Raw genomic sequence first — 71,365 nt, 5'->3', positions numbered from 1 at the left:
CTATTGATCAGACTTCCACTGCCAGGTTATTAGCCGACAGCCTGATGTCTCTACGTTCACTTCATGACCCTCTCCTGAAAGACACAGGGAGTGTGATGAATCATAGACGACAATAAACCACTTAAGTATCCAGCGGTTCAGCATTTAAACACTTGAAGGACGAATGTCTGTTTTAAATAAGTTCATGACAAATAATCCCTTTAGCTCTCTTGCTGTTGTGGCCATTTCTTTATTTTTCAGTAGGTATATTTAACCATGAATACAAAACTGACTACAAATAATTCACATCAAACTTTGCTCCGACAATGTAAAGTTGAGAAAGGCATTTTGAATGTTTAGGCTCGAGACAAACCAGGCCAACTTGGATCTATTATTTCATACTTTAATGATTATCTGGCTCGCTGTGCTCAACATAATTTTACTAGCCTGTCACTCCATCCTGTAGACATGGTTGTTAAACTTGGCCTAATCCTGCCTAGGGAAGAAAAAAAAGAAAAGAAAGAGAAAGCCAGACCAGTGAGCGGACGGGCAGGGAGCGGGGGGATGCTGAAGAAAAATATCTGAACGGCATTTTGCAAAAGCAGCTCTTAAGTAAAGAAAGCATAGGAGTTGAGGAGAAACAGCTGTGTTCACTGAAGCCTGGCATCCTCAGGATGAAAACACAGGCCCTTAATAATAAAAATAATAAGCCTGCTGAGTTCCTAATAAAAGGAGCCTGATGAGATAATTCAGTCAAGTGAGGGTCCGTCGCTGTGTTGCAGGCAGCCCCTGTCACCACGGCACATCAGCTCCACCGCCACCACAGAAGAAGAAGAGGGCTAGGGAAGGAGTTGGCAGGGACGCTGCTGGCTCCTTCCTCTGGTGCCACACACCAGCTTCACCACAGAAGAAGAAAGCTGGCGGGACATCCCGGTGCTACTCGATGGTGCCACACGTGGATGTGGACGGTAACGTGTTAATGTTGGTTCGGAGCCAGAGGCAGGACTGAACGCTTCGGCGTGTGGGTGTGTGTGGTTTGTGTGCGTGTTTGTGTTCCTCTGGCTTGATGCAGAAGGCCAGGGGAACCCCAAACCACCCTGAGTTTACCCCCCCCCTCTCTCCCTCTCTCTCTCTCTCATTTTCACCATTTCTGCCACCATCAGGTCTCAGAGAACAGAAGCGCTCCTACTCGTCTGCGTGGTGTTAACAAGGCTCGTTTTATTCCTTCAAAGCTCAATGTGAAAACTATATGACGGCTCTGCCAATAAATAGTTTGAGAGAGTCCAACAAATGTTTTATTTTTCTGCGTCAGTGATTAAAAAGTGCAAAAGGTCTTATATCAACAGTAAATGTCACTGACTTTATTGTGAAAGGAAATGACTGGATCTTGGTGCTATTCAGGTGCGTTTGATTTGTCTCCTGCCCTCTCCCTCCTCCCTGCCTCCTTGTTTTTCAGCCGCTGCTCGTCCCTTGAGGAGTGTTTTTGCTGTGGCACGAGTGGCACGGAGCCAAGCTTGGCTCCATATCCACGCTGATTTATGGGAACCAAGGGAGCAGGAATAAATGAGAGAGGAGCGTATTAGACCATAAATCAAGATCATCACAATAACTGTACCATCATAAAACGGCAGCCGAGACTTTGGTTGGGGCAAAGGTAGAAGACGCCATGGAAATGAGAACTGTGAGAAAATGGAGAGGGAGACCAAAGGCCAGATATGGGCAGAAAGTTAATACTAGCATGTCTCGTCATGGCGTCAAGGGGTCGTCCAAGATTACCCTGCATGCCCTGCACACCTTTACGAGGATAGCAGCGGCTTCTACCTGCCGTTTTTAGGGGAAATAAAGCCACAAAATGTTTAAAATAATTCTACTGTTTGCCAATATTGTGATGCAACAGATGTAAGTTTTGTCATATTTGCTTTTCTCTGCATTTGAATGTTTCAGGTATTCAGGTGATTTAAGGGAAAATGTCCTCCGTCTTGAGATGCCAGCCGCCAGCTGACAAACAGAGTCACACACTCACTGTCTCGTCTCAAAACGAATCCTTTCAAAGCAAGGTAAAAGCAGAAAAATGAATAAAACACGAGCTCAGTGTGCAACTCCTCCCTGCCCTCATGTCGAGGTTGGAACTGATACGGCAACAGTGGAGTTGAATGGCCAGTTCGGGCTCTGTCCCTGGGCTGTCAGTGTATTGTTGCTGTTGTTGAAGACAGTGCAGGGAGTTGGCCAAGGAGGAAGTGAAAACGGCATCTACTCACACAACCACACACAAACTGTACATGTCAACCCACACACAAACACCTGCACGTTATCCCCAGGTATCTGTGTCATGACGCCGTGGCCACCCGCCAGCTGGGCTGTGTGTGAGTTAATACTGTTTACTGGTCCTTAGGGCAATTCCAGTGAATGACAAAGGTGCAAAGCTGCTTACGCACGAGGAAACACCCGGAGACAGACATCACTCTACAGGGCACCACAATCACTACAGTCATGTATTAACATCAGATTGATGAGGTGTCCATGGCATTTACACTACTTTGCAAATTTTTATTGAAAGTTGATGATAAGTTTTTGTCTCAAGTCTCAATTTGCTGCTCATTACAGTAAACTGCCGAGGGCCCATCACAGGGGGAGTAGTGACGAAGAGGATGAGGGAGGGTCCCACTGACAGGTCATTACATCTCGTCTCAGCTGGCCTTGGCCCCAGTGTAACTTAATGCAATATAGAATTACTTGGTTAGTTGGAAACTCTATTCTTCACGTACGCTCTGGAAATGTATCTTTGGCTTTTCCACATAAATAAAACAAATCACAGATAATTAAAAAATATTATAAAAACAATTCTTTTATTTATCAACTACAACTACAAACATATATATATACACTATGGTTAAAGGTTTGATTGATTTTACACTGACAGATCCTGAGTAACACTAGACGAATTAATAACATTTGATAAATGCCCTTTTCAATTCATAAGCAGCATACAATCATTTGATAGAGTCTAGACCTCGACAACCTTGCACACAAGTGCTCAGCGGGTTCGTTGCTCAACCACAAAAACCATTGTTTAGTTATTTTCTTTTATATGCGATTTGCCTCGGGGCCGTACACATAGACATATACAATAATATCCTTCAGCTCAGTGGGCCTGAACGCCTGACTACAATGTGTGATGTCAGTATTTGGAGAGCTTAGACTGGAAACCTGCCTTTCCGTCCTCACCATCGCTGCTCCTTTATCCCCTCTTCCCCTCGCACGTATACGGTTCACATGTTGCTGATTACCCCCGAGTCCTGGTTTGGACCCACGGCTTCCACCTTCTCCGCTCATATGGTTTGAAGTTGCATGAGTCCTTCCATGGAACCCCCCCCCCCCCCCCCGAACTGAATCCCATCCTAAAGCATGCAGCGTCCGAATGCTTGTGCACAGGTAAGTGATGTGTGATGTACTTCCGGACCCTCAACCCTAACACTCCCATGCCAACGTGTGTGCAAATATAAACACTTATACCACTACACACCAAGTGCATGCCTACATCTTTCCCTGCCTTTCTTCTCTGGGGTCCTTTTGATTGACAGTCCCCACTCCTGCAAAGGATTATGTGGAAAACGGTGGGGTAGGGGCGGCTCGGGATTGTGGGGAGGGGTGATGGGGTTTGAGGCCACAGCGAGGAAGACGGCTGAGGATTAGGCCCACTGAGCTTCATTAACCTGAATGTTTACACAAGCTGATCTCTCGCAATGAGACCCTTTTCCTTCCCACAAGTGTCCCCTTCAAGAATCCGCTTGCCCCTTCCTCCATCCCCTCGATGCCAGTGAAGCAGGGAAGCACCGTCCACAGCCTGCAAGTCAGGCTTGAAGTCCGGCCTGATAGAAGTAAGAGACTGAGGGAAAGTGTTGAAGTAGCATTTAACAAGCAGTATTCGAAAAATTGATTGTTGATGATTTTAAAATAGTTATATTCAAAAGAGAATCTTTTCTCTTGTAGTTTACAATACCTGGTTTGATTCTGTTTCCATACTGGTTTATGGAATGAAGGTTTCTGAAAATGTTATGGTTGTTACGCCACGCAGAAGAAAACAAAGTCTGGAACTGATAGAAATAGGCTGGAGGAAGCCAGTCTGCTTGTATTTTAAATGGCCCCCATCAGCCGGTTTCCTTCTGCAACACTGCCAGCGCTGGTAATATACTGTACTCAACATACATTTAAATGGAAAGTAAAAATAACTCAAGGGCACATGTAACAAATGGAGCTCTTCGACTCAGTAATGTTGAGTCATAATGTAATGATGGTTAAATATATTATAAAGCCATTTTTTCAGGATTATATATACAACTTTCTAAAGTATGATTATGTTGTAAATAAACTGAGGTAATAGCCCGGTGATTAAGTTTTGAAAAAGTTAAATAATCTACATTCAATCTTTGCTTAATGTTACTAAAATGAAGGCTAAAACTAAATTAATATGTTTGGCCGTTGTTTTCATTTGCTACTGCAAAGAAAAGAAAGAAAAAGTGACTTTCAGATTTGTTTGGAAACCATCTGTGGTTTCCATAATGACACTGAACATTTGACACTCTTGACAAAACTGCTCCTGTTTTTTCGTGCAGCAGAATAAATCGCTGCTAATTCTGTGAGGTTGTACACGATCGTGTAATGCACACGTACAAAAAGGGGCTAAAAAGCCAGTAAATTAGTGCCAATCACAACGCAGACTTCAAACACTTCCCCTCGTGCCTTTGTTGCTGCTCTCCAAGGACCCATTGAGCTGCCCGGAGTTGTGCCTGGACTCTAAGGACAACACTGGGGGCTATTTGCCTCTCAGATTAAAGAGGCCGAGCAAGATAGCCCCGGCTGAGAGCAGCAGCAGCGGGGGGACGAGCTCCAGAGGCTTCCCCCCTAAAGAGCAGTTAGCAGTGAAGGACTGCCTGTTTTGTTCAGCATCTCAGGGAAAGGGGTGTTTTCCCTCGGCGCTGAGGTGGAAAAGTAAATTAGCATTCACTCTTTGCCTGGCTCCGGCCCTGACAAACCGAGAATGGTGTGTCGACAGCCACGAGATTGTTCTCTTCAAAGATCTGTAGCCGAAGGGACACGGCTCAAGCTTAAGTAAACAGGAGGGAGTCGAGGGCTCTTAGTGAGACGGGCAGGCTGTGGCATGTGTTCCAAAATCGCCATCACATCAAATGGGCAGGCGGATCGACTGGAAGTTATTCGGCAAGACGCACTTCACCGGCAGCATCTGCCATGTGGGTCTAATTCTTCACCCTGAGTGATTGTGAACGCCACGAAGGGTCAACGCAGGTCCACGCCTCCCTGACAAGATGCTGATCCTGGAGACAGCAAGAGGGGACAGGGGGTGGGGGGGGAGCGGAGGGGGAGAGAAAGCTGGAGAGAGAGAGAGAGAGAAAAAGACAGAAAGACGGACGGGAGAGCCAACCGGAGAGCCAAATCACGACGGCCGAGGACCAGCCGTCTACACAATCTCAGACAGGAAAGGGAATGTGGGGGGGGAGGAGGAGGAGGAGGGGAGGAGAGCGCTGGGAGAAAGGGGTGCAGTGAGGAAAAGAGAGAAATAGTTTTTGAGGAGACATCTGGCTTTGATTAAGTGGGGCAGTGCGGACAAGCCAGCCTTTGCCGCTTGTTTTGACTGGGCTGTTCAAGGGGAAGTTGATGTTGTTTGTTTATGAATAGCAAGTAGCCTGTTCATTGACAGACACAAGCCATCGACACAATGGCCGAGGGGAGATTAGGCTTTTTTGGTTGTGCGGCTGTTCACCAAGTTGTGTATTTCTGTGCAAGTTATGGAAATGCAGGATATGGTTGCACGGGAGGGTGGAACAAACGCAAAACCTAAATTTTGCCACATTTTTCTTCCTTTTCTCAGATGTAAAGATGGACACAAGCTTTATTTGGTAACGTCTTTCTTTTTCCAGTATCTCCGAGGCTGAAGAAACCACAGGAATTCGTGGGGTTGACGTAGACTAGAAACTAAACCAGGCTGAAAGACATGACACCGTAGAAGAAAAGAATAGAATGGAACTGATGAGAGTACAACAAACATTGGAAAAAGAATAGATTTCACTGCGCATGAAAAGACGTAGAGTAGACTACAGTAGAAATATTGTGAAAAGAAAACGTATCTGATGGCTGTAAAACATTTTTTATTTTCAGAGGAAAATCTGTGGTGTCGGCTTTTTCAATCTGAAGACGAGAGTAAAAGCATTTCAAAGGCCCAGTGCGGCAGAGCTGGGATTCATACCTCCCCTCTGTCACTCCCTCGCAGACATATTGAGTGTGAGAGGAACCTCATGGCACAGCGTCCTGCACCGCTGAATATGAATAAACCATCAAGTGCAGAGACGCGGGCCAAGCCAAACTCAGCACAGAGGCATCACAGCAGCGCAAGGCAGGAGGCCCCGGAGCTCTTACTGGCAAGCAGCGACCGACTCCACCACCACCACCAGCACCACCACCCCCTCCCTCGCCGCAAACTCCTGTTCCCAAAGTCAATTGCCCATCAAAAAAGAAGAAGATAATGGCTTGAAAAAAAAACACAGTATCATCCTGCAGTGATTTTTTGTTCCCCCGTCTGATTTTCAGCGAGAACACACACGCATTCCTGCAGGAGAGGGAGCTGCAGCGGGTCGGAGGGAGCGGGAGTCCCAGGGAGCGCTGCTGAGGCCTGTGGGGTTTTGGAGAAGTTTAGTAGATGAAACTGGAGCCCTCGACTCAGGCTGCTTGTTCTCCGAGGGCTCCGAGGTCGTGACGATGATTGGAAGTGATGCCTGTTTGGTAGCTCCTGCTTCTGCTTCAAGGGCGGCTGGATACATGTCACAGGGGTTTGAACCCTGGTCCCTGGCACAGTTAGGCAAAATTAAACCCAAAAGTGTGTGAGGGGCGGAAGAATGATTAAGAGTGGCATTTATTAGCCAAAGCTGTCTGAAGGGCATCCAGGTAAAATGGCTACGGTGCTTTGGATCAAGAGGGACTCGATGAAATTCTGGAAAAATACTGGAATGTTTTAAAACGATATTGACTTATAACAAGGAACACACAAGATGTGTATTCTTGCTTAATGCTTCATCTATTTGGAGAAAAAACTGAGTATCCTTCATTATTCCAAATGAAAACAAAATATTAACAGTTTGCAATCATGAGCCAAATGATAGCTGTCACATTTAATGGATGTATTAAAACAACTTTACAACGTTCTTTAGAACTTGGATGGGAATACAACAGCACAGAACAAAACAAGACAAATCTAAAAGACAGATAAAGGAAAATATTAGAAATAAACCACATCAATTAAAACCACTTATAACGGCAAGTCTCATCTTTGGTTTCTTGACTCAGGAACTATACTCGCAAGTATATGGAATGGAAGATGTAAGATAACAGTTTGGGGCATAGGGAGTCAGTAGCTCTGTAATATAACAAGGCCGTGCTACAATTTTAAAGTTTGGAAAAGAATCTTAAAATCAGCCCTGAATTTAACAGGCAGCAAATGAAGGGAGGCCAGAATAGGCCCTACGTGCTTGGTATTGGTTAAAATATCAGCGGCAGCATTCTGTAAGCTGAGACTCTGAGTATTGACTTTTATGTAAAGTATAGTGCACTGCAGTAGTGACAGGACAAAGGCAAGAATTCACGTTTCTGGGTCAGGAAGAGGACAGAACTCATCTAAATTTCAAAAGGTGAAATAATAAGAACTAATACGTTTATTATTCCTTATTATTTCACTGCATCAAACATAGTTCCTTCAGTCTGAATTTAGAGGCAGGAAGTTATTGATTTGATGTTTCCACTTCTTTCATAAATGACTTATTTTAAAACAGTACCATACTTACTACCATTTACTATTCCTAATGTATATCAACCCTGACACCAGAGAAGTTAACACCCAACGCAGTGGTCTAACTCATTATCCGGGCTGTGTTTAATTGGCCTGGAGGTCTCAGACCTTTTTGCTATCACACCTCTGCAGCAGTGAAACTTTATCCCCGGGATGAGAACGCTCCTGGGAAGTGGAGAACAGGAGCGGCTCAGGGATGTTCTCTCTGCTTACCAAACAGAAACTTAAGAGGGTCCGCTCCGAGGGTGAGGAGGAAGGTGTTAAACAAAGTATCCATGTCCTGCCTCTTCTTGCATATCTTCAGAACCCTCTGTTGTGTTTGTGGCTGAGCGCGCGACCTTGTGATCATGTGTGTTTAAGAAAGAGAGAGAGAGAGAGCGCACATATTCGGTAATGAGTGATCACAAAGCCGATAATGTGTCACACCAGATTTCCTGTCCTTAGAAAAATATGTCACACTGCCCATCATAGCCGGCACAAAAAAAAAAGAGCCATCTTTTATTTTTATACCACGATGACTAATGGCAATCTTCTGTGAACACAATGGAGGAAGACGGGGCAAAGGGGAAAAAAACGCATGTTTTCTTTTTATTGTTATGTCGGGATGACTGGGAGGTCCGGAATTCCAATTTCCTACAGTTGTTATCAACAAGAGAAACACTTTGAGTTGTTCATTTTTCCGTCTGGATGTTTAACTTCACCCCATCTTTTCAACATAGTTTTTAAGACTTTTAAAAGTCCACTTGACATTCAATTTGCTAAAAGCAGTGAAACAGCTGTCCAGGATAATAACCGTGTGAATATTAAGAATGTGAAAATGTCAGAACAACACACTGTCTTTTTGTTATGACTTGAGGCGACAAAGACAGTTCGAATTTTCTCATCACACTTATGTCTTTCACTGTTTCCTACTTCTACCCCTGCCGCTTCACATTTTCTGGACGGTCGATTAACCAATCAGCGTCGGAGGGCTGGAACAGGTGACTGCGGGTGAGACCTGTGGCTGTCTGTCATTATCTCATCAACCCGTCAGTCAAACGGAAGCACCGCCCTGGGGGGCAACATTTGCCAATAGGCACACAGGTGAACCCTTAAATCAGCTTTAATTGAGCTGCTGAGTAACGAGGCTGCTTGAAAGGTGTGGGAAAGACACGGTGGTGTCAGTGAACTTTATTAGACTCTGACAGACTCCCTGCCAAGTGCGGGGGCAGAGCCGGTGATAACAGTCTCCCTATCGTCGCTCGTTCACTCGCACGAAGACAGACAACAAACGACGGCTCTGTCTCACGGCTCCTCACCTGCATCTGAACAAGTATGCAATTCATATCTTTCATCGTTAAATAAAATGATACCAAATGATAGATAGGTGCATACTTTATTGATCCCGATGGGGAAATGTAGGCATCCGGTAGCACAAAAAAACGTCACACACGAGAGCATAACAATAATAAAGGGTCAAAAAAGGTCAGGAATAAGTAAACTGCAGTTTCTCGCCACCAGAACACTTCAAGGCTGTCACTGTCAAGAAGTGTGTGCTAATGGAGATATAGACAATACAAATATTTTAAGTATAAGGTGATAACCGAGAGTATTCAAACCAAATATATATACACATTTAAAGATAAATAACAGGAAGCTATACAAAGTTGTGCATTGGTGCATTTTATACTTTCCCACACTTAAATTGTCTTGTAGAGCAAATTAGGTAAAAGCCAATAGTAGTTTTCTATTCCACTCTATTTCCCCACCTTTCCCTCACTGTGTCGTATCTCAGAACATTTACTCACACTCACAACATGCGTCACTGAACCAGTTGTTCTCACACAGAAGCCCAATCTCCTTTGCTCTCGCCTCTAACCCGTGGATGCTTCAAACAACTCAGCACTGCAAATTTATTGACAGCTTTTAAAAGATATTTACTGCCCCACTTCCTCTCCCAGCGGGCACCTAGCCTGTAATTTCCCTACCTGTTTATTAGATCATTTGTCAAAGCCTCAAGCTTTTCTTCTCTCCCCTCTTTTCTCTTTTTGTCATCATCCCCTCCTTTGCACTTTCTAGAAGGAGTGTACATGTCTGTGTGTGTGTGAGAGAGAGAGAGAGAGAAGGAGACAGAGAGAGAGAGAGAGAGAGAGAATACACTGAGAGACACAGAGTGCAATGGGCCTCTGAGATTAACTCCTTCCATGCCTTCCTTTCCTTTTTAAAAGAGAATTTACAGCTGATTAGCCTCCACTGTAAAGACAGGCCCCAGTTCCCAGAAGGAACGCTGCTAAACATTTATGCAAGGCCAGACGCAAAGAGGCTTATTAAAAACATGTGTTCGTCCAAAGACCCCTCAGAGAGACATCTTTGGAGGCGACTGAATAAAAACGCTTGCAGACTCATTTCCAAGAGATCACAGAAGAAATGGGTGGTGTCCTAAAGTGGACACATGGAATCACACAAGAATTGACACAAGAACATTGGTTCTCAGGGAAATTGCAAATGTGACACAGCAAAAAGAAAATAGCTCAGGATCATTGGAAAACTGCTTTCTAACCAAGAGGATTTTAGTGCACAGTATCGTTTTGGTTCTGGGTTTGAATCCCCGTCAATACTAAAGCATATCACGTGAACACTCATGTAAACTGGGCATGCGCATGCCAGTGTAAACAGGAAGCATTTGGTTGTTTGTTGTAGAATTGTCACAGAATGGTTGAATAACAGTTTGTCTCCTACACATTTTTCATCATTGCTGCAAAAATTATAAATTATAAGTTCTATACTGGAGGCTGAGGCTAACGACAGTCATGTGACAGGAGCCTGACGAATCATGCATTGATTGATGCATTCTCAAATGCAAAATGTAGTATGTGTATGTGGCCTAATATTAAAACACTAATAAACTAAGTAAGTTTATTTGTTTCCTGCTAAATCTAAGATCAGATTGATAAAAACTCTCTCTGCTGCGTATGTAGCCGGGTCCAGCAGCCCGTCGGCCTAGCTTAGCATGGCATTAGTATGGAAACCATGGGAAACTGCAAACCTCCAAAGTTTAAAAACGTCAACTGGTTTCTAAACAGACTTTTGGTTCACATTCAAAGCCGGCGCTGGGCTCACCACGGCACAGCATCAGCCATCGTTTCCCTTCACGTCGGTGTAATGTGAGTGCGTGTGGGCAGGGGTGTGTGAGAGAGGGCATGAGATGGAGTGAGAGCGAAATAAAAAAGAGTGAGAGTGAGTTTTATTATTGCCGGGGACGTGTAGGGTGAGGCGGCGGCTGGCGCAAACACCCAGAGCCGTTGCTACCGCTGCTGCCAGGCCTCAGCTGCTACGTGCGCTTGAACAGTCTCCACCACGTGCCCACATGAGTACTCAAGGCAGCCACAGGTATGTCCCCATCACCCGGGGCCACGCCGATCACAGCCAGGACGCTGTCAGAACCTTTCGGGGATCCCGTCAAGCTAATGAGATGTGACTGAGCCTGTGCTGCCAGCGCACAACCAATTGTTCCATTCATATAGCCTCCACTGATGTATGGAGACTTTTCCTTCCACAGTCACAGAAATCAAGGAGGAACCAATGATCGTATGTGATTGTGTCCCATATTTGTCTGTTTATACAGACAGCGAATGTATACATGTGTATCTGAGCCATGTGTACGTGCATGTATCCATTTATCTGTTTGTGGCTCTGTTGTCTGCAGAGTGTTGGGTCTGGTGTTGCCACAGTGGAAAAGTTAATCAGAAGCTGGCTGATGGTAAAAATGTGTCAAGGTGTCCATGTGTGTGTGTGTGTGTGTGTGTGTGTGTGTGTGTGTGAGTGTGTGTGTGTGTGTGTGTGCATCTTGGCTCGGCTGATATCATGAAAAGGTCCAAGTGCTTTGTGGAGTTTATAAAATGTTGAGCTGTTCATTTCAGTGCAGCTGCCGGATTAAAACTGTCACATGGCAGCAGGCTGGTGCAACGAGGAAAACCGGTCCACCTTCATCTGCTGGAGGAATCATGGCATCATCGGCCATGTTTCTCTCCATCGGCTTTAACCCTGGACGCTGAGAGGTACTGACAAACCTGACTTTCTTCCTGCTGACTCATCATCAGCGTTTCCAAATCCAAATGGAATCACCTTAAAAAGTACTACTTTATATTTTGGGATTTCACTCTGATCATATAATAAATTACAATAAAAAAACTAGAAGTTCTGCAAAAGTTCGCTGTCTATGACCTAATGCCAAAATACAAGGGAGTTTATTTTACTGGACAATCAAAGATCTCTATCGATATGTATCAAAAGCTCAAGCAGGTTAATCCCACTCCAGGAGGATAGAACAATTTGTTATGTGCAGCGTTTCCAACTGACATCATTCTAGCTATGTGAGATTGAACATAAACAGAAAGAGGAATGAGAAAATAATTGTGGTCCGTTGCAGTGTTTGGATGTGGTGGGCTTTTTCCAGGGTTTTGGATTTCTCATTATACAGAAGGTCCATGAACTTGAATATGGCCTGATACACAGCGTAAGAGGTGACTGAGTACAGTGGTCTCTGACTTCAAATCTCTCATAGCAGACTTTTTATTGAGGGGAAGTGTTGCGGTGGAAGATGAATTTATAACTAAATTCTTGATGTGTGCTTTATCAACCACTATATTATATAATCTGTTTTGTGCTCCGGGGCTTGATTATAGTCATGTCACATAGTGAAATAAATTGATTCTATTGGATGATTAATGATCTCATAATTTCATAATAAGTTGGATAAACAATGAATTGCTTACTGCTTCCAGTTGCTCAAATGTGACATATCATAAAGTCAATGGGATTCTTGAGGTTTTGAAAAATTTAAGTGGACTTTTTCCACTATTTTCACTTGTAAATATGACATAATGACCAAGATGTTTAATAATTGTCAATAACATATTTATTATATAATTAGACTGCCCCCCCCCCCCCTTTGATTCTTAATTAGCCAATTAAGAATCAAAATAGCTCTTTCGGAAAATCCTCTCATAAATTTACATTATCCAAGTTAACACAATTCATCAAATTGATATTATATCAATTCAAGTTAAAAGCTGATAAACGAGATTCATCTCCTCTCCCTCCTCTTGATAAATCGGAGTAAATAACCCTGAACTCTGCTCCAAAGAATTTCCGCCCAGCTCCGACAGGGACGAGGCAGTTCCAGACTCCTCCTTCCTCGAGCTTCAGCTCGGTCGGCTGCAGAGGGTCCGGTTCTATCCACTAGCGCCAATGTAAACAAAGCAATTCCTCCCCAATTAGAGACGCTAAATGCATTGGACTCGGTGCTCTACCAGCACTGGTTGGTGCAATTAATGCAGCCTTGGTCTCCACTGGCTGCTTCGGATGGCTGGGATGGTTAAGATGTATACAGTTTCAGTTCAAGGCCAGTCAGGGGAAGTCTGATTGGGCAGGTTGGACTCATCATGGAAGTATAAACATGAGGTTGGATGGGCGCTTGGTGGTTGGGGTTTTCTTTGGGTCAGCCGTGCTGAGCAGCACCACAGCGGGTGAGGAAGATATGAGTGTGTGTGGCGGGAGGGTCAGTCCGAGGGGGAGATCTGGGAGGAAACTCTTCAGATTCAACTGTTAAGAGAAGATGTGATCGGTTAAAATCAGGATCTACTGGCAGTGACACATTCTGGCTTTGGATTTGTCAGATCCGATCAACTAAATGAAGCAGAAAGGCACTTAGCAGAGCACATACCTCCACCAAGCCCAACATTCCCCATAAATCTAATCAAGCTGCACCAGATTACACTCACGCACAGGTATCAGTCCTTTAAATATGCCTGTTTTTTTCATCAAGATCCATGAATTATTCCCTGAGAGATCTGTGAAAACTGATAAAACACCCACTCATCTCACAATGTTCCAGATCCGCACCACGAATGAATGAGTTCTTTCCTGACACATACCACATCCTTCCATAAAGTTTCATGGTAATCCATCCGGTAGTTCTGGATAATCTAGCTTTCAATCCAACCAACAAACAAACGGACCGGGGTGAAAACATAACCTCCTTGGTTGGAGTAAACCCATTTGTACATTGCTTCCTAATTTTCGATGATGCCATGATTCCTCCAGCAGATGACGGTGGACCGGTTTTCCTCGTTGCACCAGCCTGCTGCCATGTGACAGTTTTAATCCGGCAGCTGCACTGAAGTGAACAGCTCAACATTTTATAAACTCCACAAAGCACTTGGACCTTTTCATGATATCAGCCGAGCCAAGACCCCCACACACACACACACACACTTGGACACCTGGACACATTTTTACACAACAGAGCCACAAACAGATAATGTGTCAAACTATTTGAACAGAAATCAGAACTATGTGAAAAATATACTTAGTTTGAGGTAATGTGCAATAATAATGATAATTGTTGTGACTCAATCGCTATTGTCATTTTACTGTCACGTCAGGGCGTCTCTGTGTATTTAGATAAGTCCCATCTTTCTCTATCATATGAAAACTGTGATGTCTGAACTCACCAAGTACATGAGAAGAAATAAACTATGAATTTTTAACCGTGCAGCTCCAGCATTAACAGGCAATTTGGGATTAAATTCCAAAGTACTGTGGTTTTCATTTGTGCAATTTGTATCTTGGATTAGAGCTGGAAGGAGTAAAAAAAAACATGTTATCTCTCAGTAAATTTTAATGATCAGGTGCATCAGGTAGAGGCCATACTGAACAAACTTTCACCCTAAAAAAAACTACACTGTTCCCCAGAAAGCAGCTCTAAATCTGAAGTTTGAAAACAACAATACTCGCAGGACGGAGACAGCGGCCCATTGTTCTTGTCTCCTTTTGTCCAGTGGCCATTGTGCATTGCACGTTCTTGAGGTGTGGGTTTCCACCATCAGCCCGGGGCCCTCCACTCTCTCCAAGATAGTTTGCTAACAGAGCTTTCACTCCAACGTCTCTAATGAAAATCCATACTAAACATTTAGCTCTGTGTGAGAAAGGGGGGAAATTCAATAAGACGCATAACACAATTTATAATTTACAGGAAGAACCAATCGAAACCAACGGGGCAGAATGGAGACATGTTTTTGTTTTTTTGTATCTGTTCATTTCGCTAAACCGCAGCAGCAGCAGCTGGTGGTGAACGCAAAGAGGTCGAAATCTACCTTCTCAGCCAAAATGAAGTCAAACGGTCTGTTTTTATTCCGTCTTCTCTTCCACTCCGATTATCAGTCATGCTGCCAGAGATGTCTCCGGTAGGGTATTCCCCAAACTAATGGTCGCTCTTGGACAGCGCCATCGATAGTAAACTAATCTGCAGCCTGCAAGGCACAGGAAACCGATCTCATTAGCACTCATTGAACTCTCTTCCAAGGAAACTTTCATCTTTAGACCACTCTGACACCGGGCCTGAGAGCCAGACTAATGTCACTTACTAGTCCTGGGTTTAATGGCTGGCTGAGAACGTCTCATGGATGGATGGGCAGCTGAGGAGTGAAGTAATGTGGGGGAAGTTATTTTTTTTTTCATAATTACAACTACAATAGTGTATGCTGGTTTACTCAAGGCCATGTTTGGTTATGGCATTTTTATTGGTTAACTGTTATCATGATTTTTCTCATGGCAATACCGGGTACATGTTTTTTAAATGTTTTTGGTATAATACTTAGAATGTGATGAAGTTATGGTTTTATTGTATCACAACAAAACCTTCCTTTTCTTCCCGTGACATATGTATCCTTCTTACCTAAATGGATCCTCTTCTTTGCAGGTACTTGTTGGTTTAACAAATATCAGAATCAGAATCAGGTTTAATTGGCACTCAATGAAGTGGAGTGGCTCTCAATGTTCTTACATAGAATACAGATGACGACACAAAACAAAACAAACAACGCGATGGTCTAAGAAAAAGAAAGAAAGAAATGAAGTGCAGGGATAAATATTGAATGGTATGAGTATTACAGTTGTAATCATAAGAGGGAGATTAACAGATAATGGAGCTTATTCTTGTCAACGTCTTTATTAGTAAACAATTCCTTAATTCATTAAAAAAGGATTGACACACAAAAGTTTGTTTGTCAAACTGGACTTAATACTGACGAATATTACAATTAAACAACATTGCATTTTTGGTTCAATTAAGAAATATTAAGTCTATACATATATGTCTTCTTGTCCCAAATGGAATCTGTTTTTCACTTGTATGTTTCTTTTAAGGAGTAGTGCTTTAACTGCATTGCGTTCTTTTTGTGCTCATCAAAACAACAAATAGACAATTATGTGAGTGAACAGTAGTCACTTAGGAAGTGTACAGTGCATCATCCTTTCTCAGCTCAGTGTTTTTCTGCTGGAGAAGATCCTATTCTTTACATCTAGTTGTTCATTTTACAAATATACGCTTGTGCAGTAATCAAAACCATCATGAAAGATTATCATCTAAAGTTCTTCTCGGTAAATAGTTACTGAACGGCTTTGAAGGTGATGGGGCAAAAGGACAATCCTCCCCTTCAGACCATCTAAAGGTTCTGTGGTCAGACGAGCAGATAGGATCCTTAATTACCCGTCACACACATTGTTCTCTATATTTGACCGGTTACCATCAGGCAGACGTTACAGGGCCTATGAGTGTAAGACTAACTGGCCCAAGCTCTCATTCATCCCAACTTCTGGCACACTACTCAATGAGGAAACATGTTGGTTGGTTTTCAGGTTTTAATGCCAGTTTGTTTTGTTTTTTCATCTTTTATGTTTTATATTCTTTGAGTGTTTTTTCGTTTTAAGTGTTTTAGGGCAGGTGAAAACGTCAACTCACTTTTATTGTGCATTATTATTCTGGGTCTCGCACATATCTCCTTGTGCAGTGTTTTCTGCTGTTTGTTGCACAATGTACAGTTCTGCAGCTGCTGTAGCACTTTGGCCCGAGAAGGATTACCCCATCTGAGCAATAAAGCATATGTGATTTGATCTTTCGAACAAATATTTTTTTTAAATGTTTTGATGTATTTTTTAATGGTTGATGATCAACCTTCCATCAGAGCTGCTGGCTGTACAGAAACTATAATAGTCTTGTTTGGAGCGATGCCTCCGCTCTGTGGCCAACGATAGAATATACGCCTGAATTGGGGTTTGAGTATTTATAGCATTCAGCCGCTAGATGGCGAAATCAGCTCGGGTCGCACATCTCGCGAGATTTGCAGCTCAAGTCACTCGGAGTTTGTTTACAACCGGGTGACTTCCTGTCTGTGTGGAGCTGTGACGCACATCGAGCTAACCCGGTGTTTAGACGTTTCAGGTCGGCTTTATCAAGATGGGATGTGACGGTGGTACCATTCCCAAACGACACGAGTTGGTGAAAGGCCCGAAAAAAGTCGAGAAGGTTTGTTATGCTTGTTTGTGTTTTCTCGTGCGGCGATGTGGAAGTCTGTCTGTAGAATGCTAACTGTTAGCAAGCTAGCATGCTAACGGCATTATTTTCTGCCTTCGATCTTGAAAACCATTAAATTGTATATTGAATAAATTATACATCACATAATGAACGTGTTCAATGACCTGTCGAACTCGATATGTAGACGAAGTTAAGCTAACAAGCTAGCTAACTGTCCTTTAAAATATATTAGCTAACGATTATAGCACATTCGTCATTGAGCTCAAAGCTAAACGGCTAATACTGTGAAGCTTTTACATAATTTATCTGTTAAGTTGGACACGTCATCCTGAGAAATTTGGTGAATAAGAGACGCAGCAACCACAGTGTTTAGTAGATAGTGATTGAAGCTTTACTAAATCATGTACAGTATTTGCATGTGTAGCATTTTGAACACTGACACAGATCATGGACTCATGAGCTTGACTGTCTCCGTGGAACAGGATTTGATTGTATTGCTTTGATTTTGCCTGTAGGTCGATAAAAATGCAGAGTTGGCAGCCAAATGGAAATACTGTGCCTTGAGCCAGGAGAGGCTCAGACGTCCCATCGTTTCCTGTGACCTGGGAAGGTGAGGGTTGACTTCATTTCCATCGTCACTCAGGCTAAATCATCAGCCTTGTTGCAACTGTAAAGTCAAACTGGCTCCACGATGAAACTCACAATGCACTAAACGTTTGAACCGTGCTATGTTTCAGGCTCTTTAACAAAGATGCCATCATCGAATATCTTCTGGATAAAACTGCAGAGAGACCCAATACTGAGACTGTTACACACATCCGTGGGATAAAGGTACTGCACAACGATGTCTCTGAAATCTTCTGCAAAGTTGCTGATGTGTATTGGGGTTTATGCCCATGTGCATTTCTCCTAGATTTCCTGCTTGGTTTCGTGCTTTATTACTAGTTCATTCTTCCTCTGCATTTCCAGGACATAAAGGAGCTGAGCTTGACCGATAACCCTGAGTGGGAAGGAGAAAGAAGAAATGCTAAAGGAGACCGTTATGAGGACATCAACTGTGGCTTGTTTATTTGCCCTGTTGTTGGGTTGGAGATGAATGGCAAGCACAGGTAAACAACACAAAGTAGAAGAACCCAAGAATACTCATACAACACAAACGAGAAATAATTTAAAGGAAGGCTTTCCATTCAATTGTGTGCAGCTGTAGACCCATTAGCTTCCTGGCTCAGTGACATTTGATCACAATATTCCATTAGCTTCAGGACATCTCTATTTGTGTGTTTTCTACAGGCCTCTGTGTCTTACATGAGCTGTGTTATGATTCATTTGCTTGTAGGACATTCAGTATTAAGTTAAAATAAGGCCTATATTGACATGTCACCAGTATCTACTCTAAAACACAGAAGAGCTCAGTTATAATTTGTGTTTACTTTGTAAAGGTCATAGCCAAAGAGAGAGAGACTGGGAAAGTTAAAAAAAGAAACATTTCTTTTTTAATATTGTTTTATTCATTAGAATAATCAGTATATATTTTCTTTTGCAGGTTTTGTTACCTGCAAACATGTGGCTGTGTCTTCTCAGAGCGGGCCCTGAAGGAGGTCAAGACAGAAATCTGCCATAAGGTGACGATTATTTCATCCTGTCTTTCCCTGTCGCTGTTACTCCTGTTTAACCATTCCCAGAATATGGCTACATATGGTTGCTTACTTGAGATATATATATATATATATATATATATATATATATATATATATAATTGTATTCTGGAGTAATTTGAAATTGGCGTGGCAAAATGGCTCAACATGCGCCACCTACGGAAAGCCCCCTCAGTTAGCTTTCACCGATCCTAACGAAAATGAAGAAAGTGGTGTGTATCATGACCAGATGCACAAAAATGTCTCTCAGTGCATTATGAAAAACACAACAGGAAGCCCGTTGCAATTTGCATCCTATCACCACCAAACTTCTGTCTCATGATCAGAGTCCAAGCCGGAACAGCTGTGTCAATATTTCCTCAGGGTCATAGCACCACCTGCTGATCAGTGTGAAAATGACGTTGTTGTCTGTATAGCAGGTTGTATTTTTCAATCACTATATTGTTTGTTGAAAGCTTCCTGATACATTAGTGTCTGCTTTGGACGGTCTTCACCTTAATGTCTAATTCAAACTTCAACCTGCAACATGCACGTACCTTTTTATTTTGATGTGTGTTCCATAAAAAACACTGGTTTCACACTTGTAATGAGGGGTTCTGTGTGTGAGCTGCACACCCCTGTCTTGGGTTGAGGAGCTACATCTTCACATGTAGCTTCCCAGCTGTTGGGATGACATTGCCTTTTCTGTTGTGTCACTTGTGTGAAACATTTCTGTCACCTCAGCCGCAGCCTGTGAGGTGATTGGCTTTTTCTATTCAAAATACCCTGACATCTGGAATCGTTTCCTCTATTCGTAGAAGTAGATGTTTATCTGCTTACCAGATTAAATGTGACCACAGACAACGTGTATGTCCTGAAACACAATTATGACATTGCCTTTTCTGTCGCGTCACTTCTGTGAAACATTTCTGTCACCTCAGCCGCAGCCTTTAAGGTGATTGCTTGTTCTATTCAAAATTCAACACCCACGAAGTAAACGTTTGGCCTCATTCACCTATATCTTCCTTAAAATTTCTGTTAAATTATTTTTTGAGAAGGTTTAGGCCTCAGCACAGAAATAAACTCGGTTTTCAGAATTAACAGGTGTAATGGAAACTGTCACTGATCAGTGTCTAACTACTGTGTTACAAAACTCCTCGTGTTGACCCTGACATCTGGAATCGTTTCCTCTATTCGTAGAAGTAGATGTTTATCTGCTTACCAGATTAAATGTGATCACAAACAACGTGTATGTCCTGAAACACAATTATGTATAAAAACCTGCCTTTTTTACTCTGGGGAGTTCCGCTTTGAGCACACTCACTGAATGTGTAACCCTCTGCAGAGCTTAGTATTAACAACTCAAAGACAACTCCATTCTGAGAAAGTCTTTATTTCACATCTCAAGATAAATTCTGACCACACAGGTTACAATCTTTTGAAGTGAAGTATATCAGCAAGGAACAGATTCTGAAACCCCAGTGCTCCTGGTCGGAAACTGTCTGAAAATTTAAGAAATACCACTGACCTTAATTTTGAGGAAAACTATTTAAATAACCTTATGAAATGAGTTCCTTGTATAGTATTTTGGAACGAAACAACTCAGGAATATAACCTCTCCAATCACTCTGACTTAAGTTGCACACATTAAAGTGAACATTAGTATGAAGCAAAGAGAGGAAAAGAGAACAGAGCTTATTCTTGGATTCGTCTTTATTTCTTTACACCAACTCCTTAATTCATTTATTAAGGATTTGACAGACATAAATTTGTCAAACTGGACAACATACTGACAAATATTGAATTGAACAACATAGCATATTTGATGCAATTAAACTATATTAAGTCCATATACAGTGGTTTATTCAATACTTTGTGTATTCTAGTTGTCCCAAATGGAAATAGTTTTTGACTTGCATGTTTCTTATAAGGAGTCGTACACTTGCTCTGAATGCATTACAGTACAGCAAACAGATTTCAATGCTCAGATATATATAAATTATCCCCTCATTATAAAAATAATATATAGGCAAATATATCAGTGAACCGTAGTCATGCTACAGACTTAGGACATGTACAGTGCATCATCCTTTGGTTCTCAGTGCAGTGTTTTCCTTCTCACACCTTTTGGAATTGCAAATCATCTGAACTGTCTTTTGCTGAGGATGTCAACAGCGACGTCATGCTCGAGCACTGCTGTTAAAGTAGCTGGTGCTGCTTGAGTTGCTTCGTGTAGCCAGCAGCCATGATGGCTCTATGGGAACAGTCGACTGGCTGAGCACCTTGTTTCTGTGCCACTGCTCCAGACAGTCCAGCACCTCAGGAAAGCTGTCTCTCTCAAATTTATTGGCAAACATGCTGTTCCTTTCAATGATCCAGGGCAGGTCCTCTATTCCATAGATACAGATGTCTCGTACATAGTGCCCTGGAAAGTAACATCAATATGTTATTAGTGGTTTCATGTGTAGTTCATTGTTACATAAAAATAATATCTTCTACCATGAAAAAGCCATATAAAGCACAGACTAAACCTATTAGTCAAATTAATCCTCCTATCAGTTATTCTGTTTAGTAGATATTGTGTTGCCTTAGCCTATAAATGTTCCTATAATCCTGTTTAAAGACAAAAGGCCACATATAGGAACAAAGTGGACTGTCTTGGCAGTAAACGGTTGTTTGCAAATTAAGTAAGATAATTTAATATTATTTTCTTAGCACCAGGAATGAAGCAAGACAAGAGTTAAGCCTTGTTGTACAGTTATTAATCAATAAATAAGTACCTCTATAAATAGACATGCTCTGCAGTACTGTACCTTTGCAGCCATTATGTGTACTCCCTTCTTGATCCTTCCACTTGATTGCCCGGATGTCTCCTTCCCATTCTCCATTTATGTGGCTGCCTGGAGCTTCTTTAATCACATAATCAGATCACACAAATCATTGTTATACAAGATAATTGAATTCTTGGGGTTTACGTAGCCCTCTTTGGGAGTGGTACATGCACAGCGTGGGAGAATGAACAGGATGCTCCACATAGAGAAGGGAACTTGCTGGAGAGTTTCCCTCAAGATATTTTCCATACATAAAATAGAAGATAAAATTCTATTTTAGTTTAACAGTTTATAAGCCTTGATACCATCCCCCCCCCCCCCTCTAAACTGCATGAGTCTCTTGTTTGACAAGGCAATATCAGTATTGATAATTTCAAGTCTGAGGTGACATTTCAACTCAAGACTACATTTTAGGCCAGTTCCCTAATCAAGACCAATAGTAGTATTAGTATATGTTTGTCCATTTTGTAGGAGGACATTTTATTTCACTAAAAATTTCAACAAGTGTGAGAAATGACAGCAACCTACAGTTTGCAACAATTACAATTGTGGAAATTTAACTGAATGTCCTTAAAATCTGGAAAAGAAAATGGTAATGACTGCTCACTGGAATCCAGGACTCTTATGGGAATATTAACAGTTGTCTGCATTGAGATAGTCAGCCGGTGGTGCTAATTCTCCAGTCGGGTGCCATTAAATCATCGCTGAAGGGCACAACAAGATAAATTAATTAAACACCAGTCAAACCTCAAATCAATAAAAAGTGTTGTTTCCTTCATCTTTTATAAACAGAGAACAGAGAGTTCAAGTGAATGTCCTAGTAGATCTAGATCTAGCACACTCTCATCCTTCACTGGGCCCCTACAGGGCTGCATCCTTTCCCAACTTGTATTCTTCTTGAACACTAATGACTAATGCCAGACCAATTAGGTGCTTAATGGCATAAGACTGGTCTGTTCTTACGTTTGATTCTGTAATAGTCAGCTAATTACACAGTGAAGAGCAGAGTCATGGTCAGTGGTAGATGAATTTGTCTGTTTAATGAACAGTCTTTCCTACCACTGATTTTGTCTGAAGACCAAAGCGAAGTTCTGGACTTTCATAAGAGAGTTTCTTCTTTTGCTCTGACCATTATTAAAGGGAACCGGGGACAGAGGCGCAGTAGTAAAAATACAAGTCTGCTTCCGACCTGGGATTGTAGGAACATTATCAAATGGTAGTGAACCAACCTTTTACCAATCAGAGCAACGAAATGTGTGACATAAGTCAGAGAAGAATATGAGAAAAGTATATAGAGAAACAATATCGTGCGGTAGGTGTAATACTGCTTCTATAGCTGATAGAATCTTTCAGATAAAGATGTATAGGGTTGCAAAGGATTCATGAGGTAAATTATTGCATCATCTTTTAGCTTTTAACAAATATGTTTCGGCCTTTGATTAGCTGAGGATGTGATTCCGTGCCTCCTCTCCTTTACTTTCCTTATTTAAATTCTCTGGTTAAACAAATCTGAGTGAAAATTTGACGACCATGATTTTGGCCTTAACCTGTATTACTAATGCTTCTTTGTGTAGGTATGTAAATACATACTCTGGGACAATGAAGTCTTACTCTACTATACCAATAGTCAAATGTGAAGTTTGACCTTTGATTGTATTGTGTTTCAGCTCCAGAGTGTTTACCGATTATAATCAGACAAGTTAATAATTAATAGCTTTATACTGGTATTTTTTTGGGCAGAAAAGTAATGTTAGCAGCAGTTGGAGCGTGTTTGTGTTGCAATTCAAAACAAAGTCTACCTTTGATGTGGTTGAGTGTCACCCAGTAGTGCTCATCTGGGCTGAACGTGTCATTGGACCACTCCAAGAGATCCTGTGCTATTGGGCTTGTTAGAACAAAATCCACAAAGGGCCTTGTGAGAGCATAGTAGGCTGTTCCAAAGTAAACTTGCAGATTGTATGGAGGAGGACTTTTCTTCAGCCCCATCCTTTTCGGAACAACATGTAAGCCTGTGATCTCAATGTGTTCGACCTCTGTCCTGTGCCTCATATGCACCGGCTGCTTCACCCCAGGCGTCATGTTTCTGTCCCTCCACTCTTTGCTCTGCATGTACTGCACAAGTTCCAGGTTGCTTTTGCCAGGGAAATCCTGTCCACACAGATTCACCACCTTCTTCCAGCCTATCTTGGACTGGGCAAGATCCCTCATGCAGTTCACATCTGCTTGAAGACGGGAAAACCCAGCATAGGTCACCGTCTCGCTGCGGCTGGAGAGGAAAGTGTTTTGAAAGCAGCTGACTAGCTTCCGTATAGCCTCCTGGTACTCCCATGGAGCCTTAGCATCCACGTGAATACAGTAGACATTCTGTGGCATGTAAATGGCCCGCAGCAGGCGCACAAAAACCTCCAGCTCTTTGTGAACGGTCAAAATAAATGCTAAAGGGTAGTCTTCCTCTTCATGGCTCAGAGGTCTTGTGATGAAGTGCAGCTCTCTGGCCAAATTGGAACACTGCAGGTGACTATTCAGGATATAGCTTTCCACCTGCAGACAAGAATAATACAAACATTTTATTAAAACTTAATTTGAATCATATAACTTTTAAAGGGTCTCTACTGGTATTTGTCAGTATGCTTCTTTTTCTTTCCTGAATTTGCTTCCCTGCCCCTTAATGTCTATTTCAGAACAGATAGACAACTTGAAAATCCTCCTGTCGAGAAATTAGAGAGAGAGACACCGACTGGCTGCTTTAAGAGAGAGAGACCATAGATATATATAAAGTCTAGATGTCTCGGCCAACGGAGTCGAACGTCCGCACATGTCGGCCATCTTGCCACAGGCAGCTCGCTCACCTATGCATTGTGTTGTAGTGGTACGTACTTTTTAAATAACCATAACTAGCTAAATTCTCAACCGAGAAAATGGTTTGGTTTGTAGAGAAACCCAGATAGAGAGAGAAAGACAGACTGGCTGGCTTAAAAGAGACCAAGACTGACTTGATTGATGCGGCATTAACACTATCACTGCATACACACTCATAGATCTCTTCAAGTTAGGGCTCTGATGAAGTCTATGAAATTTGAGACCGATTGATCGCTTCATCTTCACACTGACCAGTAGATGGCGCTATCACTATCACTGCATACACACTCAGATCTCTTCCAGTTAGGGCTCTGATGAAGTCTATGAAATTTGGGGCCGATTGATCACTTCATCTTCAGCGTGACCAGTAGATGGCGTTATCACTATCAATGCATAGACACTAATATATGTGTTCAGGATTGGGCTCTGATGTAGTCTATGAAATGTGGGACCAATTGCTCTCTTCATCTTCACACTGACCAGTAGGTGCAAAAGCCCCCCCCCCCCCCCCGAAAGACAAAGAAAATCTATGTTAAAGCTCTGCCCACACCTGGACTTGACCTCACCACCTCTGAGTCACTGTCCAACTGATTCACCCAGTGCACTAACTACAGATTTGCTCAATACCCTCGAAGAAGTCAATATAAAGATCTCATTGTCTCCCTTTGGCCCCTCCCTCTGCGTGTGTATCTTCACTAACGACCGCACGGGTGTCAGAGAATGTCGCGAACAAAATGCTCTAATTCAAAATCCATAACTCCTCTCTGTGAAATGAAAACACTGTGAGAATCACAAGTTGTTGGCCGAACAAGCAGTTATTGACATTATTGGTTAGAGTCAAAAAGTAGTAGGATTGACTTCTCATTCCAAAAATTAACATTGGACCCAATGGGGCAGATATATTTCTACACTTTAGCGCTCTCCTCAAACAAATGCTTGTTGCTCAAAAACGATAGGTCTTATCTGTAAAATGAATCCCAAGACTTTAACGAACAACCAGATATATTTTGTATTGTTGAGAGTTAAGAAGTTGTGAAATAAAACTTACCTGGCAGTCACGGCGGAGCCATTCGTCTCCTATCTCAGTGCCGGGCAGGACAGCTTCACATTCAGTGCTAAAGGGCCTGCAACTTGAAGGCTCTGAAGGCTTGGGTGCAGTCGGTATACTGACCCTCAAGTAAATTACGGAACAAATAATAATGCTCATTCCCAAGCATAAAAGGAAGCTGCATTTTGCCCCTTCAAGCTGCCACATAATAGCCCCACTTCACTTTAGCCAGAAAGCACCACCAGAGATACGACTCCTGCAAAAAAAGATATTTAGATTGGTTATTTTATTCGGGTCCTGAACACCAAGGGATGTTGAATAAGGTTAATTATGTAGGTTAGCACTAATAGATGAAGACAGTTTTTAGGTTGAAATAGAAATGTAGTTTAGTGCACCAGATTTTAGTCTTTTCATAATTATTTTCAGAGACAATGGGCCTCATTCACTAATATGTGAGAAGAAATGTTCTTAATCTCTGAAGAATATAGGTTTGTTTCTATATATATCCCTTTTCGTAAGATTTTGTTAATCATTCTGAAATAATTCTCACCTGTAAAGAGATGTTTTGACTCCACTACTCAAACAAATACCCAAGATCAAAACAGATTCCAAGCAAAAAACTAAATATTTTAAGTCTGGTTCATTGAAAATACAGGTTGGTTTTCTTTGGATACGGAACCATATATTTTTTTACATTTAACAAATAACTGATGTTCATTAATTGCTCGAAATAATGAAAGTGACGTTGACTCACCGAATAAAAAAAATCATTAAAAAACTCAAGACCTCCATATGCAACGCACAACAGATAGCATAAGTAAACCTACAACATTTGTGTGAGATATAAAGATAGCCAAATGGTTTAAAACTGACTTCAGAATCATTTACATGTCTGCTTTCTACAGTGTATGTTGTTAAACTATGTAGTATTCTTTTGTTTTTTTGGGTTTAATAGCCTAGGAGGGATATTATACTTGCCATTTATACTCCTTAATAAGTTATTATGTGACGTGTATTAAGGTTAGCATTTGTATGCCTAATTCAAATTTTACTGTAAGTGAAATTCAGTGACATTTATTACCAAACCAGCTGTTACCCTACACGTATATTTGATTTTGATATATTTTATTACGTTATCACTAAACAGTGTGTCAATAAAAAAATCCAAATGTTAGGCAGTTACCTCAGAGGCAGTTGAGTCTGTAGTCCGTATGATGAAGAAGCAAACCGACATCAGACGCCTGTTCTCAGCATTGTGTCACCAAAACAGATTTCCAACATGTCTTGTTACCATCCATCCAGAGTACAAGGAACACAAGTCATTCCCATCATGAGCAGCAACAGCAGCGTTATCAGCAGGAGCAGATTCTGTCTGAGCCAAACTGGTTCGTTAGTGTGATCTCTGCGTGATATTTCTCTCCGGTTGTATTGAGTCACTTTCCCCCACATCCCCCTGAGATTGAGTCCGTCCCTGCCTGGTTACCAGCAATAAGGCACACACCTGACACACAGGCATAGTCGTACCTTACGCACCCGCCCCCGCTCTCTGTCGCTCTCTCTCTCTCTCCCTCCCCCCTCTCTCTCTCTCTCTCGCTCTCTCTCTCTCTCTCTCTCTCTCTCTCTCTCTCTCTCTCTCTCTCTCTCTCTTTCTCTCTCTCTCTAAGGTTTTAACCACTCTCCTCCCTCTGGGTTGGTTCTTCACATAGTTTTTTCTCAGTTTCCCTTTTTTCTCTCAGATGTGTTAAATTCCAGCCCATCTCCCCAGTTGGAGGTGCACCTATCACACTCTCCTCCGTGTCCCACCACCAGTTAATGGGTTTTGTTCACCTTCTCGTTGTCCCGTCGGGTAAAGAAACGTTCTGGTCGACTTGTGCACTGACTCGATGATAAGGTGCTCAGCTCACCAGTGGCCTGTGTCATTGTGGGCAGTAGCAACAGCAGAGTGACTGACTTCAGAGCAGCGCCCACTGAATTTATTTGCTGCTTGGTCAGCTCCTGAGATTATCCCTGTTGTGTTGAACAGAGCACATGGCTGGAGTTCACACCCACTGAGGCCGCATTACCACCCCATACAATAGATCCCCTGCTGGTAACTCAGGATTTGATATTTGTGCTTTTATATGGGTGTGTTTTCCTGTGTAGATTTACAACTCTTGACAAATTGACTCTTGTGTCATCCAGGTCGTCATTAATATACCGTCTATATACGTGTACATGGCTTAATCCACCTCATGAATCAGTTGCACTTGCGTAGGTAAATCCCAGACAACTAAAACCCCCAAAACAGAAAGATTTCTAGATCTTTTGTATAACGCGATTACAAAAACGGAGTGAGCTCATACTGTTTGATTTTTGCTGATATTGTAAATTTCAGTGTGACTGTGAGTTGCTTTGCCATCTCTGGTCAATGAGGTCTCCTGGGTGTCATCATTTCTGACTGACGAACTGAATTTGCATGTTTACTTTGCATCAGTTGAATGTTAGTGTGGGTCTCTTGAACTCCAAATTTATCTTCCATCAGGCAGTATAAACAAACTAATGCTTTGCAAGTGAAAGTAGGAATAAGAGTACATGTTCCTACCTGTTGTGCACAGATTTGTTCCACTTAAATTTTGTGGTCTATGGAAAGACGCTCTTTTCACAAAATACAACTGAATCAGATATGGTTCCACGATGGCACAATATGTGACTCAGTAGTACATTTAGAAAAATCAAAATCTTGAAACCTGATGTTTCCTGAGTTCAACTTGTGATTTAAGATATCACAACATTTATATTCTATCTATATATTTCCATGCGGTTAACCGTTAAGTGTCATGTTTGTGCTACAGTGTGGGGATCCGTTCAAACAAGAGGACATCGTATTTCTCAATGGGTCCAAGGAGGAGGGGGAGAAGCTGAGGGAGAAGATGGAAGCAAAGCGAGCCAGCGCCAAAACAAAGGTGAGTTAACATAAGTATTTGAATATCAGATAATCTAAGATGATGAAATAATAATCTGTGGCTGGGTGAGTGGTTGCAGGTGAATAAACTTGACCATTGTATTGGTTTCTTGAGAATAATGTGCATGTACCTTTTCTAATCAATACATCTCCTGTCCCGGTTTAGAAATCAAAGAAGAGCAAAGAAGTTGAAACTGTCTCTACACCAGCAGGTTTGTGTAAAGCCTATTGGAGGCATCATTTCTTTGGTTTATATAGATCACATCAGCATTTACATAAACAAAATCCAGCTGCTAAAATAACATCGGAGCCTTTCCTCCTTGTTTATTTGAATACTTGTTTTGAATGTGCTGTAGTGGAGTTTGTTGGATATTCCAAACATGTATCTCACTTGAAATACAAATACTCAGTAAATACTAAGAACAGTGTGATGTGATATAACTTGGTAAGTAACCTGGATCCTAACACATCTCATCTCGTGATTTGTATTGTGTTAGGTGATGGTCTAAATGATTGTTGAATTTATTTCCTCATGTCTATTTATTAAACATTTTCAGTTAGTGATAGATATTTAGGGAACCTGATCTCATAATACTGTTGGAGTAGGGGGAACTTAGATCCGAGACCTCCTCTATGATTTGTCCTCATAAAGCATTGCCAGGCTTCCTGTTCAGTTTGAGGACAATCAAAGGATTTCTCCTCGCAAGTGAACAGGACATTGGCTGCTTTGTGTTACTTGAGTCAAAACTTAGAAATCTTTGGACAAATTGTGTTTCCTAGGAGAACATTGAATTATCCCCTGTCTTAATAAAATTTTCTTATTCTGGTTCCCTCCCTCTCACGAGCTGTAGTCGAGGTAACCGGTCATGTAGCTTATACTTTGCTTTAATAAATACGGACAAACAAAACAATAATGTAAACTGTAAGTGAATATATTGCTTTCATTTTCCAGAACCTTTCAGTCTAGAAATGTTTTGTAAAACTTATCAAAATTCAAGTGAAAAAACAAACTTGAATGGTTTAAAATCATAGAAATCATGAATGCATCAGTGTGAGCAATCTTTAAGTAATAATTGATGAAGCATGTTTTTTGGATTGGAATATATCAGCTTTGCACATCTTAACTGAGCAGTATTTTTTTGCATCCTCCCTGGCATTGACGTTCCAGACCAATGAAATTGCATGGTCCAAAGTCCTCAGGTTTTCAGTTTGAGGCTCTTGCTAGTTGACTCCGTATCTTAAATCCTCTTTTACTGTTGCCATTTTTTTATTTATTTTTCTCCCTGTGATAAAAGCTTCCGTCTTGTGATCCTATCCCATGGACTAGCCACACTAAGAATACTGGACATTTTGTTTTAACACGTATGGAGCAACCGGCGCTTGACAGGAATACTTGCAGCTCCTTTATTGTTGCCACAGGCCTCTTGGCAGCCTGACCAGTTTCCTCCTCGTCTGTTAATCTGTTTTGGAGGAACATCCTGATCTTGGTGGCATATTTTTCCCCTCGTTGATCAGTCTTCACTGTATTACCTGGTGTATCTGATGCCTTTGAAAGTCTTTTGTTCCACTGTGGAATATGGCTTTTGTAGTTGGATGCCATTAACCCTAGAACACTAACGTACAATTAGTTAAACCATCACTAGCGACAGGTACATTTTACCCAATATAATATACCTGATCAAAAATACTTCTAATCGAAATATATTAATGTACAACCATACATGGCAATTTGAAGTATTATTCCTTTATTTTCCCTGATACAACATCTCATAAAACCAAAAAAGGGTCTAATGGGTGGATTCTATAAAAAGGCTCTAAATTTTGGGATAACTTAGGGAGTCGTAAAATAAAAATTCCTAAAAGAAATTAATTATAGAGCTGGGAAGTTGTTCTTCTGTCCAGCTGTTCCTGGGAAATGTCAGGAGAAGGCAAAGTCTCCCTGCATCATTTACAACTTATATCATATTCAACAAATAGTTTACCCTCTATCACTAACGCCGGGTAGAAATTACCCGAACACGTACCGATAGAAAAACCAGGGATGGGAGCAGGGAAACCAGCCGACCTTCTATGACGTCACTGAGCAGAGTGAAGCTACCCAAGAACCCACGCCACTCAGACAGCAGCAACACAATGAATATCCCATGACCACACTCCATCTGGTAAAAAACACCCAACGTTAGTGTTCTAGGGTTAAGAAGATAGAAACTTGTTTTAATGTTCTGATTGATCGGTGGGAATCCTCTGTAATCAGTTTGCCTTCAAGTCACGTCTTTGGTGAGGCCCTCAAAGTCCAGAGAGCATTCAAAATTAGTTCATCCAAATTTCAAATCACACACAGTATGGAAGAAGGAGTTTTCCATTTATGCGTTGGGCAGGGCTCAGCCTTGGAGATAGTGTGATGAGTTCCGACCTCCTAGGGAGCTCTTAGTAGAACCGCTGCTCCTTCACAAATCAACAGGCTGAAAGGAAATGAATTAATAAAATAAGGAGATACAAACTCCCATTTTCAGTTTTACTCCCTTCCTTTATCTGTCTTTGCCCTGTTTTTCTTTGTGCTAATCTTCCTTATCCTGTTTTTTTCTTTTGCCAGTTCTCCAGCCAGACGAGGCTGGACCCTCCACAACCTCCAGCTCTGCTGAAGACACAAAGTCCTTAACAGCGTCCGGCAGCAAGAGGTCCATCCAGAAAATGGAGGAGAGATCTGAAGTCTTCAAGTCCCTGTTCACGACCCACAGCTCCGCCAAGCGCACTAAAGCTCAGACATCGAACTGGGTTACCCACACCCCTTATCACTTCTAGTAACTCTCACCCAGTAAAGCAGAGACCGCCATTTTTAGATTGTTCCAGAAATGTTGACCCATTTACGATAGATTACTGATGAATCTGGTTCAGCAAACCAAGCTCCAACACACACACACGCACACACACACACACACACACACACACACACACACATACACACTCAATCAAACTGTCCTTAGAATGAGAGTTTGGAACCAATTTGGCGCTCAAAAAAATCCAAAGAGGAGTATATGCAAACATGTACACAGACGCACACATACAGTCACACCCACATTCCTCTCATTACCTTTTAATAATGCCATCAATGTGTGGACCCATTCCCTCTTTGTCTCTCCGATCCCCAGCAGCTCAGTGTTTACATGTTGTGAACATTTTGTTAATGGCTCCCCAAGCTGTCCAGACTCTTTGTTTTGTCTCCTCTAATGCCTCCCCCACGTATTCCCCTCCATCATTGTGTCCTAAGGCACCGGTGCTTTGAGAATTGATGCCAGGGTGACTCCATCATCACTGTCACTCTGCTGTCTCCTAGTGGACAGGCTATATATAGGCTTGATATCACACATCTCTATAGCAGCTGGTAATGTGTGTTCTTATTGTTTTTATTAATTTCTTCAGACAATTGGACTTTTTAATGGAGATTAAAAATGTTCTGTTCTTCTTGTTTCAGTTGGACAGTCAGACCTTTTTTCTTTTCTTATTTTGGATCTTCTGAGCGAATGTCAAAATAAATTTTCTATTCAAGTGCATTGTTTGTCACAATGATTTCCACAGCCTGTATATACGTGTTGTGCTGTGTACATTATAAATACAAGGCGGTTCTAATTGCCGTTATTTGGTGTGGCCTCTGTAACATGATGCCTGGTTACACAGCTAACAAGTGCAATGAAGAGCAATTATTTCCTGTGATGACGCCAGCAGCTACAAATCCCTGTTGTGCATTTCACAGGGAGATCCACACTCAAAAAAAAACAGTAAAATGCTGTTACCACATGCAGCAGATTCCATGTGTTCACGTGTCAGAGGTGTGGTGTTGTGAGGGTAGTTTTCAGTGTGACGATGAGGAGAAGCAACTGACGGCATTGGAGTCAATTAAAAACGACATTGTCTTCTTGCCGTCAAACATGGTGTCCCTTAAGTGTCCCTCAGTGTTTTCTAAAGATACAAGCAGATCAAAAACAGCCGACTCAATAGTCAGGGTCACTGGTGGAGGAACCAGATATTTTAAGTCAAAGTGATCTATCTACTCACCACTATGTCGATGGAGGGGTGGGTGAAGTGTTTGTGTCCATGGAGTTGCAGCTGAATCCAACTCTATTGAAGTTGATGGTTAACAATTCTTCAAATGTAAAAAAAAAAAATACACGTTGGGAAAAGATTGTCCTACAAATTAAATTATCCTCTTTGATTCAGGGAAAGATTTGGAGATATATACTATAGTGAGCGGCTCACAAAGTGGTAGGCTTCTTCCGAGGTTCCTTTTTCCTTTCTTGTGGAGAGGAAGAGCAGTGTAAACATCGTATTTTAACCCAGGACAGGAGTGGGTTGAGCCTACAAGTTTTTTTTCCACTCGAACACTCTAAAGTGTGTTCTCATATGCGTACTCTGGAGATGGTGTGATGATTAATATTTCATTGGGCTCTTGAAAGTTAATGGAGCAGCCTTGGTTTTGGTGAATAGCAGGAAGAAAAAACTTAATAGGTGCAAATTGAAGCTTCGTGTAGAGATAGAGCTACTTTGTAAATGTACAGATGTATTCTTGTTTGGCCAGATTAGAGCAGTTAAATTTACTGAAGAATTAATATGAAAATAATAAGTACAAATATACATTTAATGAATAATAATGAATAATAATGAAAGCCCTAAAAAGGCCAATTCATTTGCCACCGCCAGCCACGGTCACACCGTGTGACGAAAAATTGATCTTTGAATAAGTTTGTATCTCCATCTTGTTGTGATGACACTCATCTCAATTTGAAGTTGATCTGATGTAAGCTATGGTACATTTTGCGACGCCCATTGAAAATACGTCCAGAATACGTACATTTTCACCACTTTCTAACTTTCTGCAAATTTTTGTAAGAATTTGAGCATGTTAAAGCCCTCAAAAAGCCAATTCATTTGCCTGAACAATAATAATAAAGATTGATTCCTTGATGGCTGCGAAGGCCTCAAAGGAAGCCTTGGAGAGAGTCTCAACTCTCCAACACTTCTGGCCTTGTGAACGGACCCACGTTATGCAATGATACTTTAAATCGTATTCTAACCGGCCAGCAAGCCATGATCTTTCTCAAGTAACCTTTTTTAGTGTGAGTTTTGATGTTGTGTAAACCTGAACATCGAAGGGTTGTGTATAAGACATGTTTTTTCTGTGAGAGAGTCGAATTTCTTCCACGCTGCCGGTGCAAGTCTCCAAAAAACGATAGCTTGTGCCGGTGTGAAAAACAGTGCATGCAAATACACGTCATGAGTGATTCAAGAAAAGGTGGTAGCTTGTGTTTTTAAAATGCCTAAATGTGATGTGATGTTAGATCATGCTCAGTAGCCTCTCTGTGTGTAATACAGTTGTGTTGTAACACGCTAAAAAGAAGGGTCACTCAAGTGTAGCATATCGGTGTCACATCTTGCTGTAAGGAGTCCCACTGAACTAACATTTCCTTTAAAGGTTTTCCGTAAAAAAATATACATCACGTCTTGTATTTTATCAAGATATATTTTATGACATAGTTTATTTTTTTTTACGTATAAAGAATGATCAGATTCAAAAATATATATAATGCTGGAAATAAAGTGAGTAAACTGCAAATGTTTTTGATGTTGCCATTCAGTCTCACCACAGGCTTCACAAGATCCACTCACGGGCCATTTTGGATCTTTCAGTCATGATCATCCTCAGCAGATGAGGAGACAATTTGATGACTAGTTGAGTTGCTTTATAAAGAAGTCCTTTGAAAAAAAGGAAATGTGAACGTCTGGAAGTCCATGACAAACTCTGAAGAAGATTGTGCCCATATGATTGAAAGCTGTGTCATGCAATGATACTTTAAATCGTATTCTAACCGGCCAGCAAGCCATGATCTTTCTCAAGTAACCTTTTGAAGTGTGAGTTTTGATGTTGTGTTAACCTGAACATCGAAGGGTTGTGTATAAGACATGTTTTTTCTGTGAGAGTCGAATTTCTTCGAAATACACACTACATCTATTACATTCTACTCGTTTACAATTTACAAAAGCAGGTCTCAGGAGAAGTGCAAGAGAAGTGCAGTATCTGATGTCCTCAGTAGGGGGGGCTACAGAGTCTGCCCTCACAGCAAACAGAGGTGTTACACAAAGATCCTGCCCATTTACTTCCCTCATCAAAGTATCCATTGTCATGTCAAAGACATAATACTACAGTAATATAGTAATAATAATACAAATAAAGCAGGTAAAACAGGCATCTGCAGTGGTAGTAGTATCAGTATGAGGGTCATCACTGAATATGTATGACAATGAAATGTCACAAAAAAGTATAGTGAAATGTAGAAAAATATACAAATAAATGAGTACGTGTAGAAATACAGTAATAAGGTGTTAATTCACAAATAAATGTATTAATGTAGATATTAACATATAAATCAATGGATATAGAAAAACAGAAAGGAAGGATGAACCTTCGCCGCACCTAAACGTTTACACGTTTTTAGAAATGTACCAATTCTGAGAGAGAGAGACGTCACCTTTGCAAGACATTAAGATTCCTTTGATCTATGACCACTGACACTGCAGGAGTGAAATCGTTGATTTAAAAAGTTTAAATCATAATCACTGTCAGCTACATGCAAACATACATTGTTGCCAGTGTTTGGAATTTATTCTTGTATTCTTCTTGTTGTCTTCCTGTTCCTCTTAATTGGTTAAATCGTTAATGCCCAACACAGCACCAAAGCCAGCCACTGCCCCGGCTACCACGAGTCCTGCTACGATAACGGGGGCTCCGGCGGCGAGTGCGGCTCCTGTGCCGAATGCTGCGGCCACGGTGCCTGTGGTGTTTACGACGGTGGCAGCAATAGCGACCTTTCTCACCTACGAGAGAAAAGATGAGACAAACCGTTATTTTTTAGACAATCGAACAACTCAAGGTCAAAACATTTTGATAATTTTTCATTCAAACAGAATCTGGACGAGTTGAATGTCACTCAGTAAAGCGCTGCCACAGCCCCCTTATGAAACCACACTTAAAGGTTCAATGTGTAGAATCTAGTGACATCTAGTGGTGAAGTGTCAGGCCGTAGGACTCACATCTGCATTCATTCAGTCACAGTAGATTGTGTTAAATAAATAAATAAATAAAAAGTTAAAGAGCTCAATAAAATGAGTTTTAACTCCATCTGTTCTGCTGTGATTAGAGTTGAAATGTTTCGAAAGCTTGTTTACTCTATTATAAATCATCTACCGATTCATTGTGTTCACATGGCATCTGAGGCTGCAAAAACTCAACCAAACAAACTAAACTTTACATGTTTAAAAGTGTTTATGAAACGGATTTACCAAACAATAACATTAAATTACTATTACTGCTATTTAAAGATGTATTTTCAACATTATTAATCATTATTTATTCTACAATAGCCTTTCAGAATATTTATATTCCTATTGAGGGTCATTTTAATCGTTTCCACTCATTTCACCCTCTATATATTTGCTTTATTTTGCTTTATTTTTATTTAAATCTATTTAAAGTAGAGTTTACAATTAAAAGGTCTAATATCAAGCCTCGTTTACATTTTTATGTTATAAGGGTTTGATAACGACACCATAGGAATAGATATCAGCGGATGTATTAGTATCAGAAATGTTTTATATCCCTAATATCAGTATCTCGCTACATGCACTTCAGATAAATATTAGGAATCTGTCTCCTGCTTGTCAGTTAGCGGAGCGTTTAACACCAGGACTCACTTTGTGGAGAAAACAGAAGGGAAGACTCGTCTACTGTCAATCGCCTTTTAAAAAACACAACATCTACCCACACATTTTGCTGTGGAAGAGTTAACGAGGTTAACGAACACAACAGTTAGATACACACCTGTCGAGACTCTGGCTTGCCGTATCGCATGTTGGTAGCAAAGTGCTCACAGTTGGACTCGGCAACGTTGTACTTTCGATCGCGGCCCACCATCGCACAGGCCTCCTTCACTATGACGGAAGGGTCACGAGCATGGTACTTTTCATCCAGCAGATTGTTGACCTTCCAACTGTGACTGCCGACCACTTTGCTGAACTTCTCACGCTTCACCTCTCCGGGGCTTCGGCTCAGAAAGTTGGACGAGCCAGATGAGTTACCACCTGTGTGTTTTATAGAAAAGACCAACAGGAAGAACAGGGAGGGAAAGAAAGAGGAAAGGAGGAAGGTGCCATCATGAAATACACGTCATGCCCATGTTATATTCTAATGTGAATATAGTTATCGCTTCACTCACCGCCTTTACCGAAATGAACCACTTCATTATCTCCGATGTAGACGGCCCAGTGCTTATAGAGCCCACGGGATATCTCGATCAGGTCTCCTGGTTTTGCATTACGCTGAAAAGAAACATGAAAATACTAATATAAATGATAAACTGGACATGTATTCAATGTAACTGTGCAGTGATCAAAGTGATCTTCATTGTGGCTTCCTGTTGTATTTGTTTGTGTGTACGAGCACGAGGGTCATACTGTTAAAGAATCGTTAAAGATAACGCTCTTCTCATTGTTTTACGGTAGCAGTATTGCCCGTTTATTAGAGGTGTAACGGTTTCACATTGTAATTCATGGAGCGCCCTAAACATTTGTCAGAGATACGTACGTCCTGTCGTCATCAGCTTGCTTGAACTCTATCATCATTTTGATTTTACTCTCACAAAATGAATGTCTGTGTCGTTCACGCATTAAATCATCAGAGGTGAAGACAACAAGACGTTCTGTTGAAGTTGTGAAGAAGTTGAGGCAGCATTAAATCAGAAAGACCAAACTCTGCCAACTCACTTTAACTTTCTCTCTCTCTGTCTTTTTTTCTTTGTTTGCACCTTTTGTTTCTGAAATGCTCTGATCAGTCATTACATATCTTCTCCTTTGTTAGATCTGTTTTTGTCTTTGTTCGGATCCGATTCTGTTCAGTTACATTTGATTAAAGTTTATAAAACTTAAGTTCTGTTCAGTTGACCCCTTATGGAGCAGAACTCTGTATTTTGTTCACTTTTTTTATGTTCACAAAGAAAAGTTAAAACTCTTTCACTGTAAAAGAACAAAAACTAAATCTACCATAACGAATGAACAGCAGGAGACTCACCGTTGGTGCCATGTCTTCAGCTCTTCGTCTATCAGCTTCTGTCACCTGGGTGTGTGTGTGTGTGTGTGTGTGTGTGTGTGCACTGGAATACTGCGGATCTGCACGTCTCCCAACATTCCAATCCCTTCCTGTAAGTGGGATGAGTTTCCTTATTTCTAGAAATGGGCCGCAGCAACTCTGCATTTGAACATTTGCACGATTTAAATAATTTCAAATACAAATCTACCATCATTATATTTTCCTGCAAAGTACAGATACACTTTTCAAAAGTAAAATAACATATACACTTTTCAAAAGTAAAATAACATATTTAAAAAAAACAAAAAAAAAAACAGATCCATTGTTGGGAAGATAGTTTTCATTTAATTCTACTTCAATTATTACATTTTTCTCTCTAGTCTGCACAAGTGAAATTGTTTATTTAAATAGTTTCAATCATAATCAATGTTGGCTGCAACAACTCAAACAATGGAGCGATCTTTTGATATCATCCCTGATTCCTCGGAGAATAATGAATAGCTCGCAGTGGGGAAAAAAAATCGGACCTGTTTAAGGGATTGATATATTTCAGGAGTGTGTGAAGTTTGGTGTAAATCAAAATAAAAAACTTGATCTAGAGAATCTTAGTTTCATAAGAGGACTGTTAATTATTGGTGGAGGTAAGCAATTCTATTATATTTGACTCACTTTGATGTTCGAACTTTCCAAAGAGTGTTTGCTTTAACACTGTGCTGTCAGATGTGTTTGCACAGTTTGAATTGGATTAATGAAACAGAGTAATTTCACTTCTTTTGTGGTAAAAACAACCCGTCAGACTTCAAATGAATCATTTTCAAAGTTAAACATTATGCTTCTCTTTGGAATAAATATGACAAGCAGCAATATTGAGAAGTGTAAAGTGAATTTTTAAGTGATGTTTTTAAGATTTGTAACAATTATTGTATTCGTATACATGAAACCATATCAGCCTTATTGTGATGTGAGCACGCAGCCACTAGGCGGCAGCAGAGACGCGTGTATCTTAACCTGCTCGTCCCCTGAAACATCGTGAAACGACGGAACCGTGGAATGTGAATAAAACGGGATGGAGCCCGCACAGCGGAGTTTGCCTGCGTCTCATTAAATGTAAGTTACACCATAAATAATCCAATCAGTGCGGCTGAATATTCAAACAAACAGCGGCTCCTCTCTTCCACATCCAGCTGCTGCTTCTCTGTTCGGGGATCATTTATATTTCTGTGCACATTATATCGTGAAATAACGTTCAGGGAGATGCTGCGTTAATAGTAAGAAACACATGAGCTTGAAAAATTTCTTCTCAAATTAACCTTTCATTTCTGACTTTTACTTTGTTTTAGGAGCAAATGCAGACGTGTTTCTATAGGACCACCTGCTTTACTGCTTTCCCCCTAAAACCCAATATTTGGTGTATGTGGCCCCCCCAATTGTAAAAATACAAATATCCAAGATTTATTTTAATTCTGAATTTGATGTTTATAAAAATGCGATGAAGTAACCATATAGTGAATGGTGGAACAGTCAGGGGCCATTATAGGCCACGGATTTACTACTGATAAATACAGTTTTCATCTGTTTTTTTTTTTTTTCTGTTTGACATTTGTGATGAATTGCACTGAGATTTGTCTTTATAACATGTATTTAAAAATGTCATCCATTGAGATACAGAATGGATATTTGGAAAACAAGATAAATTAAGATTCCAGGCCTCAACTGGTCCAGTGTTTTGATACAATATCCCTACAGCTGGTGTTTTGCATTTAAAGCACAACAGCAATATAAAAGCTTCGCCCACACGCACGGTCGTTTCCCATCATGGTGTGAGATGTTGCTGGGGACTGTGGCAGGTGTCGGGGCCGCGCATCGGAGAAGGTGAAGCTCTTTTCTCGACAACCAGATGTGTGCGCGACTTTCTCAGCCGAGCAGCGCAGACACTTTGATCTGTTCATTAGTTTAAGCTGAAGTCTTCTGCAGATCAGATAACAGGAGCCAGTTCAGCTCTTTAAAGAAGCTTCAGTGGCTTTTTGAAAGCAGATTCTTTCGAGTCAGCCCCCGGGGCGATGTGGCTCTGGGGGGTGGAATTACCTCATCTTGAAAATTCCCCCACTTCTTATTCTTTGCCACATTTTCTCTGTGTGTGACATTGCTTCTTTCTTTTTCTTTTTAAACTCATCAATAGCAGATCAATATGAATTTAACAATAAATCAAAAGTGTAATCCTATACAGTGATTAACATTATAAAACAAACAATGTATTTTAATGCATTAAGCTCTTTCCCTCACCTTAATCAATTTGAATATACGTGTTTCTTTATTATTATAATAATAATTATACATAGGAAATAAAAGTTTTAGTTTTTTTGGGGGGGGATCTATTGATCATTTGTTTTGATGTACTCCTACTCAGGTGTAGCGCGGTGGACGGCGCATGCGCAGTGCTCGGCCCTCAGGTGAAGTCAGCAATGTAAAACTGAGCCGGTTTCACTCACCCGCTGCGACCAGAGCCTTTCAGATGTCTGTGCTGGAGAGGATAGACTGGAGGGTGAGTGCTCTCGTCTGTTCTGCTTCTCCCGGAGGATTCACTCTAACCTGCACCGTATTTATCGCTCGTTTGGTTTTTGGTAACAGTGTTTTATTGACTTCCTGTGATAATCACCTGGTTTTAATCCGGCGCGGACCTGTGCGCGCGTTGTTTTTTGTTTTTTGGAAGAACCTGTGATTATTTGCTCCACTCGTGTTGGAGTAATGTGGTTTGAAGCTACTGGATCGTAAAGTCGACAAACCGAGAAAAAAAAGACTTAAATTACAATAATATCATATACTAAAAACACAGTAGAATTTGATTTAATTCCTAATTTTTATTTATTTATTAGAGCAAACAGAAAACAGGAGAATGTCAGCTTTAAATCTGTCCTAAAAACTCACCTCTTCTGATGATGATATTATATTTTTCATGATTTAATCTTAAATGTGTCTTTCTTTAAAATCATATGTCAAGTGTCTTTTAGTTCCTTGAGAAGCGCTTTACAGATCAAATGTTTTATTTCTATCATTATTATTATTATTATTATTATTATTATTATTATTATGAAGGTCTCAAATGCTCTGTGAATAATGCAAAGACAAATATAATGTCATATAAAGTAATATATAGTAAATATATATACGGAAGGTAATATAGGTTATAACATGATTTGCAGGAACCTAAATATTATTGAGGTGTTTATTAGGGGCTGTTTTATGGGGTGTTCCAAAGAGTGGAATTTAACGCACAAATCCACGCCAGACTTTCTTTTATTTTGTATCATGGAATTTTTAAATATAGCAAACAAATCGTCATAAGTATTATTATTATTACTTCTATTTCTCCTGCCTTGTATGCATTTCAATCCTTTCACCGGACTTCCTGAGCTGAGCCGGTTTTCACTGAAACGACGAGCTGAGCACCGGGGCTGCAGAAGAGCTCCCCGACAGGCCAGGCGTGCCTAACCTCCTTATAGATCCCAACGTGAAATCCCATGTAATCAGTGCGCGTTTCACTTCTGCTTCGCATCACAACAAGCTAAGGACCAACTCGCAAAAAAGAAAATCTGAAAAAAACAGGAAAGATAATCCTCAGTCGCCCACGTCCTGTTGTTCCCATGCGCAGACGTTCATCACAGCTTGGGTGCAGGACGGACGCCACAGGCTGTTCTCCTTAAAGACAAAGGTCTCTCCATTAATCTCACAAATTATAATCTGACATGTAGGAGCCTGCTCGTCAAATTACACCCCGCTAATGAATGAAATAGCCTCTAATGGACGTGGAGTACATTAGTGTCTATAACCACTAGAATAAGTTTATCCACATAATTACGCAGTTAGGTGCTTATAATAAAAAAAAGAGGCAAATATCATAAGGCCTGTTCTGGAGATGTGGTGCATGTGAAAAGCTCGAGAAGCTTTTTTTTTTTTTAGCTCCACCAGAAATGTAAATGAAGTTGAGAAAGAGTTGTTTGTTGAGCTCCTTTGAGCTTTGGAGGGGTTTTCAGACTGTGATGCTGTTAAGCCCCTGAGGCTCTCTGCGGTTTGTAACGAGCACTTCAACGCCACACCGTGAAGCACCCACAGGAGAAAATGACGGGGTTTCATTTCAACGCACAGTATTATTTAATGAATCAATTCAGCTCGGGGGAGAAATGCATTTTTTTTTTTAAATTTCAGGTAATAGTCATTTTGGAGCGAAGGCTGTATGAGGATATAAGGATAATTATTATAATAAAAACAACGATTATGAACCAATAACGCTCCTTGTCATACGTTGTAATTAAAACAAACTTTGATGTCACTGTAATAATGCAAATGATTTATACAGTGACATAGCCTCCCTGTAACATCCAAAGAATAAAAACATGAATAAATAATAGATCCCATTAAGCACTTCATTACCTCCAGTCACATCGATGTATCCTCTTTTAACACAATCTCGTTGACAACACTGTAAACATTGATGAGCGGCTCCATCCCCTAGCAACGTTATACTGTACTCATCTTCAGAACTCGGTAACTAAGCAACAGTTAGTTACAGATAAATAGTTATTTTATTGATTGTGTTTGTTTGTTTGTTTTTTAACAGATAGACATCATATCTGTAGCAACAAGTAAAAATACACAAAAAGGCCAATTCAGTGATAAATGGGTGAACTGTTTCAGAGGGGGGAATCCAGATATGATCCAGACTGTGCAGGGGATCCTTTTCAAAATAAAAGCCCATGGTTTGAAGTGACCTCGAGGATATGAAAACAAACAGAGTAAAACAAACCAGTGGGGGTGGGGGTGGGGGGGGCTGCACTGACTGTGGATCTGTAAAGTGAAGCCCCCTGTGGGTGCACATGTCTGGAAGCGGCACAGGCGCACCGACCTCTGATTGGTGCATCCTGCCGCCAATCAGCCATATTTCAATAACCCCCCCCACATCTCTTATACTTGCATCATGGCGCAAAGGGTGACGCCCACCGCGGCTGCAGATATACTTCACGTTTTGCGCCAATAAGACTTGAACGTCTCCGGTTTGTCCATGAGAGGGAGTCGAGTTTCTTAAATGCGCCGCCGTCGCCCACTTCCACAGCAGAGCCGCGGAGCGCAGTGACCGGAGCGGCGGGGAAACACACACACACCGCGATACCTTCTCTCCCATAGCCGCCGTGGACACACTCACATCTGCGGGCCCGGACCCATCCGTCAGTTGCGTCGGTTTCCTCCAGCCTCCGACTCGTCAAGAGGACACGAGAGGGTTCACGAGCACCAGGAAGCTCCTCAGTGGTTCACACCTGGATTAAAAAACGCGCAGCCGACGGTTTCTGTCTAAGATCTTTATATATTGTCTTCTTCTTCTTCGTCTTTTTTGCTGAAGGAGGGACAGGCTTTTTTTATTCCTCTGTCACAATGTTGTGGAAATTAGCCGACAACGTGAAGTATGAGGATGACTGCGAGGTGAGTTCATTCCAGAGAAACTCAAGAAACCCCAAAACCCAACCTGCCTTTTCAGGGACAAGGAAGTTTGCGATTCAACAACAACAATGGCTGATGTTTTTTTCTTCTAATTTATAAACCTAACAAAACTATAACATAACAAAAGTAATGTTAAAGGGGGAAAAAATGGCGGACAGAAGAGGAGGACAAAAGTTTTTCAACTTTGAAAAAAATATATAAAAACCCCAAAAAATTGTTATGCCTTTTTCTAGAATTAAATGTGTATTTTTATAAAAAACCCCAGAAACAATTGAACTTATAATAATAATAATAATAATAATAAATCAAAAGTCATATAAAACTTCTTTCTTCTTCACTTTATTATGCTACTTCCTTATTAATGTGGGCCTTTACTAACCATTGAAAATAACCATAATTAAATATAAAAAATCTTTATTAGAGGACGAATGGGCGCGTAAATATCACATTATCTTATTTTAACAACTCACCCAATTTAGTTTTTACAGTGGACACAGTGAAAGACACTTTACCTCCTTGAGGGACACATGTTCCCACCGCGTTATTGTCCTCTGTCTCATCCTGTCCCGTCTGTCTCCCCCAGGAAAGACACGATGGCAGCAGCAACGGGAACCCGCGGCTGCCTCACCTGCCCGCGGTCAGCCAGCACCTCTACAGCCCGTCCCCCGCCCTCTCGCACTCGGCCAGCTCGGACTTCCAGCCCCCGTACTTCCCTCCTCCCTACCAGCCCATCAACTACCCGCAGTCCGGCGACCCGTACTCCCACCTGGGCGACCCCTTCAACATCAACTCCCTGCACCAGTCGCCGTCGTCGAACCAGCAGCAGCCGTGGCCCGGCCGCCAGGGCCAGGATGGGCTGGGCGCGCACGCACGGAGCGGACTGGCGAGTCAGATCCTGGGCCTGGACGGAGGCTCCTCCGGGGTGAGGAGGGAAGGGTTCCGCCGGCCGGAGCTGCTCCCCCCGCACGCACACAGCCTCGAGTCGTCGGGGATCGGGGACAGCATGGGAATGCACGACATGGGCCACGGACTGGACGATGTTCAAGTGAGTGGATGATTGGAAATTACACTGAGAGCTGAAGTTGTGTGGAAGACATTTTTGTGCATGTGTTTGTGACACATTATGGGAAATAGTTATTATTTTATTGACAAACAAATAAAATGTGTGTTTGCAAACAATATAAAAAGCATTTGTACAAAAAAAGAGAAATTAAAAGGTATAACAGTCATTGCTCTAATGTTGCAAGACAAGTATGCAGCATGACTAATGTTCTTTTAAACACACACTCATGCAGTAAAGAAAATTGATTCGCTTTGTTTGCATATCGTAACATTTAGAGATGTTGTTTTTATTACACAGAGGATTAAAAATAATCAAAGGTCACTAAAGTCCCAGCAGAAACCATCCCAAGTGAATCAGACCTCATACGTTTGCTCTGTTTGTTTTGCAGAAAATAGGCTAAAAAAGAGGAAATGGTAATTTAAGCAGATTTTAAAGTGCATGATTTCTCTGAGCCGTGCAGAAATGAAATTCAGCTTGCTACGTCTGTCATTTGTTTCAGTTGTGCATGTGTTTATTTATTGCCTCCTCTTTTCTCCTTTGCCAGCATGTAGATGACCACAGTATTATAATGGCCGATCAGACAGTTATCAAGAAAGGTGAGTTAATACCCTGTTTATGATTACTCTAACCAGTGTAAAAGTTTTGGAAAAATCTGCCTGATGTTCATGTGTCTTTCGACGACTAGACAAATTTGCAGAAGTTTAAACGTACTGTAAGGACCTGCACATTGTGTTTCACCCTCTTCACATTTAGAAATGTCAAAACAATTACCTCTATAGTGACATGTCACGCCACTCAGTCTGAGGCCACAGCAGAGGAGGAGTCTCCTGCTCACACTTGCACACAGTGCTAATCCTCCTCACCGTGAGATGCACTTATCTAAGCTCAGCCTATTCTGTTGGTGAAGGTGCTTGAATGGATGCCCAGTGGAAAGAACAAAACAGATTCCTTTAAAAAAAAAAAAAATGTCAGTGCCTCAGCTGACATGACATGAAAATTGAGCAACGTCACGACCCCTCGGTGTTGAGTGCGAGAGCGGAGGAAAGCTTGGGATCATCTCTAGGCCGGCTAAGCTCGCAATTGCAGCTCTTTTCAGATCACGTTAACAGGAAATTACGAGTTGATCTGGAAGCAGCAGCGTCTTGGCTCTGCAGAACCAGCTTTGGGTGGGGTGTGGCATTAGGCTCGCATGTGAAGGACAGCTCAGTAATTTGTTGGGACATGAACTGTTTCGAAGGGAACTCACTCCTGCTGTGTTTGTCATCGCGGTTTAGAGAGAGAAGAAGATCAGCTCCAGCGATTCTGTTATTCTCTTTTTTTTTCAAATTTGAACCATATTCAAGAAAAATACTGCAGATAGATAGATAGATAGATAGATAGATAGACGCCAGATACATTTCTGCACAAAGTGTGAGAGTATTGTGTTGCACGCTCGCAAGCAGGGAGCCATGTGCACGCCACAGTAAACCAGCCTGTCTGCATTTGTTACATAAATCAGTGATGGCTCATTATATTGTTCCCATGCTTAAGGGCACGCCATGGGCGATCTAGGTTTTCCACTTGTAAACAACGGGATGTCATTCCCAAGCATGTGCCCCAGAGAGGAGCCTTGCAGCGCCCATGTGACTCTGTGATTTCTGTCTCAGTATTAGGACTACGAGGTGGCAGGAACCTTGATCGCTTACAGAGGACTTATTATCAGGGGGGCGTTCTTGCGGGTGAGGATGAAGATAGCCCTGTTTTTTTTTTTGTAGTTGTGCTGTACTGTTGTGTTTGTCCGATGACTGTCAGTGCTTTTGTGGGTTGGTTTTTATTATCATCTTTGAATCTGTGAACAAATTTCTCTTTTGGAGGGGAGGGGGGGGGGCAGCCAGAAATAGACACACATTTCTCTCTGTTGCTAAAGTTCTGAGTTAATCTGTGGCTCAGATGAAGAGGCCATCTGTGTGTGTGTGTGTGTGTGTGTGTGTGTGTGTGTGTGTGTGTGTGTGTGTGTGTACCTGTTTGTGGATGGTGTTTGGCATGAGGGCATTTAAAAAAAAAAAACAGCAGTCATCCAGTGTTTGGAAAACCACACAGTATTTCAAGCGTCTTCAACAGTTGACCATTTTTTGTGTACTTTAGTGCGGCACACACTGTTTTCCTCATTTGTTTAGAGCTGCACACACACACACCCTATGGGAATCACGCTGATTTGAGCTTACGCAGACACACGGGAAAAGTGCGCACGTGTAAACAAACCCTGTTGCAATTCTATTTCTTTTCCTTTTTCACTCTCTCACACATGTTTATTTCTTGCACGCCCTGCAGGTCCCATCACTCTACCCAAAGGAAACGCGCTGGGTCTTCCCTTCCAGAAAGAGTCCCTGCTGGGCATGGTGTCAAATCCCACCGAGGTGTTCTGCTCCGTACCGGGCCGCCTTTCCCTGCTGAGCTCCACTTCCAAGTACAAGGTCACCGTGGCCGAGGTCCAGAGACGCCTGTCGCCCCCCGAGTGTCTCAACGCATCGCTGCTGGGAGGCGTCTTACGCAGGTCAGAGCTCAGACTCTTAGAAACACATAGAAATACTAAGAAAATACTTAGAAATACAGAGGCACCGATTCACAAAAATCCAGGTAACCAACCAGAGCATAACTCATTTGGCTGTTTTTTATCGAGAGCTGTGTTGCCGGCGAGCTCCAGATAAGCTTGTGTGGTTGTCTCAGTTGTGACTGGCCTGTGATCTGTTGACTGAAGCTCAGCAGCCCTTGGGGAAGACTTTTTTCTAAAGGCACAGCTCGGCTCAGTTGCTGTGGCTCATCAGTTTGTTATGTTTCTGCGTAACATAGGTTCGTGACATTCTTTGTGTGGTCGGCAATTTCGGTTTCCCTGCTTCCTCTGGAGATAGGTTACATCAACGCAGTTAGTAGAGATCTAAAGAGTCGCTGGGTGTGTTTGTGCGTCTGTCAGGCGCCGCGTTGTGCGTACATTTATCCGTGGCAGAGCAGTTGACCTTATGGAGCATATGTTAGTGTGGTAGTCTGCTGAGGGACTGGGAGGCTACAGTATGTCCTGACTGGAGCGTTTTGTGCTTGGAGTGCACGTTTGCCACTTCCCATGTGTATGTGTTAGTGCTGACATGTGCACACACACACACGTACAAGTGCACACACACACAAACAATCATAGTCAGTTTTTAAGTAGGTCATATAGCAATAGGAGGATCGTTATCTGAGGGACAGCGGGGGGAGCAGGGGGTGAAGGAGTGGGGGCACACACACACACTGACACACACACACTAACACACACACGCCTCCCTGAAGATGCTCCCCCTCATAGCTGCCACGGAGAGGGAGCGCCTGCTCCTCTCCTGTCATGCGGAAAACTGAATTGGCCATGGCAAGTGCGGAGGTTGAGTGTTTCTGCAAACACATGTATGAGTGATTTCTCTGCTGCGCTTCTTTTTTTGAGTGGAACCATCAATTGTTTCAGTGTTTTTTAGGTCAGGAGAGGCCGTTTGTGTTACTTATAGTTTTTTAAGTGTAGCATGAGACTGTCCAAGTGAGAGGTCTCATGTGACAAGTTGTTTTTTACTGTATGGGCTCCAGTCGTTGGATTTTAGTGAAATCAAAATTGCTTCACTGATCTATTCTGTTCGTTTCACATCATGTTTGTCCGAAAGAAAGAAATAATCATGATAATCAAATCCTGCCAAATCCTTTATTAACTCCTTAATCCTCCCTCAGCAAACACACCTATGGGAGAAACACTTTTATTGTGAATAATCCATGAATGTCTTTTTGGCTTTGGACTCACCCTGTGTTTTTGTGTCCTCCTGCAGAGCCAAGTCAAAAAATGGCGGGCGTTCCCTGAGAGAAAAGCTGGATAAAATTGGGCTGAACCTGCCGGCAGGAAGGAGGAAGGCCGCCAACGTCACCCTACTAACCTCACTCGTAGAAGGTATGCCATGTCACTCAGTGGTTCACAGCTCCTTCTCAGCTGTAATTGCTGTTCGCACCGACTGGAATGTCGCTCTATAGCACGTAGGAATGTCAATTTCTGCGACGTAGCATGTGTGTTTGAAGCACTGGGTTTTTATCTTGACGAACTTGTTTCAGTAAAAAAAAACAAAAAAAACAAAAACTAATTCTGCACAATTGTATAATCATGTCAAACAAACTGAACAAACTTAGATTAAATTCAATTAAATCTTGTTTTTTATAGCGTCAAATCACAAGAAACATGATCTCACGGCACATAACATCGTGAAGTTGAGATTTAAAGAGAGACCCCCCCATTTTCTGCCGGCAGCCTCGACTGGTTGGGGCGCGAGCAGAGACATGGGGGAGAGAAGAGGGTTTGATCAAAGAGAGTGGACCAACACTCTATATTTAACGCCTGCATCTTGTAACACGGCCACAGTTATTCAGTCATTCAAAGTCGGGCCGTTACGTAGTTTTGATGATGACACAACGCCTTTACCTTCCCCTGTCAACGTCCTCATCAGTCAGTGGTGCCTAGCTGCGATCACGGTATCACTTGAATCCCAGCTACCTGCCGCGGGCTGAGGTAGAACATGTTCTTCTCTCTCCCATGCTCCTCTACATGTCTAATTTTTTAAACGGGCTGATGATTTTGTGGAGAATGACTGGAGGCTTGTGTTATTCTGAGACCTTCAAAGCTGAATTAAGCCTTGTTATCTTGTGCTCGACTCGCCAGGAGGGCCGGCTGACCTTAAATCTTGTGCTTCTGAATGGTTGCCTGCGTCCTCAAATGATGTGCGTGTCTATCAATAAGTGGTACTGTTGGTGCCGTGGGCACTCTGTGCTAGCATTTATCCACATAAACCCATTATGACCATGCAAGTCAAACCACCCTCAAGACGGAAATATGTTCATCTCACTAGTTCTTCCTGCCCGGGGCCAGAAGGCTGAGCACAGCTGATTATTCTGTAGTTCAGCTGCTTCTCTTCAAGTGCCTTGATGCTCGGGTAATCACATCCAAAGCCGAGCGCTAGTGTGAAGCTGTAAATCGATAAATTTCTGGGGCTGACCAGGTTTCCAATTCATCTCTGACTAGTGTGAAAGGGCAGGCCGTGATATGTAATCTGTATTTATTCCTAAACACACAGCCTTAGTTTGAGATCAGGAGCATGTTTCACCTTTAACTGCTGCGGGGATGATCTGTGTTTCATCTCTGACTAAAGCCTTTTATCCCTCGTTCTTGTCTTTCAGGTGAAGCTGTTCATTTAGCGAGAGACTTCGGTTACGTGTGTGAGACGGAGTTCCCTGCGAAGGCGATCGCTGAATACCTCGGCAGGCCGCACGTAGAACGCAACGAGGTCAACTCCCGGAAGAACATGCTCCTTGCTGCCAAGTGAGTGTCCATGGATAGAGTTTGCATAGAATTTCATGGATGACCGGAGCATTTTGCTTATTGAATTACCTGCAGTGTTGTCTGGTTGCACTCAGGCCACGGTGAATCAGTAGATGTGGTCAATCTGAGCACTTTCCCCTGTCTTCCTAAATCAGTGCTTTCTTTTTCCACCTTCAGACAAATCTGCAAGGAGTTCACCGACCTGCTCACTCAGGATCGATCGCCGCTGGGGAACTCTCGGCCGGCTCCCATCATGGAGCAGGGAATCCAGGGCTGCCTGACCCACTTCAGCCTCATCACTCACGGCTTCGGCTCTCCGGCCATCTGCGCCGCCATGACCTCGCTGCAGAACTACCTGAACGAGGCGCTCAAGCAAGTGGACAAGATGTACCTGAACTCCGGCAACGACACCCAGGGATCCTCAGACAGTGGCAGCAAATCTACCGACAAAATGGACAAGCACAGGAAATGAGAGCTCAGAGGACAATCCCTACGAACTTGAGAACCTCCCCCCCCCACCACCACCACCCCCCCCGAGTCCCTTAATCTCGCTGCCCTGTCTGCCCTTTTTGGACTTTTTTAAAAATCAATATCTAGTATTGTCCTTTTTGAAAGCTGAATTTGTGCGTGACTGTGTATGTAGGTACTGTATGCTCGCACTGTTAGATTCATATATTTTTTAGAAGTTTGAGGATTTCTAAAAAAAAAAAAACTTGTCACAGCCGGCTGCAGTTTCAGTCTGTTCTGGCACCTTAGAGGTTAACGCCCGCGGACCGATCCTGCCGGGAGAGCGCCTCCTGTGAAGATGAACCACACACCCTGTGGTGGCGACCCCTCTGCAGTCCTACACAGTTGCCAATGTGCCAACGCTACAACCATGGGACCTGCACTCTGTTGACAAGAAGAGGAAAAAAGAACAAAGTGCATACTGTTTTTTTTTCCCTCCCTAGAGGACATCATTTCAAGATGACTTGCTGTGGCTGTGAATTCCTCTCAGCTTTTCCCCCTTCTGCTCCGTCTGGAGGCAAATCCACTGATTTCCTGTGTCTCAATGGACTTGCAACAGGACAATTTTTATATGAGGAAAAAGAGAGAGAAGAATATCCACTTCGTTTTCTTGACTTTTTTTATGCTTGATTTGTACAACCACTTCAAAATGGCTCCAGTGTTATTGTGCTTTGTTTTCACGAGAGATGATTTGAATCTTATGTAAGCCTGAAAAAGAAATGACGACTTTGGGTTTGTCAATCTGTGTTTGGTCAGAAACCAGAGACTTCAAAGTTGTTATAATAGAAGCCTCTTCAGTGTTCATGTGGATTACAGGCATAGCAGTGCTTCCATTGTTACTCTATCTTTTATACCGGGCGGTGAGAACATGTTATTTTCTGTGACTGTTAGGTATTAATCATCATTAGTATTTAAAAACCTCACGTTGACATCGACCCACCAACCAGTTCAGTCCTGCCGGAGTGTATGCATGTTGTGAGTGTGTGTGTAAATGTACATATTTCCTTCTTCAAAAAAATCTTTTAATTAGACATTAAATTCCACACATAGAATTTTATCCAGTGTCTTGTTCTGGATGTAAATATTTTCTAATTTATGTTGTAATTTAATGGGCTTGTGTAAATAATGGTATCATTCTGGTGTATGGTTTAACTTTTTATGATGATGACGATGATGATGATGTGTTAAACTTTTATAAATGGGTTAGTTTTTTATCGAGTAGAGGTTAGGAAGTGGGCATGATATACCTTTTTTTGAAAATATGTAAAAAAAAACTGTTTTAAAGTTTCAGGAAAAATGAAAATAAAAAGAAAGACTAAAGTCTGATTCAGTGAGTCGGTGATGTCGCCTGGGCCAGACACACACACACACACACACACACACACACACACACACACACATTTTGTTAATGGATAGCCCTATTGTTCTGTAGCCTTCCTTTCAGCAGTATTTCACAGATGATGGTTTAGTCATGTGTTGGAAAATTCTCCTATTAATAAATGCCAAAGAAAAACCCCAAACGAATGGGAACAGTAGCCATCATTATCTGCTCTCACTTAGCTTCACAAATAGGCTGTGTGGTTCAGTGAAGGCATGGACCTCAAAAGTACATCATGTGATGAGCAAAGATAGCTGAGGGTGGACAAATGGCTTGTTCATGTTTAAACTTAGAAAGCTATTGACACATACTAAGTAGTTTGTGCTAGAAGCCCATCACTTTCATACCCATGTCTTCCTAAGGTCGGGGCTCGCTGACAGCCCCCTGCATTCTCCGTGTTGTGGAGCAGGTGTGCTCCCCGTGAGCATTCACTTTGCTTTGAGTTTCAAGGTGAATTTCAACTTCTGGAAATGTGGCACTGCAAGTTTCACCCTGCAGATGACAATGCCTTTGATGTGTGTGAGAAAAACAAAGCAATGCAAAACTGCAGATGGGATTTACATGTGGCGCAAGCTTGCTCAATCATAACTTGCCTGGCCGGTCCCTGCTGATTCATGTGGTCTGTCTGTTCGTGTGTTTCAGGGGTGTACTGCTAAACGGCTGAGCCAGAGTAACTGCAAACCAGTGCTGACTGGATCCCATTTGAGCTTTAACATTGGACATATAAGAACAACTGCATTGCTGTGATCCACCACGGTGCATTGTGTCAACAGTACTCCTCACATGTGCTTCAGAGAGTAAAATTGAACAAGCTTCATTTTCCAGACCAGGCGAGAAATTTGTCTTTGATCTCATCCAGAAAACTAAAAACATCCGTTATGCCACATTATGTTAAGCTCACAGGCCGACCCCCACCACCCCCGACAAATTGAACTCTCTATGAGTTAAAAAAAAAAAGGTATCTCGACTATAACCAGGTGAGTGTGAAAAACAAACTCTGCACATGTACACATCCTGCACTGAAGGTCAATGGGTTTAACCAGCGTCTCACACAGGCCAGTGTGAATGCTACAGAGGCTGCAGCAGCAGCAGCAGCAGCAGCAGTGGGCCATACCTTGCAGTTGAACAAGTATCAGCCTCTCCCCTCAGAACCTGTTCAACCAGACCTGTCAACTCAGAGGATCACTGCCCTCGCAGCGGTTGACTTTAACTGCCTTCAGTTACTCGTGTGAGCTCGTACACTCGGCTCAGAGAGAGTGGATGGTGGGAGGAGGTGGTAAAAACAAAAAAAGAAAGGGGAAGGTGGTAATGCTGGAGGTTGACAGAAGGAGAAAGAGGAAGATTTCCTTCTCCCTGTGTCTGAGTATCTGATTATGTATCCTGCTCCCCCCAACTACCCCTCCCCCTGTCTGTTTTTGTCTTTCATATTGTCATTCTGCCATTTTGCAGGGGTGGTTGAGAGCGGCCTTGAGCTGTTGGGGGAAGCGGTTGGTAAAACGTCCAATTTCCTTTTTACAGCTCTTATAAATAACACAAACTGCTTGACAGAGAATCTTCAAAGACACATTAAAGGTCCACGTGTGCCATTCACATGCTTCACCAGCGGTCAGCGGAGGAGATCCTCCCTGAGCAGAACACATCAGATGAGTATCGAAGTCTTCAGTTTGAACTCTGGCATGTTAATCCTAATATCAGTGAAGATAAACCACGTATAGAAAGTACAGTTACAAAACCAGTGGTGGGAAGAGTCTACCACCAGAAAACTACTGAGTCTTTTCCAATCAGACCACAATGCACCTGTTTAATGTGTCATCCCTCACCATGTGTTTTCCAAAACACAACCAACATAGTAACTGGTCAGACGTTTTCGTCTCAACCGTGAGACATTCTGACTAATTCACCCCCGACACACCCCGTGAAGCTGGGAAACCAAGGCAAGCGCCGACTTGTTAAGGTTACCTGCTGCCTTCACTTCTGCGTCTTTTATGGAAAAAAAAGAAAACTCCTATACTGCTTTTATTTCCAGAGATTATATCTGACATACTAATAGAATCTTTTGATCTCATTAGGATGCCCAGGGCTACTTGTCAACTCCAGACTCAGTGAAGTGTAGTTGTATTTCATGCCAGTTCTGACTGAACGACCTTTATATGTAGGTCACAGCAAGTCACATGACAGAACTGTCAGGGAAGATGGAAAATGTGACAAAAAGTTCAAACTCAATGCAACATTTTTCTTTCTAAAATCAAATTAAAATGTTATTGCATGTTTTATTGCTATAAAAAAAGATTTATATAGTGCTAAGATAACAGTTTATAATGGCTTTCATTTGTTTGTGATTCACAAACGTTGACATGGAAAGTAAGCTCATGAAATGTTAGCATATTCATACAATTATAAACCAGCATACAGAAATCTTTAATTTAAAACAATTCTTCTAATACAATACCCCAAAGTACTGATTTTCCATATTCAGTAGCTGTAGAGCATTTACATAATGCAGATTTTTAAATCAGAAATCCAGTTGTGATTCATAAACTTGGGCTAAAACTTGTGTTTTAAAATAGTCCTAGAATTACTGAAGAGTTTAATTTTTAACAACTTATTTCAGGGAGAAAAAAGGAAAAGGAAATCAAATCAGCTTCTTCCAAACAATCAAATCATTGCATTATTTGTATACACCCCATACTGTAACACATTTCACATCAACGCGCCCGACATGTTCCCACATACTTACACACTACTCTTACCCCCTTTTCCATTCATCCCAACCACTTCCCCTTCAACAACTGCCTTTGAAATCTGTTGTACATTAAGGCTCATTTGCAGTCAGACTAATCGCTTGCTTGCACTTCCCGACCACTGAAACCACTTTATGAGTTAAACCCAGGTCTTAATTCCCCATGTCATCAGCGATAAGTCATCGTGATGACAGGAGATCCTCATGTGTAAATCAGGAGTCAAGGTCTAGTTCAATAAATGCAGGAAGCAAGATGATCATTCAAGGATAAAATGTGAGCTATAGAAAAAAGAGAGGAAGGAGTGAACCGATCGCCAGATGATTAGATTGTCATTTAGAAAACTCTCAGAAAGAAGGTGAGACAGAGAATGAAAATCTAATTAATTCCTCAGAAGAGGCACCTCAGAGCAGGAGATGGTTCGGTCCTCACACGTTTGTCTGTATTTCAGCCAAATTCATTGAAATGTTTTCTTTCATCCTCGTTTTAATAAATCTTGGACCGCTCCTCCCTGACAGGTGAAAAACTGTGGAGCAGCGGAACAGTTTGTGTCAGAGGAGAAGTTACTCGACCTTTACAGCAAGCAACCAAATAATATTTATGTAAAACGATCAAACCAAGGATTAAAGTTCTCTAAAAACACAGTTATGCTCAAGTTTATGAGCATGATTAAAAATAAATAAAATGAATGCTTCTTTCTTAAATGCTTGTTTCAATGAGGATTTGTATGTTGATTGAGAGTTACGTGCTGAGGACAGAGGAGGGTTCTTTGTTTTTATTATTTCCCCCCCTGTCTGTTTTCAGTTTGGCTGTTATCAGCAGGATTGCGCAATAACTGATGAACAGATTTCCATGAAAGTTAATGAAAGGATGGGAGCCAGGAAAGAACAGATTAAATCTTCATGCAGAATAATTTACCATTGCATTATAGGATTTCTTTAAACTTTTCTATTGGTTTAACATGGAATCATTTATACGCCCTGACCCTAACCCTAACCCTAACCCTAACCCTAACCCTAACCTAACCCTAACCCTAACCCTAACCCTAACCCTAACCCTAACCCTAGCTCTATTAAGTCCCATTCTAGTTTGCAGTCTAATCTTGTGTTCTTGTCTCACTACTCAAACAGTATCTCATTAATGGGTCTCAGGTACTTTTAGGTAAATGACGCAAATAACATTCACACTGAATAACTAGCTTCATGAAGCGGTTTTCAAAACAGTGCTTTCCAGGGAGAAGAAAATTGGAAATGAGAAAAGAAAAGAAGAAAGGATAAAGACAGACAAGGTGATATGGACTGTACATTCAAAGAGAAGGAGGAATTTAGTACAACACATAAACTCCAGTGAACCACAATGGGGAATCACAATCTGTCAGAGAAAATGCAACTGATGGATGAATCACAACATTTACAAGATCCGTGATGTGATTAATGCCTAAGTGCCTGTGATGTACATTTCTGTATATTTACACAGGTCCAAGTATTTTCTTGTTGTTTTTTTGGGGAACGTCTGCTCCCAGCGTGACTCGCTCCTGTGTGGCATTAAGTCCACACACCTGGAGGTACGGTGAGTATACTCACGCTGCTGGTATTTCCCTGCTGTGCTGTGTTCAACTGCAGTCGGACAACACAGACAACTTGATTGTTGCCTGGAGGAACCAGACGTGAACGTGTGTTTCACTGTGACATGGCTTTTGTAGTGTTCTGACAACAATCTCTTTTTGTCGCTGTCCAGTTCTGTGATGCTCCGCGAGCAAACGTTTATTTACAAGACAACCACTGAGACATGGGGGGGGGGGGGGGGGTGGAGAAAACTCCTCCTCTTTGTTCCATAACAGGCAACTTTGGCCAATAATTGCTCCCATTTGCAAAAGTGGCGCAGTGAAAATACTTAATAACTCATCTGGTGACAGCATTTGAAAGGGCAATAACTGCGAGTTGACTTTGGAGCGGAACATTTCATTAATGAAGTTTAATAAGACGAAACAGTTTCATTCACATAATCAGGGGAATTATTTAATGACCTTAAAAGATCAACACTGATCAGCGATGAGGGAGTTTTTCATTTCTGAGAGTGTGTGTGTGTGTGCGCAGAGAGCCGGGGATGGGGGGTTAGCTGTGAGGGGAATGTAGTTCAATAATGAGAGCATTAAGCAACTATGGTTGGGGGGGGGGGGGGGGGTGGTGAGGCGAGTGTGCGTGCCTGTGAGTATGTGTGTTGGGGACGGGGGTGCGGGGGGGTGGGTTTGCCTAATCCCTGAGGAAAATGTGGAAGAAATTAATCTAAATTACAAGGATGAGGCGAGTCTGGAGTCTGGGTCTGGAAGGGCTACAGAGGGAAGGAGAAGGGGGGGGGGGGGCATCTATTACTCCTGTCCTCTTCTGTAGTTTGGTCGCTGTTTTTTTTCTCCTCTTTCCTTATCCTGTGGGAACGAGGTGGCCTGTCTTCCTTCCTCTCTGGCTTGCCACCCAGACGCCCCTCCTTCACCCGCTCACGCACAGGCCCCTCACCAATTAGTCGGTCAGTGGACAGCCTCTGCCAGTGTGGACGGGACCACGGGGACCCCCTTAGTCCCCGGCCTGGTCCCTGTGTTCTCTTCTCACAGACAGCAGATGTCTTGGTTTCTCAGGGAACACAGTGCGTCTCCTCGCCGGCCTGTTGCAGCCTCCGCTGTGCAAAATAAAGAGCCCTCGCCGTATCTGCAAACCTGCCACGTCACACAAGTTTTAGCTCTGGAGCCGGATTATCTGCTGCGGTGGCCTCTCGCCTCACATGCACACAAACTCCTCCGCACACATAAACCCAGTGCAACACCAGGAAGAGCCCTCGTCTTCTTTCATATTCACCCTGACACAAAAACAGATAAATTACACAGGATGGTTGCCGCCGCTCATCTATCTAATGAAAAGCATCTGGCGTCTCCCCGGCTAACAACTGTACAAGCAAGTCTTGTTCACCTAGGCCCGAGTGCGGTAATGGGAACAAGCTGTTTGGTCAACAAACAGGCCTGTAAACACACAGTGTACTGTGTTTTACACACAGCGCCCTTCACTGGTTTACTAGAGTCAGAAGGACAGAGACAAAACAACAAGACATCACACTCGTGGCTTCTCTGGTCCTTCAGTTGTTTGTCTCTGAAAACAGTTTAAATAAATAATAATAATACGTTTATTTGTAAAGCACAAGGTTACAAAGCGCTTCACAAAATACACGGCAAAAACGAAAGTATAAATATTTAATTCAATTCCATTTTAAGCGCCAAATATACATCACGGATCAATAAAAAACAAATAAGTGGAAAAGTAACATTCGCCGCTTATTGTTGTCACTGTTGACGGGATTATGGATTAGAAGGAATTATTGATCTGTCTGTGTCTCACTATTCATCGCAGGCCCCACACATGGCTGATTCCCAAGCCCGGCGGACGGAGCCTGGGAGCACATGACTTCACGGGAGGTTAATGCCACGTCAGCGGTCGCGTCACATTGGTGAAGCAGAAACCACCTGCTGCCGTTACAGCTCGGCTCTCACGACACATGATGAGCTATTGTATTTTGTTACTGGAAGAAGATTGTGAGTGTGGAAAGCTTCTGCCTACATGTGAGTTTTAAGAGCAGTTTTAGTTGGTGTGAATTCAAATGTAGTTTCATAAGAAGTCAGTTGGGCCTCGGTGGAGGTTGGTTGTAGATTTCCTTATAAGAGAGTCATGCATATTGTGCACAAATGACGAGCAGTTGCACAAAAGCACATCAGCAATCACAGGACTAGACCATATCAACATTAAAATCAGCACACATGTTGATTCACGGCCTGTTTGCCCCCCCCCCCCCCCCCCCCGTTAACGTCTCATTCTGCACATGAACTCACGGTGCATCAGGGCCTATTGTTGGTCATCAGGCGGCACAGTGGCTCTGCTGACACCTTGAAATCGTGCACATTAACCTTTAAGGGGAAGAACGTTTAACTAAGGATGTGCTGCTGGTCATAAGGTGGCGGCTGTGGGAACAAAGCGAATATAATGACTTTTGTGCATTATTACAATGCGTGATCCGATTGGTTTCTGGATCATATGACTGCGTTTGTTGTTTCCAGTCCATAAAAGAGATATCCCAGGGTTTAATGAGGCACAAATGGTCAGCATGTCTCACCTTGTTGCAACTGACTGGAAGTAAGAGCCTTACATCATTTATTTCCAGTCAGCTGAATTAGACAAGCACAGTGAGCGGTCATGCTTTAAGATGCTGCCGAGCTGAGAGGAAACACTGGGTCATGTTATCAATGTATCTGCTTCCTTATTCTCAAAACATTACTCTTATATTACATGCAGTGATTTCATCCATTGCTTAGATAAGAAGGAATGAGTAGAGCTTTAATCATTAAAATCTGTAAAAAAAGTATGAGAGTAATTCAAAAAAGAGAAAGACATTATCAAGAGATTATATTTAAAATGATTTTCAAATAATACATGAGTAAGAAAGACAGTTAAAGATGCTGTTGGTCATATCCACTGGTTATATTCATACAATTATATATTTGAAATCAAATGATAAAGCCATCTAAAAGATGTGATCTTTTGAAGTTATCAAGTGTGAGGAGGCCACATTCTGCAGGACGACCATTGAGCGATTACTCTTAGAATTTTAAGGTATTTAATTTAAAATCAATTCCATAGCTCACACACAGCCAACGAACACATTTTACGTTGAGATCGATTTGTCATGGTTTTCTATACCATGAAATCGCACACACAAGTTTGGATTCCTGACAATGGTCACTCAGAAATCAAGGAACCCTGCAACAACAACCAGAGCCTCTGTCTGTGGCCGGACAAGGTGGGGGGCTGGGGATGGGGGGGGGATATTGAGCGTACATGTGCAAGTTTTTGTGTGTTGTCCTCACTGCAGAGCAGCGATGCCCATAGGCAGGCACCAGCCTTTATGGTTCAGCTAAAGGTAAAGCTCATTACTCCGGCTGACAGTCCGTCCCCAGCTGTACTCCATGGTTAAAGCTGTAGCCCTCTGGCACTTTGACTTTCCACTTATAAAGATAGCAGAGCAGAAAAGAGGGAGACGGAAAAAAAAAGTTGCTTAAAAATGGTCCCTTTTGTCAAAATTCTTCAAAACTCAGACATGAACTGTTCGAGTTAGAGCAAAAAAAATAACTAAACATGTCCTCGCTGAGGTGTGTTCTAGAGGTAAAGGAAATAAGCAAATGAAAAGATACATATCTGCCAGGGCAAAAGAAAATAGTAAACATGTGAAGCCAAAGCTGCTTTGAATGGATTTCTTTGACAGCAAATGCTTCCAGTATGGAGTGAATCATTGTAAAACCACATTCATTTCCTGCCTGTGTTTATCCAAAGAGGGATGAGATACAAAGCTGCCCAGACTTGTTTGCAGCGTGCGGGGCAGTGAGCGGAGCGGGGAGAGATGCGCTCCTCTCAGACGAGGAAGGGCCACACTTATGCAACTTGTCCTAACACTTATATAAATAGCACTTTGAATTATGACTGCTGGGTGAGAAATTAACGGATTTGAAAGAACAAGAAGCAAAAAATAATAATCAAGGTTTTATCTCTTTTTTTTTACACATTTTTGTTTCATTTTCAACTAAATTTGATCCTTCATAGATTTGAATCAATCCTTCACGAGGGATTGAATCAGAGTTACACGTACATCTTCTCATTTCTTCCCTCCATTACCTCCTTCCCAGCAATTTACTCGGCCCATGTTTGGCACACGGCAGCCACAGACTCGCATGCCTCAATTACGTCGGGCGCTATTGTGTTGGAGGGAGGGAGAGAAAGGGAGTGATGTTTACAGTGCCTACCCGTGGCATCCGGCCACAACGCGGCTTTTTGCATAAAGAGGGAAGGTGGTGATGAGAGCTGTCAGTGTCCGCCTCCTCTTCAAACAGCTGAAAGAAAGAGACGCAGGGAGAGACAGGGAAGTTTCTCTCCGAGGTGGATCTGGATATAGGAGAGAGATGCCGTGAAGGAGGCAGAGATAATTAAATGTTCGGATATTAGCGCAGGTATTAAACATGATAGACATTTCAAATCAACACAGCGGCGTGGTCTTTTTTTTTTTCCTCAGCTGATGTGGAGAATTAAAGAGATCAACCAAACTGTTACAGTCACAGTCAGAACAGAACATGCTCAGGTCTGGATGTAGATGTATTTGTATGAATGAGACTGACGTCCCAGGGCTGTGTCTGTGTGGTGGGCGTGTGCAGTGTGTGTGTGTGTGTGTGTGTGTGTGTGTGTGTGTGTGTGTGTGTATGTACATGTTACGCCGGGCAAACACACATTTGAATATACACTCAGATGTTTGAATTAGGCTGAGGTTTGCTTGTGTTGAATGTTTGAACAGTCTTAGAAATCGACAAATCTGTTCATAACAAACATACAATTATTCAAAAACCACAGGAAAAAAAGAAAAAGGGAAATCCACTCCTGTTCTGGGTAGGTAGGATTTTCGTGCTCCTGTGTTTGTGTACAGTTTGTGTGTGTGTGTGTGTGTGTGTGTGTTAGAGAGAGAGAGAGAGAGAGAGAGAGAGAGAGAGAGAGAGAGAGAGAGAGAGAGAGAGAGAGAGATGCATCACAAGTCTGTGCTCGTACATGCACCTGCTTATCAGGATATGTAAAAAAAAAAACAGAAGCTACTTCAGTGTGACACACACACACACACACACAACGGTTCTGCTGATGCAACAACTGCTGGATTAAAAAAAAAAAAAAAAGGGAACATGGAGAGCATGAGGGAGATAGAGAGTGAGAGAGAGAGAGAGAGAGATCCCAGATGTGGGTGATATGACGGGCGATAAAGCTCATATCTCAGCATGTTTACACCCAGAGAAGTGCTGCTCTATACTATCTGATTGTGGATTGTACTATCACACAATCTCTTGAGTATTGATGTAATCAATAGAGTATCACCTGGGACCATAAGAAACCCTGAGTCACATGTTTTCCATATGAAAGCACCTGTTTTGGTAGTTTTTGCATATTAGACATACAATATCTAGTGACGTGATTTTTACACAGAAATCATACAATATATATATATATATATATTAAAAGCAAAATGTGATTCAAGGACATTCAGAGTTGTTGCACATTCATTTGATTCCCAGAAACAATATACAGAATAACACAAATCTAAAGGCATATTCATAATGTGTAGTGTGTATGTGTCAGTCTTCATCTGCACATGCATGAGTGAGTATGAATAAGAGGCGAATGAATGTGCGCTTACACAAGTGTGTGTAAGACCGAGTGTTTGCATGTGTATGTGTGTGTGTGTGTGTGTGGGTTTAGTGCTTTGTCCAAACAGACAGACAGAAGTCTCCAGCAGGGAGAAAAATGTGCAGCTTGAAAATATCAGTCTTGTTCTGACACGTCTCATAATTTCCTGCTCTTCACCAACCGCCTCTCTGGAAGCACAGCTGTCTGCCGAGCGGCCCGACAGTAGCAGAACAACTCCAGCCACCAGCTGATCCAAAACCAGCAGTTTTAGCTCTGTTTCATAAACCATGTCCTTTCTGACACATATAAAAACACATGTCACATGACCGTTAACGCACAGTGGGCGTGTGCTTGCCGATGTAAACAGGAAGTTGATTTTTCTACTCGACAGCTGGTTGGTTGCTCAGTTTCAGAAAAATATGAAGCATGAGAAACAAAGGCGGTGAAAAGTGTGATTTATTTTCTCGGACCGACAACAAGGTCCGGGCCGAGTGTTTACGATGTTTCGCCTTCACTGCCGGGAGGAGTGTCGTGAACCAATCAGGAAGTGACTGGCCATCATTACCTCTCTTTTGTTGCTCGTCCACACTACAATGCAGTCCTGGAGTTTCCGATCTCAAACGGGGGGGGCAGTTTACCAACAGCCTGCATTTCTAGAATTTTAACAACATAGCAGCGGTGATAAAACTACATCCTGTAGTTTGCGTGTAGCCTTACCCCACACCCCCCCCCCCACACACACCCCCGACCCTTTAGACAGAAAACAAAAGAAAGGGACTCTGTGCTGTGTGAGTTACAACTTGTTGTTTTTCTGTTTTGAAAATCCCCGGGGACACTTTTTCCATGAGTTTGCCCACCGCAGAGACACAATAAGTCAACAGATAAAAGCAGACAGAATTTAATCAGTCCGTTTGTGCTGATTTATTGCAGAAGAAGGTACATGTCCAGAGGGAGATGGGTAAATTAGCTCTCCAGAGAGGCTGGGCTTACAACATAAGTCAATTTCCTCTGTTCACAGGTCACCGCTGCCATAAGCCGCACAGCACAGTCCCCCCTCCTCCCCCGGCCCGTCCTCTCTCCTCACTTTACCTCCGAGGGGGGAACATATTCCTTACTGTCTAATCTCCATCTGATTCCAATTTCCTACAAGTGTCCCACTGACAGCGGTTCCCTTAAATAATTGCATCTGTATCCCTCTGCACGGCTCTGTGTATTCTGGTGCTTCATAGAAACAGTGAGAGGTCACATCTGAGGTGATATTATGGTGTTAACACAATGATGTTAATAGTATGAGACTTGAACTTGCATGCGCACTTGCAGTCAAGATCTATTATTGTCAGCCCGGCACAGAGGATCTTATATTCAGAGGGATGGTTCACCAAAATGGAGGAAATCCTCTCATTATCTACTCACCACTTTACCGATCTTCAGGGATAAAGAGTGTTGCAGCCAAAGTGACCCTCTCCTCGGACATAATAAAACACCAGAAAAAACATCCAAGTGCCCACAAGCCCCCACATTCATGGTGAACTCGGAATGGTGTAATTTACATTTAATCTAGATGTCCGCTGATAATCCCCCCCCAGAGGTTTGTTCACGAACCCTCAGGCACACGATTGTGTGGCTAAGTCCGCTAGCATTGCCACTTCCTGTAGTGGACATTTAGGCTGTTGGTGTAAATGACAATTACTTAGTGTTTCTTGGATGAAGAAAGCCCCCATTTACTTCAATTGGATTGTGATGCACCTCTGTTTACCCCTGAGACTCAAACACTTCACCCACCCTTCCATCGGCATAGCTGTGAGTAGATAACCAGTGGATTTTGCATTATTCCTTGAACTATGTCTTTAAGAACTCAAGAAACAGGTCTTCACCGTAGCGAAGTTCTCTTGCTTGAGCATATTAAGTCTGCCACTGGAATGACAGTGCTACCGACCTGTGATTACATCGCTGCAGTATTTTCAACAACAACCTCTCAGCTTCTGCTCAGGATTTAGTCCTGACAGCTCGTTCTCTTCTGTGTAATTACTCTTCTGGGAAGATGCCCCGATAAAGTCATTGGCTCACCCTGTCTGTCTCAGAGCAGCCTGGTTTGTGAGGTTACATTCACTTACAGGAGCTCCATCCCACTGATGTAGAAAAGATACCAGGGGAAGAATTATGTTTGGTCGTCAAACTCTAGAGGCCAGAAAATGTCCCAGTGTCAGTTTAGGATTTAAACTATTGACTTTTATAGCACATCTGTAACTCTGGTTATGGTCTGTCATAAAATACAAGCAGTGTTTTCCATTCTTGAGTAATAAAGTGAATCGTCTTTCATCCAGTTTAAGACAAAGAGTGAAAAGAGCCTTTTGCAGTGAAATAGCTTCACAGCCACACATGGCTCAACAGAGAAAGACAATCTCCTCAGGAGGAGACGCAGCAGGTCGTCCTCACCTGAGGGAAAGAAGTGACACTCTCGACATATTTTGGATAAGGGACGTGTTGTTTGAAAGATGTGGAAAGGCAGGCCATGGACGTGTAGAACTAATTCCTGAGGTCTGCGAAACCACTCATCCCCTCTCTCCCAATGCTGTTCTTTCATCCCGTCGCAGGAGATTCAACGACCAATCGCACTTGGCCTCAGGTGACTCCAACGACTCGATCGACTCCCGCTACATCAGCCAGGAGCACCAACGGACCGAGTAACATCAGGGACCTTGACAACGACACCGCACAGGTTAAATACCTGGGTCACTCCAACAGCCAGGGGCAGCGTTCAGACAAAGATCCCACTAGGCTGCAGTTCAGAAGACAGAAGACAAGTTGGCTGTAACTGTGTGTGTGTGTGTGATTTCAGATTGCATGGCAGTGTTCTGAATCTGTCCCACTATTCCAGCTGTTGCTTTAACACAAACATCGATTCAGCTCAGTGACAACAATGAGGTGAAACACCAATCCCCCTTCATTCCATGTTAACTCATCAACAGAATGTCCAAGTGGAATAAAGGGGCAACATTCCTGCCTTTGAGTCGACAAGAGTCTGCAACCGACTCCAGTTGCCGTCTATTATGTTTTCCTGCAGGGTTTCAAGTACAAATTTGTCTATTTGTAAAGGAGGAAATAAGCCTCTCTACAGATTTCTATGTGTTGTGGTCTCGAGGGTGAAGGAGAGAACACAAAACAACCCGAGGAGAGCAGAGTTCCTGTGGTCTCCTATCGTCCACGTAGCCCCAACCTGCCTGTTTGAGAAGATGCTCTTCTGAAAATGCAGCAACAAAGTGACTTGCATATCGACTTTGCCTTTAAATGCTCTGTAAAATATGATTTGGGTAACTCTGCTATACCGCACTGCAGTTTCCCTCACATTCTCTAACATATTATACTCGTATATAAAATCAGTTTATGTTTCACCTTGTGTCACAGAGAAACCTGCGAAGCCTCTCCAACAGGCAGGATCACACGATAGTAGACAGACTTTGACAAATCATACATTCAGTAATTTATTTAACTGAACACATGTCTTAATTAGATAAGTGGAAAACATGTTTTTTCCTTCCACCGAATGATCATGTGAGAAACAGCTGGGTGAGGCATCGTTAATGTGAAATGAAATGGTGTCATATGGCTGCGCCTCATGCTTATCTATGAAAAGGGAGACAACCAACAAGTGACCTTGCAATTGACCCGATGTATGACTTGCTTGTGTTGATGTTGGTGTCAGAATGCTCATTACGTAAGAGTCAGTCTTTTCTGTGTGTTTTCAGTCCTTAGAAAAACATGTTATGGTGAACAGAGCAAGGAGGGAGGGGGGGGGGGGGGGGGGCTGTTACAAGCTGTACTGGATTGCCGGTGTTATGAATAAAAACTCAACATGAGAGAATTACCTCCAGGAAAAAATGAAGATGGAGGAATTCAAATGAAAATCAAAGATGACAAGAGTTAAAAACTAAATATGATTTTTTGCTCTAACTTTTTCATATCGTTTCCTCCGGGGCAATCATCAAAACTGACACCAATACAAACACACACAATCTCCTCATTTACATTATTCCTGCAGCCTGTAATTGTGACATCACGGAGCAGTTATTACCATTCATCACCACAGGCTCACACACACTCACACACACTCACACACGCACACACACAAACCCACACCCACCCACACACCCACACACACACGCACACACACACGCACACACACAACAAAGCAACAGGTAAGAGTCAGGTAAAGTAACAGACAGATGACTCTTATGATCTTTTTTTGCTCAATCTATTGTGTCACTCTGAACACTGCAGAAATACAGCAGAGTGTGTTTAGACGCGCACATGTGCTCACATTCATTCGACATTGTGTGTGTATGTGCATGTGTGTGTGGTTTTTCTTGGGGGGGGGGGGGGGGGGGGTGCATGCACACACATAAACATCCTCCAGGCAATGGGAGTCATCCTGGGAATATTTATCTTTGCTGGTAACGCAAAGAGGCAGCCAACCTCTAATCTGGCCCTCAGCTATTTTCTCTGAAATCTCCGAAAGGGAGGAGAAGGGGAGAGATGAGAAGAAAGAGGAAGGACGGGGGGGGGAGACGAGCGAAGTCGGTCAGGGAAGGGAAGGGAATCTCTGAGAAGGTGGAGGATGGAGGGACAATAAATGGGAGAGACAGCGCTTGTCTGCTGCATGTGCATGTGTATTAAATGTGTGTGTTTCCCGACGTCCTCGTATGTCAATGTGTGTATATAGAGATGGTAGGTGTCTGTGTTTATGTGCGCTTCCTTTGTGCACGTCTATGTCCAGGCAGGTCAAGAGGGGTGGCCAGGGGCTGGGCGATGAGGCGTGTTAGGGACCTTGTGTTTGGTGCGTCTGTGAGGCAGAATGAGGTGAGGTGACGGAGGTGTGTATGTTTCTATCTGTGTGTGTGTGTGGCAGTGTGTGCGTGGCAGTGGCAGTGGCCGTGCCCCCCCAGGCTGAGCTGGATCTCTCTGAGCGCAGCTGATTCAAAGTGAATGGCAGCGTGCCGTGTAGCTCCACTGTGGCCAAATTATTTCTGACACCCCTCGCCTTGTTCTTTGATGTCTGAGGAGTCAGGATGACACACACACACACACACACACACAGACACACATACACACACACACACACACACACACACACACACATGGTCGTGTCTCCTGTCTTCAGAGGACATTACATTGACTTACATTCATCATATTACTCTAACCTTAACCTTTACTACCCATTGTGTAACTTCAGTCCTCGTGTTAACAACCTTCAAACTTGTCTTCACCTTGAAATGTATTGATTTACATGATGGAGACTTGACACTATAGAGAAGACAAGTCCCCGTGATTGAGGGCCCAACAACATGTGCAAAATCTTGACTATTCACACAAACACCCGTACACACACACACACACACACACGCACACTTGCAGACACAGAAAACTGGAACATTTGACGAGACCACTTTCACGTTTTTTGGCTCCAGCGTCCTCGGATGGAAAATTGTGTGGAAAACGTGACGCTCCCGAAGACGGAACATGACAGTTGGTTGTTCTGTTTGCTTTCATTTTCTTGTATCTATTTACTCTACATGTGTTTTGCTTTAACATCCCTGACCTATGCTAGAACGGGCCTGAGGGAGGAGCACTGTCAGGGGACACAGTGAACACACACAACCAGAACTTCAGCTGCACTGCTTCACTTCTTCATCTTTCAGTTTCCTCGTGATGTCTTCGTGCGGCCGCCGTGCATGTATGTACGTGCGTATCTTCTACTGTTTGATCACCACCACCGCGACCACACACACACACACACACACGCGCGCACACACTAACAATTTGTGTGGGCAGCCAGTGTGTGTCCATTTTGGTCTGTTTGGAACTCATGTCATGTCAGATGCTGTCTGCTCGATGCCGCGCTCGTCCTTGCTCCGGGGGGGACGCGTCCAAGAAAAGCACTGGATGTGACTCGGGCCATGTTTTCGGGTGCACCACCGTGGCTCATCATCACTGAACTCTTTGGATCTCAGCTACAAAAGACAGGGGTTGAATCCTTAGCTTATAATGTCCAAGGCGATGACCACGGGGCGGATATGTGTCAGCCCTGGAAAAAAAAAAGATCCAGGGATTCAGGGAAATCATATTGTCACCCCTAAACATGAAAAAAAAAACTAGATGGGGGGGGGGGAAAAGACAACAAAAGTGCAAACTAAAAAGATTCTGTCACAATTGTTTCTAAATTATTGTGTCGTTGGTCATAAAGACAATTATTTGAATGTTAACTGCGCTAAGATGAATGTTGTTTGAAGCAGTTTGGAAAACTAATAATTAGTAAAGAGAAATGTATGTTCACAACATTCTCACACGTTAAGTAAACAAATAGCTACGATGACAAGCTACGAACTTAATTAAGACATTAAGTCGGTTCTTCAGAGAGTAAACACTGAATGATTTACGGTAAATTAATTGTACTTGTAATTACGAAAGAGGCAAAGTCTGTAATTTATGCTTATTGTGTCAGATACAAGCAGAATTGTTCCCTCTCAATAGTTGAGTCTAAAAAGGTTTTCGAAAATGCCCATAACCTATTATCCTGTCTCAGAGCTATGTAAATAAACCAAGTAAGAGTTTCCATGTAACTGGAGCCCCCGTACAAAGACTTACTATCTGAGCGTAACATTAAAAACAGTATCATGCTAGGTGATTGAGTGATGGTTGATTTCTGTTGCAACAGCAGGGACGAGCGTGCCAAGGCCTGCAGGCGGCTGCTTGTTTCACACTGTATTCTCAACCTGGCTGGGAAGAGGAGGATCTGGGTGATGGCTTAAAGGTGGAGAACGCAATTCTGTAGAAAGACTGTTGATATCTGAATCACGCCCAGACAATACAACCCCGCACCTGAAATTCAGGAACACACAACGCTGAGGCAATGACACAATGGTGTAATCATATACTGTAAATTAGAAATGGACGTGACAGCTCCCAAAAGCGATGCCAAATGTTAGGGATCGTCCCACTGGTGGCTTAAGTGGGTCATCAATTCACCTCCTCCATGTTCACAAATTGGACATAAGCTACTGTGAAGACGAGCAAACATGAGAAAACAAAACTGATATAAAACATTATCTATGAGAAAAATATATAAATACTAATGTGACCCATGTGTCAAGTTAAAATAAAGCAACCTCAAGCCTTTAAACTCTCATAGATTCCTCTGCCATCGGTTGGACTGGACATCGAGACAACCGAGCCAAGGGAATTTAAAATGTTGCAATTTTTATGGCTAAATTAAAACCCAATATTAGGACTCTGCTACAATTTTTAATGAACAATTGCTCCTTGCTCTGGTCACACCTATAAGACACAAATAGCTCGAGCCTGGCAAGAAGGAAATCCAGCTGCCTTGAAAGATTAACATGCCGAGCTGTGCCAGAGGCAACAGATTTCTTCAGTGTTTCCCTTGTGAATCATCACACATTTTTTGATATACAAACTCCATGATGAACTTATCTGACTATCCAAGAAAAGACGGCCCTGCCGGCTGAATCCAGGGAGAGCTTCGCTTGGAAACCTCGGTGCCTCCTTGAGGTGCCTGGAAGGAATCGTAACATTCTTGGCAGTTCAACTGATCAATCTTTCCAGTGTCAACATGATGGTGAAGTTCAGGACGATACCATCAACTGTACAGAGGGGCTCCACACAAACCTGCAGAGAGAGTCTCATGACCTGGCCTCGTTTATTTGATGATTACATATCCAAAAGTATACTTTAAAATATAAGTGTTAACCCTTTCTTCCCCGAATAGGAATATACCTAACGGGTAAATATAGCTTAGTGGAATTATAATAGAATGTATACAGTATTACATGGATGAAATGGTTTCTGGTTTCACAGTTTACAGTGGTAACATTTGCAATGGTGATTAGATTGATACTGTAACAACAGCTAAAATATATATTGTCACCAGATTGTTTAACAAATGCTGATGTTTTGTCCCGACTCTCAGACTTTAGACAACTTCTACATTCAATGGAACAAATTGTTAACCGTCTATTTGATTAACTTATTCAAGGTTTCATTTGAAGCTACATTATGGTACATTTTCATTCCAAAGACATAAATCGTCTTTATCAAAAGCAATATGATGTTTTATGGTGCTGTGATATTTATTATTCAAATATAAAACATGGTGAAATTGCTTCAGTGTGGGTTTCATCATTTTTGTACATCTGCACATTTTAACATCATATCATTATACAGATAATTGTAATCAATAATTGTGATATTTGCTAGCGATACAACGTTTTCACACTGTTTCATGTCTAATATGCGTATTTAGCTTAATATTTTCTCAAAACATCACTCATTTAGTTACTTCAAGTTCAAACAGTGTCCATTCTGCTCACGGAATGCATCACAGTAAATTTACCTTTACTTGAGTAACAGGACTTGTTTATTCTTTGTGTGCAGTAGCAGCAGCAGCAGCATCATTACATGTTGTGTGTTTTACCATCAGTACGAATGGGATTAGAGAGTTTGTGTACAGGCCGCCTCAGTCCATACATGAGGCTGCTTACCGACTACATTCCCCAGTGTGCACGCACGTGTGTGAACGTGCATGCCTCTTTCTCATAAAAACAAATCGTGTGGGTTTTTCCTCTGCGCATCTGCATTTTTCGCTGGTCTCCTTTTTCGTTTTGTGCACCAGTTTGTCTGATTGACTCCACTCCCTCTTTAGATATGAAGGAATTTCATACAGTTTGAACTGCAAACAAAAACATATACTAAATGTTGTTTCAGAGGAGTCCGTGTCAGGTGAGCGAGATCATTGGGAATAATGACACAACACCCCCCTGTAAAGTTCAACTGACACGAGAGCTGCACTCAGGAGTTAATACTCTGTTGGACATAAAGTGATATAACTGTGACGTTATGGAAATGAACTCTCTGTTATATCATCCACCGCTGGCAAAGCAAACAAATACAAATCCTTCTTCGATAAAGTGAGTGACACATCCCTTTTCCACTGTATCACTCCCTCGGAAGCGGAGCTGTAACATATACACTTGACAATCCTACTTTTACCCCCGTGTAACCAGCGTATTATGCAAGAGTGGGTACTGTGTTGCATCTAAGGGCAAATTACATACTTGTCTCTTCCAGTGAGTATCATCCCAGCAGGGACCCGACATGGCTGCCCTTCCCTCCAGCCCACTGTAACCCTTCCCCACAGACCAGGAACCAGAGGAGCACCATGAGAAGAACGAAGGTGCGTGAACAGGGGAAAGAAAGTAGAGAGAGAGAGGAGCTAAAAAAAAAGTTCTTATCATCAGCGATCAAAACCCAGAAAAACCCACTCTGAGGAAAAGGCGGAATCAAACTGAAGTCTCGTAAAGTAGCGGACTGTTTGAGACTTAGTGAGAAACATGTGGCGCTCTAAGGGATCATATCCGCTCTGTCGCTGATGATGATGTCATTGTCAAACGTGTCCCTCTCTCTCTCACACACACGCACACACACACACTCACACACACGCACACACACACACTCACACACACACACACACACTCACGCACATCCCTCCAGCCTTCTGTCTTTACCTCCCTCCCTCCCTCTCTCTCTCTCTACGCCGAGCGCCCCTGGCCCTGCAGACAAGCTCTGTAAGGATTAATTAACCAATTAGGAGAGGAGCCCCTCGGAGGCGTTCGAGGGCCCCCTTGTTGTCTCTGCACACACAAACACACACACACACACTGAGAGAGGGAGAGAGAGAGGATCTCAATTAGGCTGCGCTGTGATAGGCTGGAGGATGATGCAGCTGCAGCAGCGGTGTTCCTCTCCTCCCTTGAGTGACTGAGTAGGTGAGTAACCTTTTAATTGAATTACGATTATTATCCTGATGTCCACTGTTTCTGCCCCCTCCTCCTCGTCTTCCTCATCTCCCCCCCGAGGTGCTGCTTGATGAAATTA

At 42.4% G+C, this 71,365-nt stretch overlaps 4 protein-coding genes across 5 annotated transcripts; 2 read left to right on the top strand and 2 right to left on the bottom strand.

Moving 5' to 3' along the window:
* Positions 1-17,022: 17,022 nt before the first annotated feature.
* On the top strand, positions 17,023-32,048 carry rtf2 (replication termination factor 2). The gene is made up of 8 exons (XM_062406113.1): positions 17,023-17,180; positions 17,705-17,799; positions 17,927-18,020; positions 18,159-18,298; positions 18,733-18,811; positions 28,393-28,503; positions 28,669-28,714; positions 31,096-32,048. Exons 1-8 carry the CDS (start codon positions 17,112-17,114, stop codon positions 31,302-31,304), a joined length of 843 nt encoding a protein of 280 aa, XP_062262097.1. The 5' UTR covers positions 17,023-17,111; the 3' UTR covers positions 31,305-32,048.
* Positions 20,015-26,847, bottom strand: gcnt7 (glucosaminyl (N-acetyl) transferase family member 7). The gene is made up of 5 exons (XM_062406101.1): positions 26,745-26,847; positions 25,562-25,817; positions 23,454-24,195; positions 21,637-21,732; positions 20,015-21,248 (listed from the first exon to the last, which is right to left on the bottom strand). The coding sequence occupies exons 2-5, from the start codon at positions 25,766-25,768 to the stop codon at positions 21,004-21,006; spliced, it is 1,290 nt and encodes a 429-aa protein (XP_062262085.1). The 5' UTR covers positions 25,769-25,817; positions 26,745-26,847; the 3' UTR covers positions 20,015-21,003.
* Positions 32,049-34,031: 1,983 nt separating the features above from the next.
* LOC133969532 (phospholipase A and acyltransferase 4-like) lies at positions 34,032-37,671 on the bottom strand. Its single transcript, XM_062406090.1, has 4 exons — positions 37,618-37,671; positions 36,767-36,869; positions 36,373-36,632; positions 34,032-35,369 (listed from the first exon to the last, which is right to left on the bottom strand). Exons 1-4 carry the CDS (start codon positions 37,627-37,629, stop codon positions 35,193-35,195), a joined length of 552 nt encoding a protein of 183 aa, XP_062262074.1. The 5' UTR covers positions 37,630-37,671; the 3' UTR covers positions 34,032-35,192.
* Positions 37,672-42,701: 5,030 nt separating this feature from the next.
* Positions 42,702-51,377, top strand: tfap2c (transcription factor AP-2 gamma (activating enhancer binding protein 2 gamma)). 2 transcript variants are annotated; one of them, XM_062406068.1, is made up of 8 exons: positions 42,702-43,107; positions 43,709-44,170; positions 44,733-44,784; positions 45,835-45,906; positions 46,499-46,721; positions 48,010-48,128; positions 49,403-49,544; positions 49,722-51,377. In XM_062406068.1, exons 1-8 carry the CDS (start codon positions 43,060-43,062, stop codon positions 50,014-50,016), a joined length of 1,413 nt encoding a protein of 470 aa, XP_062262052.1. In that variant the 5' UTR covers positions 42,702-43,059; the 3' UTR covers positions 50,017-51,377. The 2 variants fall into 2 exon arrangements, with proteins under 2 accessions (XP_062262052.1, XP_062262062.1); XM_062406078.1 differs by lacking the exon at positions 45,835-45,906.
* Positions 51,378-71,365: the final 19,988 nt, after the last annotated feature.

Source organism: Platichthys flesus, chromosome 2 (genome assembly GCF_949316205.1).
Source record: "Platichthys flesus chromosome 2, fPlaFle2.1, whole genome shotgun sequence".
Lineage (NCBI taxonomy): Eukaryota > Metazoa > Chordata > Actinopteri > Pleuronectiformes > Pleuronectidae > Platichthys > Platichthys flesus.
Note: the sequence above shows the minus strand (reverse complement) of the source record. Positions and strands in the feature narration are given on the sequence as shown.

What these genes read in the sequence shown, in the direction of transcription:
- rtf2 (XM_062406113.1), top strand. Translation starts at nt 17,112, where the DNA reads ATGGGATGTGACGGTGGTACCATTCCCAAACGACACGAGTTGGTGAAA. An exon ending in GTTTCCTGTGACCTGGGAAG is followed by an intron (nt 17,800 to 17,926) that starts GTGAGGGTTGAC and finishes GCTATGTTTCAG; the next exon opens with GCTCTTTAACAAAGATGCCA. An exon ending in AGACAGAAATCTGCCATAAG is followed by an intron (nt 18,812 to 28,392) that starts GTGACGATTATT and finishes TTTGTGCTACAG; the next exon opens with TGTGGGGATCCGTTCAAACA.
- gcnt7 (XM_062406101.1), bottom strand. Translation starts at nt 25,768, where the DNA reads ATGTGGCAGCTTGAAGGGGCAAAATGCAGCTTCCTTTTATGCTTGGGA. An exon ending in GGCTCCGCCGTGACTGCCAG is followed by an intron (nt 24,196 to 25,561) that starts GTAAGTTTTATT and finishes TCTTGTCTGCAG; the next exon opens with GTGGAAAGCTATATCCTGAA. An exon ending in TACACATAATGGCTGCAAAG is followed by an intron (nt 21,249 to 21,636) that starts GTACAGTACTGC and finishes GTTACTTTCCAG; the next exon opens with GGCACTATGTACGAGACATC.
- LOC133969532 (XM_062406090.1), bottom strand. An exon ending in GGTTCATTTCGGTAAAGGCG is followed by an intron (nt 36,633 to 36,766) that starts GTGAGTGAAGCG and finishes TAAAACACACAG; the next exon opens with GTGGTAACTCATCTGGCTCG. An exon ending in GCAAGCCAGAGTCTCGACAG is followed by an intron (nt 35,370 to 36,372) that starts GTGTGTATCTAA and finishes TTTCTCTCGTAG; the next exon opens with GTGAGAAAGGTCGCTATTGC.
- tfap2c (XM_062406068.1), top strand. Translation starts at nt 43,060, where the DNA reads ATGTTGTGGAAATTAGCCGACAACGTGAAGTATGAGGATGACTGCGAG. An exon ending in TCAGGGGGGCGTTCTTGCGG is followed by an intron (nt 45,907 to 46,498) that starts GTGAGGATGAAG and finishes CACGCCCTGCAG; the next exon opens with GTCCCATCACTCTACCCAAA. An exon ending in AACATGCTCCTTGCTGCCAA is followed by an intron (nt 49,545 to 49,721) that starts GTGAGTGTCCAT and finishes TTCCACCTTCAG; the next exon opens with ACAAATCTGCAAGGAGTTCA.